The following is a 72,089-nucleotide window of genomic DNA, read 5'->3' on the forward strand; positions in this document are numbered from 1 at the left end:
GGTTGGCAGAGGGAAATGGGTTAGGGTTTCAGGGATTGAGTAATTAAAAGTTAGGGAGAGGTTGTGGACCGTTGATCATTTGAGATCAACGGCCAGGATTAGACGAGAAGCGGGGCGAGCAGGACAACGGGTCCCGACCGGGTTAAAAATTAAAGGGGTCATTTGGTTTGGGCTAGGGAAAATTGTGCCAGGGGTCTTGGGAGATTTGGGCTAGTAACTTGGTCCGAAAATTGGCCTAGTTTTGGGCCAGATTTAAGATACATAAAATTCATAAGAAATAAATTATAAAAATGACTAATAAGTAATAAAAATACTATTTAAGAAAAAAATAATAACGCGGAGTTATAAAAATATAAAATATGGTATTTTGACATAAATATTATAATAAATGCAATTACTACGAGAATATAGGCTATTATTACAAATAATAATAAAAGTGCAAATATAATTATAAAAAATGGAGCAAAATATTATAGAATATACATATGGATATAAATAATTAATTTAAATCGTTCAAAATAATTTTGGAGGAATAATTAGTAAATATTAACAATTAAAATGCAAGAAATCAATTTTAAAAGCTTTAAAAATTATAGGAACTACTTATATGATTTCTATAAATTAAATAATAATGCAAAAATAATATTTTAAAAGTATATGGAATACTTTAAGAAATATGAGGGCAAAATTGAGTATCAACAATAATACACTGATAAGAAGGACTCTATTAGACACAACTCCAAAACATCCAAAGACACTTTTAAAGCTATTATTCTGATACCAAGTTTGTAATACCCAAACATAGGAGGGCAGGCACAACACTCGATGCCTTAACTTTGATCGAGCGAACAAACATGCCATGACTTGATACACATAACTCAAGCATGATTTAGAAAAAATAAAATTTTTCTAAAGTGATTTCCTTTTATAAACTTGTAAAACAATAAAATATTGAATAGTTATTCATACATGCCATTTGAGACGTCAATAATAATGACAAAAAGTAACCCATTATGTCTATGAAGCTTGTATGACAATATAAATAAATGAAATGCCAGTGAAAAAAGTCACCAATTATACCTAAAAAAGAATATAAATGTCTGTATCATCACAAGAATACCCCGAACATGAAATGGGACTCACCAAAAGACTAGGAGATGAGGAGCTACATAGAAAAGGGTCCACATCATACAAAGTATCATGACTTGCATCCATAAAAGAGATGTAGCATCCCAGCACAGGGATATGAGTACACAACAACAAGTACTCGTATGCATCTTTGACTCCCTCACATAAAATGGGACAGAACATTTAAAGATAAACATGAAGAAGTAATATTTAATTCAAAACACTATCAATTTCATTTAATAAAATATTATAAAGTTGAGCTTTAAACAAAATTGTAGCCTTTAGTAGGAGGTGCACTAGTCACTAACATATTTATTAAACCACAATGTGTATGGTTTGAAGTCCGATCTCGGACCAATCGGTTAAGCCATCTCATCACAGTGTCATGTGGTTCGACATTTGTTAGCTAGTATTTCATTAATCCCAACCAAGGGAGACTATCTAATTATCCAAACCAATGATATGGCCACGGTACTACACCGACACCTGCAACTTCGGGTATTTGGTACCTCTAGCAAATACCTTCTCATTTATTTATGAGACTCTCAAATTATTTTATTTTATTTGGCACCTTTAGCCCTTAATCATAGTCCTTAACTTAGGCTTAGTAGCCAACATATCCTTCTTATAACATTTGTATATTCATTTACTTTTATCATTTGAAAACTATAAAATCACATCCATGTTCTTTGAAAAACTTTATCATCATATTAATTTTCATTTAAAAACTTGAAGCATTTATAATCATTTTGTCATGTGAAACATAGAACTTGAAACTACAACATTTGAGTGCAAATATGGATATTGTATAATTACTTGTCACCCACAATTATACACTAACAATTTGAAATTCATTTTGTCATATAGCTACATTTAGAAGACATGTAGTTTTGGAGAAATTTTTTATAGAGGGTTGAACTCCACATAACTTGAGATCCCCAAAGTTAGCTTACTTCCTTGTGTTCCAATCGACTTAGTAAGAATTTAATCAACACAATATAATAGGAACTAGATATTTATCATCCAATTTTAGAAATTGTCTCTACCTATTTACTATTCATCACAAACCCTAGTTCATAAGACCCATCAAGAACTTGTATCCCCTCTCATTCAAATAACGATTCTCAACTTATTATACTTCCTAAATATCCATCTCATACTTGCATTTGAACACATGATATAAATATTACTTCTGGGTTCAAAACTCTAGCTTGGGATCCTTGTAGAGATTCTTAAAATTGAGCGAAATCCTATGGACTTTGATCCGTAAATAGATTAGATCTAGTAAAAAATGATGTTATCACCTACAAATGCATCATAAATGCTTACTTTGGGGGTGTATTTATGGTGGAAGAGATACTCCTTTAGAGGATTAAAGACCGAGTTCAAAATCTCTCTCTCTCTCTCTCTCTCTCTCTCTCTCTCTCTCTCTCTCTCTCTCTATTTATCTATCTATACCCACCTGCCTAACTATGCATAGGCTGGCCCTTCCTCTTGGCCATTTTGGTTAAGCTTCTAGAATGGACTATGCATGCCGCACAAGCCTACAAGGACTTGCGTAGGAGCAATAGGGGGGGGGGGGGTTGCGTAGGTAGTGTTGGCCTTGCATAAGAGTGGTAAGGACTTGTGTAGGAGCAATGGGGAGGGGGTGCGTAGGTAGTGTTGGCCTTGCATAAGAGTGGTCCAACGTGCATAGGTGAGCGCTTCTCCGTGCGTGGCTTGCCTTGGGCGGTTTTGGGTTGGCTCCTCTCATGCATAGGAGGTTCTCTCAATGGGTAGGAGGCTCTCTCAATGGGTAGGAGGCTTATTCATGTCTGTGCATAGGAGAGCTGAAGGTCTCTTCCTTTGCTTTTTTTTATAGGCTACGCACCATGCACCATGCATAGCCGGATACTTCGATTTAAGTTCCTTTAATCCGTACTTGGTCTTTTAAGCACGAATTAATCCTTATTACATATGGTAATTTACGAGGTTTTACACCGAATTACAGAAGAGAGAAAAAGAAAGTAAAAATGAAAAAGAAAGAAAAAAGAAAAATGAGGCAGAGGTATTTTAGAGAGAGTCATGTGTCTTTCACTTATTTATTTCACTTGTCATGTCATAAACGATTGACGACATGTTTTTTTAAATGTTTAGAGATTTGAAAAGCTCTTTAATTGATACAATTTCGGCAAACATAAAATGTTTGATAGATATTAGGAAAAGATGACATGCCAACATGAATTTTTTTGCCAAGTTTGCGAGGCCATTGATGTATTCAGCCTATAATCAACCTTTAACATTAATTCTTTGCCTTAGAAGATATATTCATGTTTATTACTTAAGGGCCCCGCAATGTAACCCTTATCAATAGTAAAATTTTGACTGTTTCGACTTGAAATATATAAAAAGAAATTGAAATTAACAGTTTTCCTCCGGAGTAGGGTTAAGGGGTGCGTACACACAATCCTCCTCATATGCCACTTGTGGGATTTCATTGGAATGTTATTGTAGTCGTTGTTGGAATGCTTTTAGTAGATTCTACATTCACAAGTTTTTACTTTTATCATATGAAAATGAAAAGGAGACAATAAAATGAAAAGAGTGGAAGCGGTATCCATAATTGAATTTGAAAAGGGGCGGGCTTGCGCCTTTACCTGACAGACCCCACGAGGCCACCACTGATTCTGAATGACGAATGCTCTCTCTTTCTGCCACACTGCACTTATTTTCCGATACCCAACCATTCATCTTCATTGTCCTACAAAAACCCTAGTCTAATTTGACATTTGAAAGTTCCCAGCTATGTCCAAAGACGCTTCTTCTTCATCTGTCAGATCCGCTGATGCTCGAACCCAGTTCGAATCAAATGAGAACGACTTCGACAATACGGAATTTCCCTTCCCTCCTCCTACTCGAACGCCTCTTAATTCCATCGCCGACCCATCTCAACGTCTGACCCTAGCTCAAGACCTCCATCCCACTAAATCTGAAACAACCCGAGCTGTTCGAGATGCAAATGGAGTTAGAGGAAAAGCTCATTCCGAACCCAATTCAGCTCAAACTACTCCAGTTAGGAGAATTTGTAATGTGTTTACACGCTCTGGGGCTAGGCATGCTCTCCATACTGGAGGTAAAGGGACTACTTTATTATCTTCTAGAACTTCAAAAGGAACTCTTTTTATCAACTCTGAGCCTTCTGTCCACTTTGAGCTGTCGGAGAATCCTTCTTTCTGGAATGATCACAATGTGCAGGTTCTCTTCACCAATTATGCTTACTACATCATTTTTTTTTTGTTTTTCAATTTGAATTATTAGAGTTCCGCATTGATAGAGAGTATATTCAATGGTCTCATACATGGTCTTGGACATTCATAGAACTTGCTGATGGATTGAGTTTGGCTCAGGTCCGTTTTCTCTTAACAAGACCAACGAAAGTGAGTACTTTATTCATGTAGGTATTGATTCGTGTTAGACCATTAAATAACATGGAGAAAGTATTACAAGGATACGGTAGATGCTTAAGGCAAGAGACTGCACAGACACTGGTTTGGCTTGGTCATCTTGAAACCAGATTCACCTTTGATCATCTTGCGTGTGAAACTATATCGCAGGTTTGAAATACTGTAATCTGTATGCTTTTGCATTATGAAAGGATGAATGGACCATATGTGGAGTAGGATGAGATAACTCAAGGTTAATTAAACTGTTTCTTGAGCTTTGAGCAGGAAAAGCTTTTCAAAGTTGCAGGGTTGCCCATGGTGGATAACTGCATGTCCGGTTATAATAGCTGCATGTTTGCATATGGCCAGGTGTGGGACAGTGCTAATTCTTGGTGCTTGATATAATTCAAAATAGCCAATTACTGATTTACAGGTTTTGAATTTATTCCATTCTTGCAGACTGGAAGTGGAAAGACTTACACAATGATGGGTGACATAGGCGAAATGGGTGGAAAGCTAAGCGAACAATGTGGGATCACTCCTCGTATATTCGAGTACTTGTTTACTCGAATTGGACAGGTTGGATCTGAAAAAGATCATTTAGCTGTTACTTTGCGTGGCAAGTTTAAGTGCTATTTCCTTATTTTAATGCCTTTTAGGAAGAGGACAATCGAAAGAATGAGAGATTGAAGTATAGTTGCAAGTGTTCTTTCTTAGAGATATATAATGAGCAGATAACGGACCTCCTTGAGCCTTCATCGACTAATTTGCTGGTAAGTTCAATTTTGTTTGATGACAATTGCTGATGTGTTGCACATCCATATGGAATCAGTCACTACATATGCTGATATATGATAGCTCAGAGAAGACTTGAAGAAAGGTGTATACGTTGAAAACCTCACTGAAGTTAGCGTTAGTTCTGTTGATGACATTCTCAGAATTTTGTTACAGGTGAAACTTAATGCTGAACCTTCATCTCTAAGCACTTTCCACATGAGAAAATTGTTTTGATGATCTTTTCTTCCACAGGGGGCTGCAAATAGAAAAATGGCAGCTACTCATATGAATACTGAGAGCAGTCGATCTCACAGTGTTTTCACATGTAACATAGAGAGTTGCTGGGAGAAAGACTCTATGAAGCACTTTAGATTTGGAAGGTTAAATCTAGTTGATCTAGCTGGTTCTGAAAGGTAGTTTTTGACTTCAATAGCATATAATCTCAATCAATTGCGTTTTCATGCTTACACAATTTCCGGTTATTTAGACAGAAAAGCTGTGGCGCAGAAGGAGACCGTTTGAAAGAAGCTGCAAATATAAACAAGTCTTTATCAACTCTTGGGTAATGATGATCTTAAGATATTCTTGAGTAAATTGGGGCTGAAATTACTGTGCCATGCCTATTTGTTTTCTTGATTCTTTTGAATTTCTCCCGAACAGTGCTGGATGAATACTGTGGATGACACTTTGCATTCTTTGATTTTCTCCTCCAGGATCATGTATTCTTCATGCTCATCATAATACTATTCTTAATTTATCATAAGATGCTTTAGCTTTCTTTTGATAATGCGGGAAGTCCAATTATGAATCTTTACCGGGTCATTAATGATTGATTAAGCAAAATATATGTACAAACAAATTTCTTGTATTTGCAAGAAAAAGCTTTGTGGATTGCCTTTGAGTGACTGAAATCGTGGATGAGCTTTCTGTCCAAAATTGGCATCAATTTGAAGTGAGAATTATGGGGGTGGACTTAACATAGCATGCACAGTTGAGTTTCTTAATAGTGGCACATTGCACTCATGAATTCTGAGGAGTCACAAGATCCAAGAAACATTATGAAATAAGATAAACATCGTCCAATTAGTGATCCTCGTTGAATTGCTAATTCTCATAGCAAATTCTCATCTTGCTGTGAATTATGATAAGCCCTACATCAGATGTACATATATCAATCAATCAATTGTGCTGTAATCTCAAACTAGCTGCGGTTGGTTATATGACCCTCTATATATTTAAATTGATATAAAACACTAGTTTTCTCACTAGAGACAAGACCTATTCCTAGAATGCACTTTGCTCTTCATTAAGTTAAGATGCAAAATCTTTTTTTTGTGAGATGAAGAGCAGATGGATCCTATCCCCTATATCGAACACTCGTTCCTATTATGAGAAATAATGACACGGAAAAAATATATTATTTATGTATGTTAAGTATTTTACAATAGCCCTATTTCCCGGTGTGAATAGTAATTTCCAAACAAGTTTCCGTTTTCTGGTGGTGTTTTAGAACCTATTTTGTAGTGTGGAATTCGTTTAGTCTCACTATTTTCAAATTTTTCCGGCGACCTTTCGGCCAAACTTTTGTTATCAGCAACCACTTGGTTTTGTTGCTCAGTGGGAGTCTAGTGACCTTGTATGTCGAATGATCAGCTTGCAGATATTTTCACCAAGTCCCTCACTGGTCCTCGTATTAGTTACATATGTAACAAGCTCGGTATATATGATTTGTATGCATCAACTTGAGGGGGAGTGTTAGATAGTTATGTATAAAAAATCCTAGTCCTATATGTAGTAGGAGTAGAATATATCCTTGTCCCATATGTAGTAGGAGTAGAATATGTCCAAGTCCCATATGTAGTAAGAGTAGAATATGTATTATATATAGGGCTCATTGTATCATTATTAAAAAAATAGATTTTTCTCCCGTGCATTCTCACAGGTACAAAGCAAAGACATCATAACAGCCAATGACATTATTCATTTGAGTTTCTGTAAGATAAATTTCACGTATTTATGGATAACACACTGATTTGCTTAATGCTTAGTTGGTAGCGTTTTCTTGACTCAGCAAACTACTCAGCAAACTACAGAGCATATATGATTTTAAGTGAAATAACGTACTTGACTTTAAAGTAAACTATCTTATGTTTTGAGGGTATCTCCAGAGTGACAATAGATAACTGATAACTTGTGGTTTTCTGGGCAGTTTGTCTGCTCATAGAGTTTAGTCTGTTTTTAACTTTGAGGCCTAAATTGGATTGCAGGTCTTTTGCTATATATTAATGTGATTTGCAGTTTCTATGTTTGAGCATTCTCATGATCCTAAAACTAGAAAGTAAAGCATATACTTAATCTTCTAAATGATAATGAATATATTCGTATCTTTTGCATAATTCTATGTGAACAGAGTAACTTAGCAAGTAATATGAGTTTATTTGAACCGCTAGAAGTTAACAAGTTGCAGGAGCTGGTTTAAATTTCAAAAGGAACATTTTAGACTGCAGAGTCTCATTATCCTCTGTTGTAAAATGCTCTTATGCTTTGTGTTACTGATCTCTTTTCTACTATATTTTGAAGTCATCTTCAAGCCGCCTTAAGCTGTCCTACTTTGCTAAGTTTTGTTCTAAATCTTGTCTGTGCATGCAGACTTGTCATCATGTCCTTGGTGGATTTGGCACATGGCAAACATAGACACATTCCATACAGGGACTCTAGGCTAACTTTTCTCCTTCAGGTGAGAACTATCTCATGACTATTAGGCATACAAAATACTACTGTTAAATTATTGAATTTCTCAATAAGAGAAGGCTATCTTTTCTTCCTCCCTGGATGTAGGATTCTCTGGGTGGGAACTCGAAAACAGCAGTAATCGCCACCGTCAGCCCATCTATTTGGTAACAGGATAATCTCTGTAGTGATTTTGAAAATGCAATAGTAGTGTTGTAATAACTAGTTTTTATTCTCTGCAGTTCTGCCAGTGAGACACTAAGCACTCTAAAGTTTGCTCAGCGTGCAAAACTTATTCAGAACAATGTATGAACTTCCAGATATATGCAAACTTTTGTTTGGAAAAACCAAAATTCTGTAGTAAAATTCCAAGCTATATTTTCTATGCTATGCTAACTTTTGTTTGGAAACCAAAAATCTTTAGTTTTTTAAGTTTTGACCTTTATTTTGCTAGGCTAAAATAAATGAAGATGCTTCAGGTGATGTTTCAGCATTGCAGCAGCAAATACAACAACTAAAGGCATGTAACATGCTCTATTAAAGGTGTATAATATTGTGTTGTATGAAACGTGTAAAATATTCAATGCTCTCAAGCATACTTGAAAACTTGTTGAACAGGGTCAGTTGTCCTTTCTACTGAAGCATCAGGGAACAGAGAATTATTTTCCAGAAAGTGTCCCATGTTTAGATCAATTCAGCTTGTGTGAGTTTCCTGAGAGCTTCTACCTGTCTGAGGAATTGAATCTGCACACTGATTGTGGTCCACAGCATGGAAGAAGTGACTCAGTAATCTTCTACTCCTTTCGTGATTTGTGTATTAGCATCAAGACCATGTATAATATTGTCCCATGAATTCCATGGCAGTTACATTATCTAAAATCAACTTTGCTCAATGCCGTGAGGAGAGAAAAATTGGCTGCGATGGAAGTTTGGAGATTAGAGGCTGAAATTGAAGCGATGAAACATTTGGTATGAATAACTATGACATCTCTTATGCACCTTGTGTTATTAGAAAGTGCACCTTAGGTGAATTGATATTTATGCATATAGTAGTCATGTTAAATAAAAGTGAAGGAGTGTTTTGCAGGTTCACCAGCAAGAAGAAGAGGTTCAACTTAGTAAATACATAATGAAACTTAGAGAGGAAAAAGTTGACCGATTGGAATCACTTGGAAATGGTATAATCTCTGCAGACAGCTTTATCCTGGAAGAAAATAATGCTTTAAAAGACGAGATTCGGCTGCTTTGGGCTAGAACTGAACAAAATCCAGAATTGACTCGACTTGCACATGAGAACATTAGCCTCCTTAAGCAGCTCAGATGGTAATTACTATGAACATTTGACTTGCCAAAGATGGACACTCTCTATTCTATGGTAATTTAATCTTGCATCTGTCTTTTTAGGTTTAAAAACTTCTACAGGAACAGGAAGACTGGAACACTGGTTGCTGAAATTTCAGAGTTATGTGAACAGGTCAAATATACTCTGATGACTTTTTTTTGTTTTTTCTTTCAATAAATCTGTTCTTTTTCGTGAAATTTACTCTGGGTCAAGTTTTTGGAATTAGCCACGGTATCCTAGGAAGCCTGTACCTACTTCAAGAGAAGAAGATCGGATTAGTGATAAGGTGACTGTTGTGTATCATCTGACATGTGTGAACTGCATCCCAAATGCAGGAAAGATTCACTGCAGGAGAGTTAAAAGAATGCAGAGAAATGAATTCAAAACTAATCAGGTAAGTCTCTGCAAGTGCAAATCCAATAAGGGTATATGGGTATGCACAACTAAATCTTCAGCTTAGCCTGCAATTACCCCTTACATGTATGTGAACTTGCAATAAATAATTTAAAATTGCTTTTGTGTTTAAACAGTGTGGTCCTTGTAAGTTCCTATATTCAGTGAATTTTGTTGGAAGTTCCTATATTCAGTGAATTTTGTTGGTAGACCTAAATAAATAATACAAAATTTTCCTCCCTAACACCTTAAGCTTTCAACTGAGGTGTTCTGTCAGGAACTCACTCAGTTAATGAAGAAGTCAATCAAGTTTTGGGACAATCTTCTCTGTTGTATTGAAATGAAACAGTTGCGATTACAAACTAAATAACTGGATGGAAAAGTAAGAAAAATGGAAACTAAGCTAATCGAGATTCCATAGCGAGCTGCGGATCTGTAGAAGAGAAGAAGAGAAAGGATTAGAAGAGAAAGAAGGAGATGAGATTTGACAAGAAAGAGAGAGAATTGGGCAAATACCCGTTGGTTCAGTGATACTCTGCTCGACTAGTTTGTTGAGCTTTACAACAAACTCGTCCAGCTGGCAGCTTCTGAGCCTTTGAAGCTCATTAAGTGAAATTTAATCTCGGCCGTCGATTTAGCGTTAGTTATTCCTGTACTTCCCTCCCAGCTTCTAACTCCCCTAGCGACATTTCGTTAATTGCTGCATTTCTCAGGTCATGACATACACTTCTCCTTCATATAATCCTTGTCCTCAAGGATTAGTATCAAACTCTGGAAATTGGACTTGATAAACTCATGGTCATAGGTAAGACTGATAAGCACCTTAACAGCAACCACATTTCCTTTTTGAACAAGTTGTCTTTGCAATATTGCAACAGGCTTCACTAGGAATTGGCCTTCTCCACTGGTCATAGGTAAGACTGATTGGACGACTGCCCTAGAGCCAATTTTCTTTTCAACAATGAAATGTGGAAAACTGGATGGACCTTAGAAGTAGGAGGCCATAATAGCTTATAAGTGTGAGAAATAATACAAGGGAAAATTATTCTATTAATTTTTTAACAATGATACAATGAGCCCTATATATAATACATGTTCTACTCCTACTATATATGGAACTAGGATTATTTACACATAACTATTTAACACTCTCCTTCAAGCCGGTGCATACAAATCATATGTACGAGCTTGTTATATATGTAACTAATACGAGGATCGTGAGGGACTTGGTGAAAATATTTGCAAGCTGATCATTCGACTTCACAAATTTGTAACAATGTCTCATGAGAGTATCTTTTCTAAAACGAAGTGACAATCAATCTCAATGTGTTTAGTTCTCTCATGGAACACTGAATTTGACGCAATATAAAGGGCAACTTGATTATCACACACAAGTTCCATCTGACTGATTTCACCAAATTTCAACTCCTTGAGCAATTGTTTGATCCAAACTAGTTCACATGTTGCCATAGCCATTGCTCGATATTCTGCTTCTGCACTAGACCGAGCAACCACATTTTGTTTCTTGCTCATCCAAGGCACCAAATTACCTCCTACCAAAATACAACATCTAGACGTAGAACGTCTATCAGAAGGTGATCCTGCCCAATCAACATTTGAGTAACCAACGATCTGCTCATGGCCTCGATCCTCAAACAATAACCCTTTGCCTAGATCTGACTTTACATTCCGAAGAATGCCGACGATTGCATCCTAATGACTATCACAGGGAGAATCCATAAACTAACTTACAACACTCACATGAAAGGAAATGTCCGATCTAATCACTGTGAGGTAATTTAATTTACCAACTAGTCGCCTATATCTTGTAGGATCACTAAGCGGCTCCCCCTGTCCTGGCAGAGCAGGGGTGGTGAGACACATCCTTGAGCCAGAATACAGCCAGAGTCACCGTGCCTCAATTTTAAGGTGACTTTTCATTGTTGTCTTTCGTCATCTCTCTCCCCGTCAATGTTGTACAAAATCCAACACTACCACAATATCCGTCGTCGTTCGGCGACCAAACCCCAATCAACCTCTCCGGCAGCTACCGCCTCACGCGCCGACAAAAGCTAGGGTTCCGGCAAGCGCGTGAGTTCATGCGCCGGCGAGTACGACCCCTTCCTGCCATTTTTTGAAAAAGTTCCTTCAGGATAGTTGCTTCGTCTACTAATTCCGACCCCACCCATATTGTTTTCGTTTTATTCTGATCACTTTGAGTTTTTTCCGGCGACTACACTTGTTTTTCCGGCAGCTACAGTGTTCCTTTCAGCAATTTACAATTGATTCATTCGGTTATTTGGTGATAATTTGCTAGAAGTCACTCCAATCCAATAATGTCTCTCAATTTAGATGCTTTTGGTTCCGAAAACAGTGGAGTTGGAAATTCAGCCTTAATGATTACTTTTGAACCCCTACTTGGGAATTTAAATTATTTATCTTGGGCGTCGTCTGTGGAGTTGTGGTGTAAAGGTCAAAGTGTTCAAGATCACTTAACCAAAAAGGTTAGTGAGGGAGATGAAAAGGCCAAAGCACAGTGGGAAAAGATCGATACTCTATTATGTAGTATCTTGTGGCGATCTATTGATTCCAAGTTGATGCCTTTGTTTCGTCTATTCCAAACATGTCATTTAGTTTGGAAAAGGCTTATACTTTATACGCTAATGACATATCTCGGTTCTATAATGTGATATAACGGATGACAAATTTGAAGAATCAGGAAATGGATATGCCTACTTACTTTTGGACAAGTACAAGCAGTCATGGAAGAATTTGAGAAGTTGATGCCAGTTTCTACTAGTGTTGAAAAGCAACAAGAGTAACGACAAAAGATATTTCTAGTTCTTACACTCGCTGGACTTCTTAATGACCTTGATTCAGTGTGTGACCAGATTTTGGCTAGTCCGACTGTCTACACTTGATGAACTCGATTACTCGCCTTGTTGCAGCGCCTAGTCACATAGTGATCATCATAGACAACTAACTCCTCTGTTCTCGCGTCCCAGACACTGGATAATCGGGTATCTCAGACTATAGATAATAGACGAGGAGGAGGTCGTTTTGGAAGGTCTCGACAATAGGCTTGGACATACCCATGGGGTGTGTTACTCTTTGCATGGTCGACCACCTAAAATGCTCATGTTGCTCAAACAGAGACTGCAAGTAACTAGAGGTTTTCTTTATCTGAAGGGGAATATAATGAGTTCCTTCAGTATCGAGCAAGTAAGTAAACACCTCCACAAGTAGCCTCTGTTGCTCAGGTTGATACTTCTGTTGCTGGTAATTTCTTTGCTTGTGTTTCCCAGTCTACTACTCTTGGACCATGGGTCATGGACTCAGGCGCCTCTGATCATATTTCTAGTAATAAGTCACTTTTGTCAAATATTGTTTATTCACAGTCTCTTCCCAATGTTACTTTAGCCAATGGAGTCCAAACAAAAGCAAAAGGAGTTGGACAGGCTAATCCCTTATCCTCTGTCACTTTAGATTCTGTTCTTTATGTCCCTGGTAGTCATTTTAATCTTGCATTTGTTGGTCGGTTGACTCGTGCCCTCCATTGTGGTATCAGTGTTATCAAAGACGAAAAACACAAAAAAAGCTCTAAGGTCTATTGGGGATTTATGCGCAAAGAGCAAATAAAGCGTGAGCTTTAATTAAGAAAGGCGCAATTGAGAAAAACTACAAATATGTATGTGTAGTCCAAGACTAATATCTATAAGCATGAATACCAAATTATGGACAAAGAAATTAAAAAAAATTTACGATAAAGTGAAATATCAATTGATTCGTGTCGACTCTTCAGGATTACACTCATTGGCAAGGAAAAGTATGTCTTAAAGCCTTGATGACAATACTAAAGCGCTCGCTAAGCGAGGCGAAGCACTCAACCTGTTTTGAGCCTCGCTTTAAGGCTTAAGCGCGCCTTTGATAACACTGTGTGGTATATATATTATTGATGATTCTTTTGTTATGCATGACCGCAGTACGAGACAGACGATTCGCACAGGGCGTGAAAAACAAGGCCTTTACTACCTTGACTCACTCAATCCTTCTACAACATGTCCAGTTACAGATCCTCCAGACCTAATTCACAGACATTTATGACATCCAAGTTTATCCAAGCTTCAAAAGATGGTGCTTATTTTATCTAGTATGTCTACATTAGATTGTGAGTCGTGTCAACGTGGAAAATATACCCGAGCCACCTTTTCGCGTAATGTTGAAAGTCGTGTAGAGTCTGTTTTTTCTTTAGTTCATTCTGATATATGGGGTCCTAGTAGGGTCAATTTAACCTTAGGATTTTGTTATTTTGTTATTTTGTTAGTTTCATTGATGATTACTCAAGATGTACTTGGATTTTCTTAATGAAAGATCGTTGTGAGTTATTTTCTATATTCCAGAGTTTTTGTGCTGAAATAAAAAATTAGTTTGGCATTTCTGTTTGCGTCTTTCGTAGTGATAATGCCTTAAAATACTTATTCTCTCAATTTCAACAGTTTATGACTTCTCAAGGAATTATTCATCAGACATCTTGTCCGTATACCCTTCAGTAGAATGGGATAGCAGAGAGAAAGAATAGACACCTCATTGTGACTGCTCGCACAGTTCTAATTGAGTCTTATGTTCCGCTGCGTTTTTAGGGTGATGCAGTTCTCACCGCTTGTTATCTGATTAATCGGATGCCTTCATCTTCCATCCATAGTCAGATTCCTTATTCACTATTGTTTTCTCAGTCACCCTTATACTCTCTTCCCCCTCGTGTGTTTGGGAGCACATGTTTCGTTCATAACTTAGCTCCCTGAAAAAATAAGTTAGCTCCCCGTGCTCTCAAGTGTGTCTTCCTTGGCTATTCTCGAGTTCAAAAGGGATATCGTTGCTACTCACTTGATCTTCATAGGTACATTATGTCAGTCGATTTCACATTTTTTGAGTCTCGACCTTACTTTACCTCTTATGATCACTTTGATATATCAGAGGTCTTACCTATACCGACTCTTGAGGATTTTACTGTAACTCCTTCTACATCTTCCGCCATAGAAGTCTTACCTGTACCGACCATTGAGGAATCTAGTGTTGCTCCTCCTAGATTCCCAACCACAGGAACACCACTTTTGACTTATCATTGGCGTCCGCGTCCAGCATTAGGTCCAGCTGATTCACGTCCTGCACCTGACCCTGCTCCTACTGCTGACTTCTCTCCTCCTATTCAACCGATTGCACTTTGGAAAGGTATACGGACCACACTTAATCCTAATCCCCATTATGTCGGTTTAAGTTATCATCGTCTATTATCACCCCATTATGCGTTTGTATCTTCTTTGTCCTCTGTATCTATCCCTGAGTCTACAGGTGAAGCACCGTCTCATCCAGGATGGCGACTTGCTATGATTGACGAGATGTCTGCTTTACATACGAGTGGTACTTGGTAGCTTGTTCTTCTTCCTTCAAGTAAATCTACTGTTGATTGTCGTTGGGTTTATGCAGTCAAAGTTGGTCCGGATGGACAGGTTGATCGACTTATGGCCCGTCTTGTTGCCAAAGGATATACTCAGATATTTGGGCTTGATTACAATGACGCTTTCTCTCCCGTGGCTAAAATAGCTTCAGTTCGCCTTTTTCTATCCATGGCTGCTGTTCGCCATTGGCCTCCCTATCAGTTGGACATTGAGAATGCTTTTCTTCGTGGTGATCTTGAGCATGACTCGTAGTGAAGCTGACCACTTTGTATTTTATCGACATTCTGCTTCAAATCTCTGTATTTATCTGGTGGTTTGTGTTGACGATTTTTTTATTACCGGCAGTGATCTGGATAGTATTACTAAGTTGAAGCAACATCTCTTTCAACACTTTCAGACTAAGGAGCTGGGTAGATTAAAGTATTATCTGGGTATTGAGGTCGCTCAGTCTAGCTCTGATACCATGTGAGAAATAATACACGGGAAAATTATTCTATTGATTTTTTGACAATGATATAATGAGCCCTATATATAATACATGTTCTATCCCTGCTACTTACGGGACTATGATTATTTACACATAACAATTTAACAATAAGCAGCTTGTCCGACTCTACTCAGGATCTGATAAGGTCCACAATACTTGGAGCTAAGTTTCAAATTCCTTCTATGAGCTATTGATGACTCTCTATAGGGATGAAATTTCAAATACACCATGTCACCCACTTGAAACTCCCTTTTAGTCCTCTTGAAATCAGTATATAATTTCATCCTTTCCTGAGCTTTCAACCAATTATCCTTGAGCAATTGCTGCATTTGTTGCCTCTGCAACATGTTGATTAGCATGATTCAAGGAGACTTGATTTAGGAGTGTTGATTAGCATGATTTTAGGAGATCTGATTATATTTAGGAGATCTGATTTGATTTGATAGCTGGATTGATTGTATAGATTTATTTTATTTCCTTAATTAGCATTAGGAGCTTTGTATAAATTCCCTTGTTCATGGGATGTAAACATACACAGAAATACAAGAAGCCTTTTCTTCTTCTCAAAATCTACATGGTATCAGAGCCATTGCTGCCTTTTTGAGGTGAGTTATCTCTCTCGCAGCACTAGGGTTCCGTTTTTATCAAAGAAGTCGAATTTTCTCTCTTGTTGGCTGTCCGCAACACAAACTCCTGATTTCCTTCTGAATGGGCTGAAATATGGAGACATTCAAGGAGATGGTTTCTGGAGAAATCTTGTCTTCGAATGAAATTCAGCTTCTCCGTTGCCTTCTAGCCAAACTTGACTCCGCTAATGTCGCCACATCTAATCATGTGCAATCAGGTACTGCCTTTGTTGCTCACCTTAATTCTTGGATTGTCGATTCTAGTGCAAATAGACACATGACAGGCTCTTCTAAAGGCATTCAAAACTATTCTCCCAGTCCCAAAGGAGATAATGTTAAAATAGCCAATAGTTTCTTAACACCTATCTCTGAAACAAATTCTGTCATTTGTACTCCTAATATTAAACTATCATCCGTGCTCCATGTCCCTGAGTTCCTTGTCAATCTTTTATCTGTTAGTGCCATCAAATTGAAAGACTCAAAGCAAGATTGGTGGCTAAAAGATTCACTCAGAATTATGGAGTGGATTATCAAGAGACATTTGCCCCTATTGTTAAGATGAACACTGCTAGAATTCTTTTATCTTGTGCAGCTAATCTTGATTGAGACTTGCAACAGTTTGATGTGAAGAAGGCATTTCTTCATAGAGACTTAGAAGAAGAGGTGTATATTGAGATTCCTCCTGGATTTGATACTCCACAGAGTCAAGGAAAGATATGCAGATTGAAGAAAACCTTATACGGACTGAAGCAATCCCCAGAGGTTGGTTTGACAGATTCACCAAAGCAATGATCTCCTTCGGTTACTAACAAAGCAATGCTGATCACACCCTCTTTATAAGACATCAAACGGGTAAACTCACTCTTCTCATAGTTTATGTTGATGACATAGTAATGACAGGACATGACAAAGAGGAGATGTCTCGATTGAAAAAGTTGTTGGCACATGAATTTGAGATCAAAGATCTAGGAAAATTGCATTACTTCTTGGGAATTGAGGTTGCTAGATTCAAAAGAGGAATCTTTATTTTTCAAAGGAAGTATATTCTGGATCTTTTGAAAGAAACCGGTATGACATGTTGCAGACCAGCAGAATCACCCATCGAAAGCAATCACGAGTTTCAAAGCGGAGTTGGAGAATCAGTTGATAAGGAGAGATATTAGAGGCTGGTTGGAAGACTCATTTATCTCTCCCACACTAGACCAGACATAGCCTATTCAGTTAGCCTGGTGAGTCAGTTCATGCATGATCCCGGAGATCCTCACATGCAAGCTGTCTTTCACATTTTGCGGTATCTGAAGTCTGCTCCAGGGAAATGTTTACTTTTCTCCAATCATGATCACCTCCAAATAGAAGCCTTTACAGATGCGGATTGGGCTGAATCTCTAGATGACAGAAGATCAACACCCATTTACTGTACGCTCATAGGAGGAAACTTGGTTACTTGGAGAAGCAAGAATCAAAGTGTAGTTGCTAGATCAAGTGCGGAGGCAGAATATAGAGCTATGGCCCAGGGTGTTTGCGAACTGCTTTGGCTACAAAAGCTACTACAGGAATTGAGACTGTCTGAAAAAGGAAAACTTTCCTTGTATTGTGACAATAAGGCTGCCATCAATATAGCTCATAATCCAGTCCAGCATGACCGAACAAAGCATGTGGAAATTGATCGACACTTCATCAAAGAAAAAGTTACAACCGGTGTCTTGAGTTTGTCATGTGCCATCGGAAAAACAACTAGCTGATGTGTTTAGCAAAGGTCTCAACAAGCGAACTTTTCATACTTTGAGTTGCAAGTTGGGCATGTGCGACATCTTTGCACCAACTTGAGGGGGAATGTTGATTAGCATGATTCAAGGAGACTTGATTTAGGAGTGTTGATAACATGATTTCAGGAGATTTGATTATATTTAGGAGATCTGATTTTATTTATTTTGATTTGATAGCTGGATTGATTGTACAGATTTATTTTATTTCCTTAATTAGTATTAGGAGCTTTGTATAAATTCCCTTGCTCATGGGATGTAAACATACACAGAAATACAAGAAGCCTTTTCTTCTTCTCAAAATCTACACAACATCACATCAACAACAGGGACTGTAGTCTCAGAAAGAGGACCCATGGACAGCTGTGGACTTGAGAAACCATACAAAGCTTTATAAGGGCTGCACTGCAGACTGCTATGAAAATTGGTGTTGTACCACCATTCTGCAAAATACAACCGATTCTTCCATTGAGTAGGTCTATGGCTAGTCCTGCACCTTAAGTAATTTTCAATGCATTTGTCCACCCTCTCAGTTTGACCATCAGTCTGAGGGTGGTATACTGAGCTGTATAGTAGTTGAGTTCCCTTCATTTTAAACGAGGCTTGCCAAAAGTTGTTGAGAAAAATTCTGTCTTTATCTGAGACAATGGACTCAGGAGTACCATGTAAAGTGTGGACTCTCTTCCAAAACTTATTGGCTACATCAACAACAGTAAATGGATGTGCTAAGGCCATAATGTGAGCAGATTTAGTCATTCTGTCCGCTACCACAAAAATGACATTTTTACCTTTAGACTTAGGTAATCTTTCAATGAAATCCATAGAGATGTGTCTCCAAGCTTCACCAGGAATGGAAAGTGGCTGCAACAGCCCAGAGTAGGATACATTTTCATCTTTACAGCTTGTTTAGATGATTGTTATGTATCGTTTCATAATACATCGTATAATATTATATTGTATTATATTGTATTGTATCGTACTGTATCGTTTTGATATATACAATGTTTGGAACAATGAAGAAAAAACTTGCAATATTATAAAGAAAAAATAAGGTATGAGGTAGAATTATTATATAAAAAGGTAGGTTAAAAGATAAAATAAAATTATTTAATAATAAGGAAGGGCAAGATGAGAGGAAAAAATAAGGTAACGATGCGACCACACCAAATCGGTCGTTCCATAAAGTGACATTTTTTATCGTTACCTAAAGACGGATTTAACGATACGATACAATTAATTTTAAGTAACAATCAAAACAAACATTGTATTTAAAGTAACAAACAACCATCCAAACAAGCTGTTATTCTTTTGACAAGTATCACATTCAGTCACATATTGGATGACCATCTGTTTCATAAGAGGCCAGTAGATTAACTGGGCCAATCTCTTAAAGGTCCCTAGCTGTCCTGAATGCCCTCCTGCTGAAGAATCATGGAGGATCTTTCATGAAGATCTTAATCAGTTGTTGCCTGAGAGTGCCAGTGGCCCCAATGTAATCTTGCCCTTTCTCCTCAAGACTCCAGAAGTATACTGCCAGATCTGTGGCCCTTGAAGATCAACTGTGAGTTGTGCAATCAACTCATCAGCTAGTGCATCCTCTTCATAGCTTGCACCAATTTCTTGCACCCAAATTGGCACAGTCGTGCTGATGGCATTAAGTGTTGCGTGGGGATCAACTTCAGCAGACAAGGTCTCAAACTATCTAGAAAGTGCATCAGCCACTCTGTTCTCCGCCCCTCTTTTGTACTGGATTTCATAGTCTAAGCCTAAGAACTTAGTCAACACCTTATGTTGAATGGCTGAGGTAACCTTCTGTTCTAACAAGTATTTCAGACTATGGTGATCAATCCTTACCACAAAATGCTTATATTGAAGGTAGTGTCTCCATTTATCTACGGCATTGAGTAAGGCCATATATTCCTTCTCATAGATAGACTTATCCCTGTGCCTTAGAGCTAGCACCTTGCTAAAATAAGCTACTGGTCTTCCATTTTGCATCAGTACAACTCCAATGCCTGAATGGCATGCATCAATCTCAACCACAAAAGGTTGAGTGTAGTCAGGTAAGGCTAATACTGGGGTCGTGGACATGGCTCTTTTAAGAGCTGTAAAAGCTTGATCAGCTTCTTCACTCCACCTGAACCCTTCCTTCTTCAAGAGATCTGTTAATGGTCTGCAAATCGCACCATAATTGGCCACATATTTTCTGTAATAGCCAGTCAGTCCCAAAATCCCCTAAGTGCCTTGATTGTGGTGGACTTAGGCCAGTTCACCATGGCCTGTACCTTGCTAGGATCAGTAGCCACACCCTGAGCAGTAATGACATGCCCAAGGTATTCAACTTGTGATTGCCCAAATGAGCACTTAGTCCTCTTTGCATAAAGGGTATTCTTCTTCAATGTCTCAAATACAATGGATAAATAGTTTATATGATCTGCTAAGTACTGACTATACACCAAAATATCATCAAAGAAAACTAACACAAATTTTCTTAGAAAAAGTAAAAAAACCTGATTCATTAAGGCCTCGAAGGTAGCAGGGGCATTTGTAAGCCCAAATAGCATCACCCTGAATTCATAGTGCCCTAAGTGAGTTCTGAAGGCAGTTTTGAACACATCTTCTACCATCATTTGATTTGATGGTACCCTACTCCGAGGTCCACCTTGGAAAAACTTATTGAACTATGCAATTCATCTAAGAGATCTTCTACAATGGGTATAAGGTACTTATCCTTGATAGTAATTTCATTTAACCCCTGTAGTCTACACAAAACCTCCATGTGCCATCTTTTTTCTTTACCAATAAGGCTGGAGAAGAAAAGAGAGATTGGCTTGGCTGAATGGTCCCACTGAGCAACATTTCTGCTACCTGTTTCTCTAGTTCCTCCTTTTGATAGTAATTGTACCTGTATTTTCTCGGGCTAACTGGTGTAGCACCAGGTTTTAGTGGAATCTGATGATCTAATGATCTGGAAGGAGGCAATGCTTTAGGTTTTGCAAAAATATCTTTGTACCTTTCAAGCACCTCTTGTATTGGATCATCTATGTCTTCCTGTTCAGGTAGCCGGTTACACTTACCATGAACAAATGAGCCATAAGTGTTTGCCCCTTCCTCAATAATTTTCCCATAGAACTCCCATTGATAAAGCTCAAACTGCCTGCTTCAGGTATGGCATGTAGCACAGTCTTGTTGCCCTTCCTCCCTATTGTAACACACTTCTTTTCATGATCAAACTTGGTGGGATTATACTTTTTCATCCAATCATTGCCTAACACTATCACAACCACCCAATTGTATAATTCTAATATCTTTCTGAAAATGTTTATTTTGCATTTTCCAGCTAAAGCCTGCATATCTAGCATTGCACATGACATAATTCCCATCAGCAATAATCACCTTCATTGGGGGACTGTAAAATGACACATGTCCAGTGTCCTTCACTGCTTGCTCATTTATAAAACTATGTCTGCTTCCAGAATCAACCCAACACTGTTAGGCTCTTGTTCTTGCTAATGACCTTGACCAAAATTGAATTCACGCCAGAACTGTTTCCTGCTAATGCACTGATACAAATAGCTTCCAACATCTCCTGTTAAACCTCTCCTTCAATTATTATCTCAGCTAAATTAGGATCTCCTGTTTGAGTCTCAGGCGGGTCCACTAGAGCCTCAGGGCTATCATCACTCTCCCCAACCAAACAGTTTAGTTGCCTGTTTCTACATTGGTGCCCTGGTGCATACTTCTCTCCACATCTGAAACATAGGTGATTAGTCTTCCTATACTAGTCTATAAGTGCCTATTCTATTAGCTGGCATGGTTGAAACCTTGTGAGTTGAGGCAACCCCAGTGTTCGAGTAAGGTTTTTCTTGTGGTTTTGTCCTTCTTGCTTACTGCCTCAAGGGCCTTCTCTTGCATTCTAGCCTGTTCTATTGCACCATTTAAGGTGATTGTCTTAAACAACTTAAACAAATAAAGAGCAGCCGCTTCAACCTTAGAATTCTCAATGGTTTTATACAAGTTGAAATATCGCTCGCATTTTCTAAGCTATACCTTGTTTCCTTTCCTTCAAAACTTGGCAATTCCCGCTTGGGAGGTGGAACTGTAAATCTAGCTTGCCTATTCTGTCTTGCCTCAAGCATCGGCATAGGAAGTAAACCTCCCCCATTTGGATTTGCTGGTGGTCTCTCCAAAGCAGTCAATCTGTCCAATATCAATTCCAGGCTTCCTTGAATGCCAAGCTGTGTCTGCTGCAAAGTTTGTTGCTCAGTCGTCAACTCAGCTAGCATCTCCTCGTGTTAAGTAATCCTCGCATCTATAGTTTGCATCCTAGTGCCATTCGCCATCGTTTAATCCACAGGTTGCAGGTTTGAGAGCTCTGATACCAATTTTCAGGAACTCACTTAGTTAATGAAGAAGTCAATAAAGTTTTGGGACAATTTTCTCTGTTGTATTGAAATGAAACAATTGCGATTACGGTACATTTTGTGAAGAGGAAAAGGCTTCTTGTATTTCTGTGTATTTCTTACATCCCTAAGCAAATGTATTTATACACTAGGTCCTATGACTATTTTAGGGAGGGAAATAAATTACAATCAATTTGCAATCAATTACAATCAATTAGAATAAAATTAAATCTCATTCAGAATCAAAATTTTCCTAATAATTAAGCCAATCAACACTTCTCAAGTTGGTGCAAAGATGTCACACATGTCCAACTTGCAAACCAGTGTATGAAAAGTCTGTCTGTTGAGACCCTTAGTAAACACATCGGCTAACTGCTTTTCTGATGACACATGAAACAAGCTCAAGTAACTTTTTCTTTGATGAAGTATCGATCAATTTTTACATGCTTTGTTCGGTCATGCTGCACTGGATTATGAACTATGCTGATGGCATCCTTGTTGTCACAATATAAGGAAAGTTTTCGCTTTTCAGGCAGTCTCAATTCCTCTAGTAATTTTAGTAACCAAAGAAGTTCACAGACACCCTAGAGCTATGCTTCCGCACATGATCTAGCAACTACACTTTGCTTCTTGCTTTTCCAAGTAACCAAATTCCCTCCTACGAGTGTACAGTAACTGGACGTAGATCTTCTATCATCTAAAGATCCAGCCCAATCCGCAACTCTATAGGCTTCTACTTGAAGGTGACCATGTTTGGAGAAAAGTAGACCTTTGCTTGGAGCAGACTTAAGATACTGCAAAATGTGAAAGACAGCTTGCATATGAGGATCTCAGGGATCATGCATGATCTGGCTCACCAAGCTGACTGAATAAGCTATGTTAGGTCTAGTATGAGAGAGATAAATGAGTCTTCTACCCGAAATATCTCTCCTTATCAATTAGCTCTCCAACTTTTGTTTGTAATTTGTGATTACTTTAAATGAGCGATTCTGTTGGTTTTTGCAACCTGCCATACCAGTTTCTTTTAGGAGATCCAGAATATACTTCCATTGAAAAATAAAGATTTCTCTTTTTGATCTAACAACCTCAATTCCCAAGAAGTACTATAATTTTCCTAGATCTTTGATCTCAAATTCATGTGCCAACAACTTCTTCAATCGGGCCATCTCTCCTGTCGTTACTATGTCATCAACATAAATTATGAGAAGCGTGAGTTTACCCATTTGATGTCTTATGAAGAGGATGTGAACAATATTGTTTTGTTGGTAACCGAAGGAGATCATTGCTTTGCAGAATCTGTCAAACCAAGTTTTGGGAGATTGCTTCAGTCTGTACAAGGCTTTCTTCAATTTGCATATCTTTCCTTGACTTTGTGCAGTATCAAATCCAGGAGGAATCTCCATATACACCTCTTCTTCTAAGTCTCCATGAAGAAATGCATTCTTCACATCAAATTGTTGCAAGTCTCAATCAAGATTAGCTGCACAAGACAAAAGAATTCTAATAGTGTTCATCTTAGCAACAGGGGCAAGTGTCTCTTGATAATCCGCTCAATAAGTCTGTGTAAATCCCTTAGCCACCAATCTTGCTTTGAATCTTTCGATTGAGCCATCAGCTTCGTGCTTCACAGTGAAGACCCATTTGTAGCCAACCAACTTCTTATCGGGAGGTGAAGTGACAAGTTCACAAGTCTTATTTTTTGACAAGGCCTTCATTTCTTCAATCATAGGTTGCTTCCATTTAGGATCTGTAAAAGCTTCCCTCCAATTCTGGGGAATAGATACAGAAGAAATAGACAAAACAAAGGTTCTATAGGAGGGAGACAAAGAATTATAGGAGACAAAATTAGATAAAGGGTGTTTGGGTGGTGCAAGATGTGACTCCTTTTCTGTGAGCAATAAGCACATCTAACTCATTAGGAAATGTAGATAACTCACCAGTAGAAGAAGGTTCAGCTTCAGTAGATTGCATGATGGCTTCTCCTGTTCTATTTCTCCTTGAGTAAGTTTTCAAATCATGCCTATCCAAACGCCCAATAGTCTCCTCTTGAATTCTTTCTCCAATTTCACTTTCCCCTGTGACAATGTCATCAAGAGGTCCAGTAATGAAACTAGGTAGAGTCACCTCTTCCTCCTTATTGCTCTCCCCTTGAAGAGGCGACGAGGTTATACGGAAATAGGGCTCAGATTCTCGAAAGGTAACATCCTTGCTAACAAAAGATCTCCTAGAGGGAGGATGATAATATTTGTAACCTTTCTGTGTCGGAGAATACCCAATGAAAACACACTTTATAGCTCTAGGATCAAGTTTCCCAAAATTTCTAGTGTGGACAAAGCAAATACACCTTTGGAGGAACAATATATTCATACTTACCCTTTAAAGCTTCCAGAGGACTTTGAAAATTGAGGGTTTTAAGTGGCATTCTGTTGATAAGATAGGCGGCCACTAGAATAGCATCACCGTAGTAAGGTTTTGGTAGATGCGTGGTGAACATAAGAGATCTTGCTACTTTTAACAAATGCCAATTTTTCTTTCAGCGACCCCATTTTGTGGACTATTGTAATGACAACTAGTCTAATAGACTATCCCATTGGACTCCAAATAAACACCAAGTCTTTTATCCATGTATTCACTGCCATTGTCATTTCTCAAGATTTTTATTTTAGCATCAAGGTGAGTGCAAATCATTTTATGAAATGACTGAAAATAAAAGAAAACTTCACTTTTGGCTTTTAACAAATATACCCAAGTCATCGTGTTGATTGGCTTAATTATTAGGAAAGATTTGATTCTGATTGAGATTTAATTTTATTCTGATTGATTGTAATTTATTTCCCTTCCTAAGTCTCCTTGAATGTCTCCATATTTTCTGCCAAATCAGAAGGAAAGGTATTTATACACTAGGTCCTATGACTATTTTAGGAAGGGAAATAAATTACAATCAATCAGAATAAAATCAAATCTCAATCAGAATCAAATCTTTATCAATCAGAATCAAATCTTTCCTAATAATCAAGCCAATCAACAATTACAAACTAAACAACTGGATGTAGAACTAATAAGAAAAATGGAAACTAAGCTAATTGAGATTCCATAACGAGCTGCAGATCTGTAGAAGAGAAGAAGAGAAAGGATTAGAAGAGAAAGAAGGAGATGCGATTTGAGAAGAAAGAGAGAGAATTGGGAAAATACCCGTTGGTTCAGTGATACTCTGCTCGACTAGTTTGTTGAGTTTTATAACAGACTCATCCAGCTGGCAGCATCTGAGCCTTTGAAACTCATGCAGTGAAAATTAATCTCGGCCATCGATTTAGCATTAGTTATTCTTGTACTTCCCTCCCAGCTTCGAACTCCCCTAGCGACATTTCTTTTATTGCTGCTGTGAGAAATATAGCACGGAAAAGTTTTATATTAATTATCTAAAGTGTTGTACAACGCCCTATTTATATACAGTGATTACATAATAATAGATATCTACTTCCCGATGTGGGACACTATACATGACTAACTACTTAACACTCCCTCTCAAGGCGGTGCATATAAATCATATGTACCGAGCTTGTTACATATGTAACTAATACGAGAACCAGTAAGAAACTTAGTGAAAATATCTACAACCTGATCATTCGACTTCACAAACTTTGTAACAATATCTCTTGAGTATATCTTTTCTCTGACAAAGTGACAGTCGATCTCAATGTGTTTCGTCCTCTCATGGAACACTGGATTTGACGCAATATGAAGAGCATCTTGATTATCACACACCAGCTCCATCTTGTTGATTTCTTCGAACTTCAACTCCTTGAGCAACTGCTTGACCCAAACTAGCTCACACGTTGCCATAGCCATGGCCCGATATTCTTCTTCGGCGCTAGATCGAGTAACTACATTCTGTTTCTTGCTCTTCCAAGAGACCAAATTACCTCCTACTAGAACACAATATCCAGACGTAGAGCGTCTATTAGAAGGTGATCCTGCCCAATCAGCATGTGTGTACCCAACAATCTGCTCGTGGCCTCGATCCGCGAATAATAATCCTTTGCATGGAGCTGACTTTATATACCGAAGAATGCGAACAACTGCATGGGAGAATCCATAAACTGACTTACAACACTCACAGGCAAAGAAATGTCAGGTCTAGTCACCGTGAGGTAATTCAATTTGCCAACCAACCTCCTATATCTCGTAGGATCTCTAAGAGGCTCCCCCTGTCCTGGCAGAAGCTTAGCATTCGGATCCATAGGAGTGTCAACAGGTCTGCAACCCATCATTCCAGTCTCCTCAAGAATGTCTAAGGCATACTTCCGCTATGAAATAACAATACCTGAGCTAGACTGAGCGACCTCAATACCTAGAAAATACTTCAATCTGCCCAGATCTTTAGTTTGGAAGTGCTGAAAGAGATGTTGTTTCAGATTAGTAATACCATCCTGATCATTGCCAGTAATAACAATATCATCAACATAAACCACCATATAAATACACAGATTAGGAGCAGAATGCTGATAAAACATAGAGTGATCAGCTTCACTACGAGTCATGTCGAACTCCTGAATAACTGTGCTGAACTTACCAAACCAAGCTCGAGGGGACTGTTTCAAACCACATCGTGACCTATGCAATCGGCATACAAGACCACTAGACTCCCCCTGAGCAACAAAACCAGGTGGTTGTTCCATATAAACTTCTTTCTCAAGATCACCGTGGAAAAAAATATTCTTAATTTCTAACTGATAAAGAGGCCAATGACGTACAACAACCATGGACAAAAAGAGGCGAACAGATGCTACTTTAGCCACGGGAGAGAAAGTGTCACTATAATCAAGCCAAAAAATCTGAGTGTATCCTTTTGCATCAAGACGAGCCTTAAGCCGATCAACCTGGCCATCCGGACCGGCTTTGACTGCATAAACCCAACGACAATCAACTGTAGACTTACCTAAAGGAAGAGGAACAAGCTCCCAAGTGCCACTCGCATGTAGAGCAGACATCTCGTCAATCATAGCCTGTCGCCATCCTGGATGAGATAGTGCCTCACCTGTAGATTTAGCGATAGAAATAGTGGACAAAGATGATATAAAAGCATAATGGGGTGATGACAGACGATGATAACTTAAACCGACATAATGTGAATTAGGATTAAGTGTGGATCGTATACCTTTGCAGAGTGCAATTGGTTGACTAAGAGGAGACAAGTCCGTAGTAGGTGCAGAATTTGATGTAGGACGTGAATCACCTGGGCCTGATGCTGGACGTGGACGACGATGATAAGTCAAGAGTGGTGGCCTTGCGGCTGGGGATGTAGGAGGAGCAACTGTAGACTCCTCAAAAGTATGTATATGTAGTTGTGGTTGTGATGGTGCTGTGGGTGTGGATTCCTCACAAGTAGGTACAAGTAAGACTTCAGATATATTAAAATGATCAGAAGAAGTAGGAGGAACAACTGTAGACTCCTCAAAAGTATGTATAGGTAGTTGTGGTTGTGGTGGTGTTGTGGGTGTCAAGTAGGTATATGTAAGACCTCAGATATATTAAGATGATCAGAAGAAGTAAAGTAAGGTTGAGACTCAAAAAATGTGACATCAGCTGACATAAGATATCTACGAAGGTCAGGTGAGTAGCAGCGATACCCCTTTTGAACCCAAGAATAACCAAGGAAGACACACTTAAGAGCACGAGAAGCTAACTTATCTTTTCCAGGAGCTAAGTTGTGAACAAAACATGTACTCCCAAAAACACGTGGAGAAAGAGAGTATAAGGGTGACTGAGGGAACAATACTGAGTGTGAAAACTGATTCTGGATAGTAGATGAAGGCATTCGATTAATGAAGTAACAAGCTGTAAGAACTGCATTGCCCCAAAAACGCTGCGGAACATGGGACTGAATGAGAAGTCTGCGAGTAGTTTCAATGAGATGCCTATTCTTTTTCTCTGCTACCCCATTATGCTGAGGGGTATACAGACAAGATGTTTGATGGATAATTCCTTGAGAGGTCATAAACTGCTGAAATTGAGAGGATAAGTATTCTAAAGCATTATCACTATGAAAAGTGCGAATAGAAACACCAAATTGATTTTTAATTTCAGCACAAAAATTCTGGAAGATAGAAAACAACTTAGAACGATCTTTCATTAGGAAAATCCATGTACATCTTGAGTAATCATCAATGAAACTAACAAAATAACGAAATCTTAAGGTTGAACTAACTCTACTAGGACCCCATATATCAGAATGAACTAAAGAAAAAACAGACTCTGAACGACTCTCAGCACTACGCGGAAATGTGGCTCGGGTATGTTTTCCAAGTTGACACGACTCACAATCTAATCTAGATAAACTAGGCACCACCTTCTGAAGCTTGGATAAACTCGGATGTCCTAAACTTCAGTGAATTAGGTCTGGAGGATCTGTAACTGGACATGCTGTGGAAGGATTGAGTGAGTGAAGGTAGTAAAACCCTTGTGATTCAAGCCCTGTGCCAATCGTCTGCCCCGTACTGCAGTCCTGCATAATAAAAGAATCATCAATAAAATATATGCCACAATGGAGGGCACGAGTCAACCTTTTTCTCTATTTTATTTCATGGTATCAAAGCCAACAAGAGAATTAGGGTGCTAAAAAAGAAGCCAAAACCTGCTTGTTTAAAGAATCAAACTGTTCCTGTCTGCTTTTTCTACAACTAACATATGCAAGACTAAATGGATAACCAGAGACATAAAGAACGGAATCTAGAGTGACAGAAGATGAGGGATTAGTTTGTCCAACTCCTTTTGCTTTAGTTTGGAACCCATTGGCTAAAGAAACAGTAGGAAGAGACTACGAATACACAATGTTCGACAAAAGTAATTTATTACCAGAGATATGATCAGAAGCTCCTGAGTCCATGACCCACGGTCCAAGAGTACTTGACTTAGAAACATAAGCAAAAGAATTACCAGCAACGGGAGTATCAATCTGAGCAGCCGAGGCTACTTGTGGAGATGTCTGCTTACTTGCTTGATATTGAAGGAACTCATTATATTCCCTTTCAGATAAAGAAAATTCCTGGTTACCTGTAGTCTCGGTTTGAGCAACATGAGCGTTTTTGGGTGGTCGACCATGTAAAGAATAACATATTTCACGAGTGTGTCCAAGTTTATTACAATAAGAACATTTGGATCGAGATCTCCCAAAACGACCTCCTCCGATTCTCCATAGCCTGAGATGTCCGATTTTCCATTGTCTGAGATGCGAGAATAGAGGAGTCAACAGTTGGTGGTGAGATCACTGTGCGACTGGGTGGCGCAGCAAGACGAAACAGAGAGAATAATTCATCAATTGTAGGAACCGAATGACTAGCCAAAATTTGATCTCTCACTGAGTCAAGGTCATTAGGCAATCCAGCAAGTGTAAGAACTAGAAACATCTTCTGTCGTTGCTCTTGTTGTTGTTCAACACTAGCAGTGACTGGCATCAACTTCTCAAATTCCTTCATAACTGCCTGCACTTGTCCCAAGTAAGTAGCATATCCAATTCTTGTTTCTTTAAGCTTGTCATCCGAGATATCACATCATAAAAGCGAGATATATCATTAGTGTATAAAGTACGAGCCTTCTCCCAAGCTGAATAACATGTCTGGAATGGACGAAACAAAGGCATTAACTTGGAATCAATCGATCGCCACAACAAACTACATAATTGAGCATCAATTTTCTCCCAGAGTGCTTTGGCCTTTTCATCTCCACCACTAGTCTTCTTGACTAGGTGATCTTGAACACCTTAACCCTTGCACCACAACTCAACAGAAGAAGCCCAGGCTAAGTAGTTTGAACTTCCCATTAAGGGTTCCGAAGTAATCATCAAACTTGAATTTCCAGAACCCATGTTTTTAGAACCAAAAATATGAAGCCCCAAAGACATTGTTGGACCAAATAGCACATACAATCAAGAACACTAAAAAGCTCACACGAATAGTGAAGAAAAAACACTTATCTCGCCGGAAACTGAATAGTCGCCGGAAAATAAAAAAGTTGTCGGAATTTGATGTAACGCGGATGGATAGGCTCGGAATAGCCTCGCGAGCAAGCTGTCCAAAAGAACTTATGTTAGAAACTGACCGGAAAGCAGCTCACGCGCCGGTGCATGAGGAGATCTCGCTGGAATTTTCTTCCCTCTGGTCGGCACGTGTGGGCGCGTGTGTCCGGCGGGGTTTTCTGGGGTTTGGTCACCGGAGGGTGTAGGACCCTGTGGTGGTGTTGGTTTTAGCACAACACTGGAGGGAACGTTAGATGACGCAATAAAAGTCCTAGAAGTCGCTGGAAATTGACACACGGCGACTGTCTGGCGGAGTTTTTTTTCCTGGATGTTTCTCACCAACGCTCTGACACCATGTGAGAAGTATAGCACGGAAAAGTTTTATATTTATTATCTTAAGTGTTGTACAACGCCCTATTTATATACAGTGATTACATAATAATAGATATCTACTTTCCGATGTGGGACACTATCCATGACTAACCACTTAACAGCTGCATTTCTCAAGTCATGACATGTCCACCACTATTTAGCATGGTAGTAGAGCAGATAGAGGTTTTGCGTTCAGTCTCACCACCACACAAAAGCTAAATTATTTTAATGTGCTTGGCCCAAGAAAAAGAATTAGTGCCGGCATGTGAGGGTCGTGTTTTAGACCTAAATAAATAAATAAATGGAAGTGTCTCCTCTCTAACATTTTAACTTTTAGATGAGGTGGTTCAATGCTATTCAGCAAATTTAATTTCTTTCGGAGCACAAAGATTGCTTATATCGCTTACCAAATGAGTGGAACTCATATATGTGTGCGGGTGTGCGAGCGTTCATGGGTATTTGTCAAAATACATATATTAATTTTACCCTTCTAAGTTATAATTTCAAAACTATGGTGTGACAAGATTGATACTTTCTTTCTTGACATCCAAACAGCATGGCAAACTTTACTCTCTTAGTAATGCCTCAATGAAATGAGAGTTCAAATTTCATTACTGTTCTCATTCAAAAGTTTTTTTTTTGGTTCCGCTTCTGATCTGTCTTTCGGTTTGCAGTGAGGTTGATGAATTGCAAGGAGAATTGGGAAAACATGTGAACCTTAACCAAGCTGCATTTGATTTTGTAAGAGGATCCTACATTTTTTCCGTAACAAGGATTAAATTTTCCTCCTTGACATATAGAAATCCCAAGCCGGAAAATTATTTGCAGATATAGAGGCAAGGAAGATTAAATCAATTGAGATACTGAACTCTTTGTTTATGCTGTTGTCTAACCGGTACTTTAACAGGTGGAGACCATATCAACTGAAGCTGATAAAGTAAACAGGGCATCACAAGACCCACTAGAAGGTGGAGAATCCAAACATCAAGAAGTTGTCGAAATTGATTGGGCCTCCATTTCGCAGCATAAAGATATAATGAAACAGTTGGTTGAAGCAAGATCCTTGATGGAAGCAATGGAAGAGGAACAAGTTAAGCTAATAGAAGAGCTAGAATTCACAAGGGAAGAAAATCAAAGGCTGTCTAAGCAGCTGTGTGAAACTGAAAGGGCTGGAATACAACACAGGCCTAAACCTGATAGCCATGAATCAAGAGGCTCTGTTTTTGAAAATCAGGACAGTAATGGAGACCTCTGCATGGTGGCTTTGCAAGCTAAGTTGGAGAAAATGTCCAAGGACCTTGGGGAGGCTCACTTGCTTAATAGCCAATATCTGGAGGATCATGCATTAAAGTTGTCAGAGGAACACCAAACTGAGTTAGTGCGTGAGGAAGTTGAAACAGAAACAACTAAAGCGATTCTTCATATGCAGGAAGAGATTGTTGCAATGAAGTCCGAACTACAGGAGAAATTATGCTTAATGGCTGATGAAAACATGAGTTTAAAGAACAATCTGGAAGCTAAAGAGGAAGAAATAGAGGCGCTGTGCATGGAATGGGAAATAGCAACTTTGGAGCTAACATCCTTTCTAGTAGATGGCTCTAAGTCCCTGCGAGATGCTTCCTCCCACATAGAACATATAGCTTGCTCATTTCCTGACATCAATGCTTGCATTGGTGGACATGTTGAGAGAGCTGCTAAAATTTGTGTTGAGAAGGAAGAAACCATTCTTTTGTTAAGAAGGAGTTTGGAAGAAGCACAACGGGTCATATTGCAAATGGATGAGAAATTGAATTCTCTGAAAGGTGCAACAATGGCTTTTACTCAAGCTCAGCAGTTAGACAATGAGTCAAGCGACAAGGAAGCATTCCAGCTAGTTTCTTCTTTAGATGATCAAATCAGTAGGTTGGAATCTGTAGAAAAACATCTGCTGCACAAGGGGAACCACACCGCTGAGGTTCATGCTGCTTCATTTTCTGCAAATGATGGATCTGATAGTCTTGACAGAAACCTCACAAAAGGAGACAGTTCAAGTGAAAGTGTATTAGCATTGATAGCTAATGAAAATAATATTGAGTTGGCAATGTTAAAGCTACTGGAGGTGGAGAATGCTGTAAATGCTCTTTGCTTTGATGCACAAAACTATCTGTCAGGCCTCCAATCAGACGCCTATAAAATGATTTGCTTGTGCAAGGAGTTCAATCAAGAATTTCTAGATCTTATCCATCAGATGAGGAATAAGTTCTATGATCTAATAGAAAATGGTAGTTCTCAGTACCATGCAGTTGGATTTCCATCAAGTGATACCAGTAAGCTTCATGACCATAACAAACAGCAGAAACTGCTGCATCAGATTAGGTATGAACTTGTTGAAACAAACGAGAAACTGAATCACATCACAGCAAATCTTAGCAGAATTTTGAATTTGCATCTATGTCCTGATACAACTGAGGATCCAAGTGAATCAGATGGATGGACAACTGACTGTTTGGCTTCATGTTCTAATCTTTCAACTGAAAGTGTTGCTTCAGGAAAAAGGTCAAATACATCTCCCCACAGTTGTAATTCACAAAGCATACCGAAGAATTTGAATCTAGAAGGCACAACACTACTGCATTTGAGGAGGGATTTTAAAATGGCATATGGTGCTTTTGCCAAAATAAATGCTCAGTTTTATTCCGTTTTCAATGAGAAAGGAGAGGGCTCACCCCCAGTGATGTATCTCTCTGATTCAGCTGAACTTGCAAAACTGAATGACCAGCAGCCAATCAAGAATCAACAAAATGAAATAATTCAGGGTCATAAAATGATGATGCATGGAGCTGAATTTAGCTGCAACTACAGGAGAGAGGTAATACAGATGTCAAATAGTTTTTCAATAAACTTAAATTGAATTCTGAAACTTAACATCCTTTTATCGCTTAGGTAAGAAAAGAGGTCAAATTGTTGTGGTTTTATCTTTGTATTACTAGATAAAGTAGTTCCCTGCTCTCGTAAGTTCTGAAAATTTACTATTGTTTTCTTGGGGTTCATTCTGAGCTTGCAGGAAGAAACTGGTGACGAAATCACTGAAGAGAAAAACTTCTTTAAGAAGTTTGAGCTCGCCTTCTCAACCATCAAAGAAGTAGATTACACGTTAAATACTCTGGTTAAAGTGAATGAAAATGAAAAAAAATTGACTTCTATGTTGAGACAAGCAGAAGAGGAATTACTGGAGCAGAAAGCAAGCTTGGTTGAAGATGTCAAACAACTTAAGTCCTCCATTCGACAGAGAGATGAAGAAATAGGAATACTACAGGATGAGGCCTGTTGCAGCTTGCAAGAAATTTCAAATACAATGTCCTTGCTTGAAGGGTCTTTCTTGGATATGCAAAAAGATGTGGAGGAATTTTTGAAAACATTGTTTGCTGATGCTTTTAGAATGGCAGAAGAGACACTGAACCTCATTAGCAACTCAAATTTATTACTAGAAGGTATTGTTTTTGACACTATGAAGAATGGGATATCCTCTACTGTGCTATACCGTTGCGAAGCTATAGATTCTATACGTGACTTGGGGAGAAGTTGCGGAAGTTGTAATATTGGCATGATAATGGATAAAGAAGAACTGGATGGAATTACAAGCTTTGGAAAAATGGAGGATAAAGAGTTGGGTTTAGACCAGATTAACAGCAAAAATGAAAATTTGGAGCTTAGAAAAGAATTGGAACGAAAAGAAGCTTTGCTGAAAGGTTTGCTATTTGACATTAGCTTATTGCAAGAATCAGCTTCTAGCAGAAAGGATATCACGGATGAAGTTGAAAAGTTAATTGCAGCTTTGGATCAAGCTCAAAATGAGTTATCTACTAAAGAACATCAACTAGATGAAATGCTCATTCAGCACAGAACTCTTGAAAATCGGCTGAAAGAGATGGAGAGTGATCTATTTGCCTCAAAATCTGATCTTGAAGAGACTAGAAGAGAATCGGATACTTTCTCAAATCAAAACTCTGAGTTGAGAGCTCTTTTAGATGATCTTTGTCTGAAGAAGTCTCAAACAGAGGATGAGTTGGAAGAACAAAGAGAGATTGTGAAAAGCCTAGAAAGTGAAATTCTTCGGCTGACCTCCTCTGCAGAGAAACAACTGATACCATCGATGACAGATAAAGATACAGAAGATGATCTCAAGAGGGTTACTGGAGAAAAGAACCAGCTTCTTGAACAACTCCGGTTCCTGCAAGACAGGCTTGATATGGCATGTTCACTAGCTGATGAGAATGAAGCTATTGCTGTACAAGCTCACCAGGTTTGTATTTTCTGAAGAATATTTAACTAGTTAAACTTTGATGGACATGTCCTGCACTGATGACTTACTTCTTAATTTACCAGGCATCAGAAGCCAGTAAAATGTATGCTGAACAAAAAGATGAGGAGGTTAAGATTTTAGAACACTCAGTTGAGGAACTTGACGGCACCATAAATGTACTGGAGAATAAGGTAAGCCTTTCCACATTTTAAATATGTTCAGACTTGAAAATGCCCACTGTTCATTGGCCCCTGGCAAAATCAGGAGTAGTGCAACTTTTTAATTCAAGTTGAGCTCTCCTTTAAATGTGGAATGAGCAAGCTTTATTCTGTTGGTTTGATGTTAAGAAATTCAGGTCCTTTATTTTATCCCCTTTTTGAGGTACATGAAATGGAAGAAGAGGTAGAAAGAGATCGCCTGATTAGAGATTCATTAGAACTGGAACTTCAAGCGCTAAGAAAAAGATTATTAATGGTTGAGAACTCTCGAAGTATGGACATGAAGAGCTCAGGTGAACTGTCCACAAAGGATCAATTTTCGAGGTCAGAAAGTTCATGTGGTTTAATTGCATACAGGATGATTTGATACATAACCATGATATGGTATATGATGTGACATTGATCAAGAAACTATATGGCAGGTTCGTGGAGCCTACTGAGGTTTATTACCGAATAGGAGATCTTGAAGAAGAAAAAGCAGAGCTAACTAAAGAGGTAGGTTCTTGTGTCACAGGTTGATTTCTTTCATTATAAGACTTTTTGTCCAGCCATATTTTCCACATAATACTTAGCTTTGGTTTATATGCTGTAGATAGAACAATACAAGGAATACATTTCAGAAATCTTGTTGCACGCCCAAGCCCAAGCATCACAGTATCAACAAAAGGTATTGTAAAGCATAGCAAGTCCATATAACCTATAGTTGTGAGCAAGTAAATAACAAAATCAAGTAGCAAAACCTCTGTATCTCTAATTCGTTTCTCAGGACGAGATTTCAAAATCCACATTTTAAGCCTAGTGCTAGGGAATCCACTGAATTTACTTCAGGCATTAAAATTAATTCTGCAAAGTGAAACTTATGCTGTGGCCGAGGGTCTATCAGAAACGGCCTCTCTACCCCCCAGGGTAGGGGTAAGGTCTGTGTACACACTAGCCTCCCCATACCCCACTCGAGGGATTTTACTGAGTTGTTGTTGAAACTTATGCTGTGAGTTTCTACTTATGGAAAATCTTTGAATATTGCCCATACTAGACTTAAAAATTTCTTTGGACTCACAGCTTTTTATGGGAAAGGAATTTATAATTACAATTGGAAAGGAAAAACCATTTACAATCTTCTAATGTAAGTTCCACGCTAGAGACTGCACAGTCCACTTGGAGCTGTAGCCAAATCTCTGTGCCGTAGTTTTCTGTATGGTGATATGATGCTTATAAATATGAGACAGTTACCAGCTCTCATTCGCCATTTATGATATCAGTACAAGGAGTTGGAGGCAGTGCTGCATGGACTTGAAACTCACTCATTAAACACACTAAATGGAGGACCAACTTCAGATAAGACAGAGAAGTGCTCAAGCTCAACCAGGACAAGAGGTTCAAGCTCACCTTTCAGATGCATTTCCAGTTTGGTTCAGCAGATGAATAGTGAGAAAGACCAGGAACTGTCAGCAGCTAAATTTCACATAGAAGAGCTAGAGGTGTTACAGGCTCAAAAACAGAAGGAGGTATGTACTTTTAGATAATAAAGTTTTTCATGCAGGAGTCATATATTAGACATGGTAGCTGCAGAAAGCTAATGCCTTTGCTCGTGGGGTGGTTCCTAAAGATGATACTTTAGCAACTTTTGGGATATTGTAAATTTAGTAATCCACATCAACCTTCAGTCTGAGATGTTATCACGAAATCATATATAAGCATGAATAACAATAGCTTTTACCTGCTCAGTTCAAATCTCATCAGTAACACTATGTAACGTGTTCTCATTTCCTTAAGCCTTGGTGTGCAAAGTTACTTGGTACTTGTACTGGTGGGAGAGTGGGAGGTAGCAAGAACCAGGTGGATTCCTAAGGTAAGATTAAACCAGACACCACCGTTAATGAAAAAGAACTGCCATTTTACTGCTAAGCTCTACAAAAAAATGGGGAATTCTGTCACTGTACATATTTTATATGTTGCTCCTCCTTAATAGGAGTAAAGGCTATTGATATATATTTAAGAACTTGTGAAGTATATTAGCAAAGATCTAATAGAGGCAATCTATCACGACCTTGTTCCATTCCATGAACTGAAGCAATCTAAATAGGTTGCACAATTTAAGACCAAATCACGAGTGTACATGACTTAAGTGGCAGATATGCAATTGTATCTCATCGCCTGTTGATATATCTACTTCTCATTTCAGAAAACCAACAAAGTTACTCTTGGTTATTGTCTCAACAGTGCTATAACTATCCGTTCATCTTCTGCCCTTCCAAGTTTCAAAGAGCTCCTGCCGCTTTTATATTATAACTAGTTTCTAGGCACGCGCGTTGTGCTTGTACCTCATATTATTGGGTACCAATATAAAATAGTTTTAAAGATATGTTTGAGTTATAAAATTAAAGTCGATAAAAGAAAAAAATGCAAGTTTGTTAATCATATTTAGCCAACTCAATAAAGCAAGAACCCTGATTTATAGAAATCTTCGAATCTTTATTGGAAATTCGCTATATGAGTTATGTACTTGCTTTACAACTCCAAACAAGCATGCACATTCTAAGAAGATGGAGAAATATCTTTAACATGAGGAATCACAATTAAAACATGAAAAAATATCTCTAAGCTTCTTTGCAGTGAAAATATATGGCGTTTAACATGACCATGCTTATCTTTGATCTTGGAACAATGACGCAAATAAAAATAAATGTAACAAATAAATCAATAATTTAAAAATATCACAAAAGTAAAAGAAAAGGACGAAGATGTTATGTGGAACATCAATACATCAAATATTGATATCAAGTAAAAACAAACAAAAGACATAAGCTAAGAGTGGTTCACAAAAGAGGAAAAAGGAAAGTAAGGACAACAAACAGAAAAAATAGCTTTGCTGTTACACAAATTGAATCCATGAGATCTCATCATAAGAATATTTTAGTCAAAAGAAATAAAAAGGAAACTACTAATAAGTCATAAAAACATCAAGCATAAGCATTAAATTATATTTCTTCATTACTATGCTTCCGAAATGTACATGGCATAGTATGTCTAATTTCCCATGCTATGATACTGGATGTATTATAGAAAGTTCTTCATCTAAAAATGTCATTGCAAAACTAATGGGAGTAAATGAATTCTCAGGAAAGGGAAATATAAAGCCACAAAAGTTGATCCAAACAATTCTTTGACTTTTTATCTCCCATTCATTCCAAATGTAACCTCCCCCGCCCATTCAGTCGTCCTATATTTCCTTGTATTAAAGATGGAACTTTTAATTGCCACATTAATATTTCATGATCTTTAGTTGTGAATTCACACCATTTGTTTTTTTTTTTTGACAAAGAACACCATATACATTGAACATATTTTTAATGCCAACATAAGTTTTCCTACCACTCCAAGTTAGACTTTATAATCCAACATCAAATATCTGAAATTAAAAAGTTCGTATAGAGGAATAGAAAGGAGGGAGAAAGAGGCGTAAAGCATTTAATGAGAGATATTTTAGAGGGTAAATTAAGAGGGTGATATGGTCATTCAATTTCTGAAGGATATTTTAATAAAACAACTTCAACTAAAAGTCCTCGCATTTACAATATAGTATGATTTGATATGATTACTCTTTCTGCACATATTTATGACTCTATCTGTTGTCAGATTTGTATGCTGAACAGTAGACTGGCTGCAACAGAAAACATGACACATGATGTAATTCGGGATTTGCTTGGTGTCAAGCTGGACATGACTAGTTATGCAGTATGTTCCCAACTAAAACCTCTTTATTTTCTTGTGTATTTCTGCTTCTGCGTTTTAAAGGACTTTTTTTCTGTATGTTCTAGAATTTGATAAAGCAGTATCAACTGCAAAAATTTGTAGAGGAGGCTCAGCAACAATCAGAAGAGCGCATTGCAATGGTATGCTTAATAGGAAACAAATACTTATTTTCATTGTGAGCCTTACACTGGTTTATGTTATTACAGGAGAGACAACTTTCAGATCTAAGGAGACAAATTGATGATCTAGTTGAAGAAAGAGAGAGGTAAGTTACTTTGTCTTCCTCATTCTTAAATTTAACCGGTACTGAGTAGACAAGGAATGATATGTCATATTAGTAGTATGATTGGCAGTGGAGTGTCTTATTGAATGAGAGGCCAATCAATTAAATAGTGTTTCTCTTGGAGTTACTCAAATTATCATTCAAGTTCTTCCAGAAAGTGCATAGGATTGATAAATCTTCTAGTATTTGAGAATAACCAGTATAATATTCTACTTAGATTCTGGTTGTAGGATGCTATATGATGGGTTCTGACTATTTACCAATTTTTAGATACATTTTGAAAGTGAAAAAAAGTGAGGCAGACGTGTTATCATCCCAGATGTGCATAGAACAGTTACGAGAACGTGATCAGTTGCTGACTGCTCAAAATGAAATGCTGACAGTATGAACTTTTCTTCTCTTGCCCATATTAGGAGATAAATGTTATACTGGTGCATTAGTTAATAATGATATTGCTGTTCCATTTCCCACCGTGTTCACAGATGGATAGAACCAACTTACAGAGAAAAATTGTGGAACTGGATGATATGGTTAAAAGGCTCTTGAGAAGACAGACTCAAATGGGTGCCTTGGCAAGATTGAAAGAAATTGATCTTAGCCAAAGGCTGGGTTGTCCTCAGAAGTTGGTTTTAGGAGCAAGGGACAAACTTTCTCTGGCTCATGAGGCGGATAACCTTGGTACACGTGACAACCTGAATGGTTGTGGTAAGGAAACAAAATTGAGGTGAGCTCAATATAGGTTTGGCATGCGGGAGTCTCTGCAAGACAGCTCCTATGTATTACAAGGATAATCAACTGCCAAGCAAAGAGAGCAAAAAGCCTAAACTTGTCAATCACAGGCAGTCTGCTCAGAATCAAGTTTCATAAGTTCACAAAAGCAAATATCACTAATAGAAATTCGGAGCTGCAGATAATGGTTTAATGTGCATATAATTGTTAGTATTATTTTGATGGAAGGTAATTATCAGTTGTATCATATACTATATGTATTTTTTTCTTAGGTTGGGGTGATATTGGCTTGTTGAGTGTCTTTGAGTCCGTAGGAAAGTGGTGACCAACCTCCTTCCTGAACAGCCGGAATTGGGACAGAGCGTGTGGTTATTGTCATAGCACAAATTCTAAATGTTTGTAATTATTTCTGTAATTACATATCAAAGGCAATCTATGCCGATACGAACTACTTCAGAATTGAAGTGTAATTGGTGTATATTAATTGGTGTGTTTACTACATACGACCAGATCCCCATCTCTATTTTACAGCATTTTGTACCTTTTTGTTTTGTTTTTATAAATAATAAAAGTATTGTCCAACTCTATAAACTTCTGAACACATTACATGCGTGAATTTGAAAAGAAGCACATGAACTATGCAGAGGAGTATCCCTTGGACGAAACCTGAAGTATCTAGAGCACATGCAGGCCCTCATGCACCACACATTCGCAAAAGGTGTTACAGATGGTTGCCGACCCTCTTATTATGTAGGCAATGACAGTTGAGGGGGACTGCGCTATAATTGATTATCCAACTGAACCTGAGGTACTGCATTTTTTGAGTGAGTAAAAGAGGAGGACGTCCTCAATACACTATTGAGAATGGCCTGATGTGACTAAAGAATATTTGCGTAAATCCCTGAAATAACTATTGCTGTTTGGATTTCTACGGACTTATAATATCAATGTGACGGTGATTGATCGTTTTGAGTTTTAGCATTTTGTTAGGTGGTTTGAGACTTTGAGTAGCTTCATAAGATGTACTATGACTTGCGTGTATGGTTGGTTTTGATGTTCGATTTTGGTGGAGTGATTCTTAATTTGGAAGCTTTAAGTTGGAGGAATTTATCAAGGTTTGACTTTAAGTAAACAATTATAACGACCCGACTTGTCGTTTTAAGAATTTACGTCCCGTTCAGTGACTTAAGGTCTCGAGCAGCCTCGCAATATGTATTATGACCCGCGTGTGTGGTCGAGTTTGATTTACGGATGATTCGGAGAGATTTGTGACACTTAGTCCCTGAGATGGAAGCTTAAGTCTTAGGATTTTTACCGTAGTCGGAACTGTGTGAAGACGACTCCGGAATAGAGTTCTGTCGGTTCCGTTAGCTCCGTTGGGTGATTTTGGACTTAGGAACGTGTTCGGATTGTGAATTTGAGGTCTGTAGCCAATTTAGGTTTGAAATGGCGAAAGTCGAATTTTTGGGAAGTTTGACCGGGGGTTGACTTTTTGATATCAGGGTCGGAATGCGATTCCGAGAGTTGGAACAACTCCGTTATATTATTTGGGACTTGCCTGCAAAAGTTTACGTCATTCCGGGTTGGTTTGATAGGTTTCGGCACGAGTTTTAGAAGTTGGAAGTTTTGGAAGTTCATAATTCGATTCGATGCGCGATTCGTAATTCCGGCGCTGTTTGATGTGGTTTGAAGCCTCGACTAAGTTCGTATAATGTTTTGGGACTTGATGGTATGTTTGGTTGAAGTCCCGAGGGGCTCGGGTGTGTTTCGGGGTGGTTTCGGACCAAATTGGAGCTGTTTGGACTGCTGTTGCTGAAGTCTGGTTTCCTTCTTCGCGAACGCGAAGGGAGTCCCGCGTTCGCGAAGAGGAATTTGAGGGACTGATGGTTTGGTCTTCGCGAACGCGAAGCTGTGGACGCGAACGCGAAGAAGGAGCAGGGCAAGCCTTCGCGAACGCGGCCCAGGCAACACGAACGCGGAGAAGAAAAGAAGATTAGGGCCTGGGGTCGTTTGGCCTTCGCGAAAGCGAAGGAGTTGGTCAGCTGGTCATCGCGAACGCGACAAGGAGTTCGCGAACGCGAAGAGGAAATGATGGGGCAGAAACAGTTGGACTTCATGAACGCGACGAGGAGGTCGCGAACGCGATGAAGGATTTGAGACAGTTGGGTTTTGGCCTTCGCGAACGCGAAGCAATGGTCGCGAACGCGAAGCAATGGTCGCGAACGCGAAGCAATGGTCGCGAACGCGAAAAAGGCCTATCTGGGCAGAATTAAAAGTTCCCAAAACGGGGGTTTGAGTTCATAACTCAAAATCAAATTTGGAGCTCGGTAGAAGGCGATTTTTGGAGAGATTCTTGCGTGGGTGTTTGGGGTAAGTGATTCTTATCCAGTTTTGATTAATTTCCATGATTATGTCTTTTAATCCATCATTTAATTCAGATTTAGTGGAGGAAAAATCAAGATTTTTGTAAAATCTTCCAAAAACAAAAATTTAAGATTTGAAAGTCGAGTTGTTATTGGAATTCGATAAAATTGGTATGGTTGAACTCGTATCGGAATGGGTGTTCGAATTTCATGAAAATTATGTCGGGTTCCGAGAAGCGAGTCCCGCGTTGACTTTTGTTGACTTTTTGGAATAAAATTTTAAGTCGACATATTATTATCCGGAATTATTTTCGATGAATTTTAATAAAGTTATACAATTAATTTGGATAAATTTGAACGGCCCGGAGGTCAATTCAAGCAAGAAGGCGATTTTGGAATATCGGCATAACTTCAAAGAAGTAAGTGTCTTGCTTAACCTCGAGTGGGGGAAATTCCCCTTAGGCATTGAGTCTTATGTGCAACTTGGTAATTGAAAACCATGTACGCGAGGTGACGAGTACATACTTGGTTTATATGTGCAAATTTTATTGAGTTAAAGTCTTGAGCATATTGTGTAGTAAATTGGATAATTGTTGGCATATATTTAATCATCTACTTGTCGTGCCTAAATTCTTGTTATTGACTCTGTTGTTATATGACAATGTGATGTGATTATTATTTGATTATTTATGAAATTTCGTGAATTTGCTAGTTTGATAATTATTGAAATTTAATTTCATTCTGCAAATAATTAATTAAATAAGCTTAAGAAGAGGTGTTTATATAATTATTAAAAATTTGATCTTTTATGAAGATTTTGCTTTATGTTGAGTAAATTCTATCTCTATTGATTTTTTTGGGTGTTGTACATATTGTGTGGAGCATTTGGCTATTTGCTGTAAAATTAATTGACTTGGTTGTAGCTTTGGAACTCGATTATGGTCAGTGGCAAATTGTGATATGAATTGTTGTATTGTGTTGTGGATTAAACACTCTCCTTGACATTATTTATGCTTCCTACCTTGCTTGTTAATGATATACATGTGCTTGGTGAGGAAGAGTGTAAAGCACGAAGGGTGATGTCGTGCCATTTGAATTATATTATCATGTGAGGGAGAGTGTAAAGCACCAAGGGTGATGCCGTGCCATTGAGAGTGTAAAGCACGAAGGGTGATGCCGTGCCGTTTCATTTATATTATCAGGTGAGGATGAGAGTAAAAGCACGAAGGGTGATGCCGTGCCGTTTTATTTATATTATCATGTGAGGATGAGAGTAAAAGCACGAAGGGTGATGCCGTGCAATTATTTTTATATTATCATATACTCATGGCACGAAGGGAGTTTCCGTGCAGGAGAGAACGAGAGACATACATTATATTGTGATATTTTTTGTTGTGTATGCATTCATGCCTTTACCTTGAGATGTTATTGTGCACTTATATTTTCTATGTGACTTGTAGTCGTTGTTGCTTCCTGTGTGCCTCTACTTTATTCTTTTTATTGTTATTGGCACTTCTCCCACTTAGTTGGTACTGTTGTATGTATGTACTGTGAGAAAGATATAAATGCACGAAGGGTGTTACCGTGCCAATTGATTTGATATATATATATAATATTGGGGTGAGAATGAGATAAGTGCACGAAGGTATTGCCGTGCCATTTGATGTGATGTGTTGAATATATTTCTCGCGCCATGAAAGTTAAATGAGGCGTCACATGGTGACTTTTATTCGAAAAAATTATATTTGAAAGATATTTACTTGAAAGAATTATATTTGAAAGACATTTACTTGAAAGAATTATATTTGAAAGACATTTACTTGAAAGAATTATATTTGAAAGATATTTACTTTAAAGAATTATATTTGAAAGATATTTACTTGAAAGAATTTTATTTGAAAGATATTTACTTGAAGGAATTATATTCGAAAGATATTTATTAGAAAGAATTTTTATTGAGAAGAGATTTATTTGAAAGAAGTCTATTTGAGAGATATATTTATTTGAAGAAAGTATATTTGAGATATATTTATTGAAAAGGGTTATATTCTAGAGACTTTCATTGAAAAAAAACTTATAGATAAAAGATGTATATTTTGAAAGGCTTGATTAATTGGTTGTACCTGTGTTTATTATTCGTTTGAGTAATATTTATGATGTTCCTGTTGCCTTGCTGTTTAAATCACTAGTCGATTGGTGTTGCCCTTTATTATTATTTGTTTCATATTATTTCGTATATTATATTGCACAAGTTATTAGACTAGTGAGTGTCTTGACTGTACCTCGTCTCTACTCCATTTAGGTTAGTCTTGATACTTACTGGACACCGCTGTGGTGTGCTCACTCTACACTTCTGCACATTTTTGTGCAGAGCCAGGTATTGAAGATAACGGATTTGAGCAGAGTTAAAGCGGGATCGTAAGGATTCAAGGTAGAGCTGCTTGGTCGTCGCAGCCCCTTGGAGTCTTTTCATTTCATTGTACTGTTAACTTGTAATAAAACAGTATTGTATATTCGGTCCTTGTGATCATTCTATGTATTCAGTTAGAGTTCGCGACTCAGTACTACCAGTCTTGGGAGGTTGTATTTCATATGATTCCGCTGTTAGTTTTGGTTACTTATTTAATTAAAAAAAATAGCTTTAAAAGGTAAATGAAATCGGCTTACCTAGTCTTAGAGACTAGGTGTCATCATGACGCCTGTGGTGGGATTTTAGGGCGTGACAAGTTGGTATCAGAGCTCTAGGTTCATAGGTTCTACGAGTCACGAACGAGTCTAGTAGAGTCTTGCGGATCGGTACGGAGACGTCTATACTTATCTTCGAGAGGCTACAGAACTGTTAGGAAATTTCCATTTCTTTCATTCCTGTCATGCAGAATTTATTGAATTTGGAATTTGAACCTTTATATCTCCATTCTCTCACAGATGGTGAGGACACGTGCTACTGGGTTAGCTGAACAAGCATCCGCACGTACCGCTAGGGATGCAAGAGGCCGGGACCGAGGTAGAGGCCGAGGAAGGGCACGTGCTGCGACTAGAGCACCTGTCAGAACAACAGTTAAGGAGCCACTAGTAGCTCCATTTGGGAGACAGGTACCAGAAGCACCTGTTGTTACCCCCGGACTTCAGGAGACCTTAGCACAGTTCCTGAGTATGTTTGGTACATTAACTCAGGTGGGATTGATCTCTGTTGCACCAAATATTTCACAGATTGGGGGAGTAGCTCAGACTCCTACCACAACTCCAGAGCAGCAAGTTCATGATGGTCAGGTTTCGGGTGTAGTACCGGTATAACCTGTTATTCCGGTTCTGCCTGAGGTCAGGCCCGAGGCATCATAAGAAGAACAAAAGAGACTTTAAAGGTTTAAAAAATATGATCCACCAACTTTCAGTGGCACAGCTACAGAGGATGCACAAGAATTTCTAGAGAATTGTCACCGTATTCTCCGCACCATGGGTATTGTGGAAGTAAGCGGAGTTGCCTTTACTACATTTCAATTGTCAGGCGCAGCGTATCGGCGGTGGAAAATCTATGAAGAAGGTAGACCAGCCGATGCAACACCACCAACTTGGACTCAATTTTCGGAAATGTTCTTGAAAGAGTTTGTTCCCCAAATTCTCCGAGATGCGTGGCGCACGGAGTTTGAACGGTTGCGTCAGGGCGCTATGACCGTGTCAGAATATGCTATCAGGTTCAGTGAGTTAGCCCGTCATGCACCTATCTTAGTTCCTACAATCAGAGAACGGGTCCACAGATTCATTGAGGGGCTCGATTATGATATTAAAATATGCATGGCTAGAGAGTTGCAAACTGATGCTCCATTTCAACAAGTAGTGGAGATTGCAAGGAAGATTGAGGGTGTTTTAGGCGAGGAAAGGAAGTCTAAGGAGGCCAAAAGGTCTCGAAGATCTGGAGGATTCAGTGGGTTTTGATCTTCAGCTAGAACCCATTATAGCGGAGGCTCGAGCAGTCAGTCAGCTCAGTCCGCACATCATATTACTTGGAGTGCTCCAGTTTATAGTGCACCACCGATACGAGATTCTTACAATGGTTATTCCAGTTATCCGGCACAGACTCAGTACGAGCAGCCGCGACCTCAGAGGGGTTGTTATGAGTGTGGTGATACTAGGCATATCATGATAGATTGTCCAAACTTGGGAGGGGTGGATTTCATCAGAACACTCCAGCTACAAGCTTTATTCCAGTTGATACTCCACGTGCACAGTCAGCTAGAGGTGGAGGACAGGCGGGTAGTGGGCACCTAAGAGGTGGAGACCTGACCCGTTGATATAATTGCTATGATTTGGCTGAGGTCAATACACGAGATGGTGACGTTACAGGTACGATCCTGATTTTTGTCATAAAAGGATATTTTCCCATAATTTGATTCGGTTTCGAATATTAAGGTGAGTATTATGCTCCACTTATGGGTGAGCTTCATAAAATTTTGACCCACTTATATGTTTATCCCTGTTGGGAGATTTCAAGATGTGAACCCGTATCTGTCATTTTATTTTATACACCATAGAGGGCTATAATTCCAAAAGTAATTTTTTATTATTCATTATAATGGGTTAAATGTGTTTCGGAATAATTGATTCCAATTTTTTTATGAATTATATGCCCTACCGGTATGAGGGTTCATTATATGTTGTGAAAAATTATTTATGAAATATATTGAAAAGAAGAAAGAAAGGAAATTAAAAATTTCAGTTGGCACAATGTGCAACATACATGTGATTCGGAGTTGAGGACGAGATCCTCGCATTTTTATATGATGTGAAATATTTAAATCGGGCTGCAAGCCATGATGGAAGTTATGTAAGGACGAGGTCCTTGTGGTGAAATATTTATGAATTTAAAATTTTCCCTTTGTGAAATTTAATTGTACAATGGTATTAATAAGGAGTCATGCCTGTTAGGCTTATTTGATAATTCTTGTATATTGTTCTGTGCATATTCAGCCATTTTGGTGCTGTAAACATTGGATTTTAACCTATGAGATGAGTGCCCAGGTGGCGTTAAATGTGACTCATTAACCCGAGTAAACAATCACGAGGTCTTCATGCCTTACATTCTGTTGTAAGTGTTGTGAAAATTCAAAATGAGGTGGTGGTTAATATGAGATTATTTGATGATGCTGGAATTAATTATGAACAACTTTTAAGACCAGAGATGTGGTGATGAGCATACATATGATGTGCTTCATGTACTGATATCATTATGATAATGCAGTGCTTGTAATGCTGAGACTAGTGTTATTGATATATACCTTGTGGTATTGTGTTGGGTTGTGGATGTGTTGTTAGGAGTTATTTTGGTGTTACTCTGGCAGGTGGATAGGCCCAATTACAAGGGAGACTCTGCCGAAATTTCTGAAAAATTTGGGAGTTAATAAAAATTTGGAGGATTGAGATTTGCAAAGGAAGAGATAAGTTATGTTATGTGTTATAGGGCGAATGATCCTAAGCGGGGAATAATGCAGCACCCCAAAGAAAGTTTTAAATTACTTCAACATTATCGAGAAAATTAATGTGTGCATAGGCACGAGTTGCTATAGCCAGTTGAGACTAATACTGTGTGTTGTTGTGAGAAATCAGGCCTTTTGAAAATATTGGAGCGTAAGAAAATGGCCTTAAAGTTTTTCAAGTATGGATAAAAGAAATAATCTCAAATGAGATGATTTTGTCACGCTTATCTCAAATGCAGTAGCGTAGAATCCACCATGAGTATATGTGTAAAAGTAAAATCATCAATATGGTAACCGCAGAATAATTCTTAGCACGTTCGAGGACGAACGTTTGTTTAAGAGGTGGAGAATATAACGACCCGACTTGTCGTTTTAAGAATTTACGCCCCGTTCAGTGACTTAAGGTTTCGAGCAACCTCGCAATATGTATTATGACCCGCGTGTGTGCTCGAGTTTGATTTACGGATGATTCGGAGAGATTTGGGACACTTAGTCCCTGAGATGGAATCTTAAGTCTTAGGATTTTTACCGTAGTCAGAACTGTGTGAAGATGACTCCGGAATAGAGTTCTGTCGGTTCCGTTAGCTCCGTTGGGTGATTTTGAACTTAGGAGTGTGTCCGGACTGTGAATCTGAGGTCTGTAGCCAATATAGGCTTGAAATGGCAAAAGTCGAATTTCTGGAAAGTTTGACCGGGGGGTTGAATTTTTGATATCGGGGTCGGAATGCGATTCCAAGAGTTGGAACAGCTCCGTTATGTTATTTGGGACTTGACTGCAAAATTTGACGTCATTACGGGTTGGTTTGATAGGTTTCGGCACAAGTTTTAGAAATTGAAAGTTCATAATTTGATTTGATACACGATTCGTAATTCCGGCATTGTTTGATGTGGTTTGAAGCCTCGACTAAGTTCGTATGATGTTTTGGGACTTGATGGTATGTTTGGTTGAAGTCTCGAGGGGCTCGGGTGTGTTTCGGACCAAATTGGAGTTGTTTGGACTGCTGTTGCTGAAGTCTGGTTTCCTTCTTCGCGAACGCGAAGGGAGTCCCGCGTTCGCGAAGAGGAATTTGAGGGACTGATGGTTTGGTCTTCGCGAACGCGGCCCAGGCAACGCGAACGTGAAGAAGAAAGGAAGATTGGGGCCTGGGGTCGTTTGGCCTTCGCAAATGCGAACGCGAACACGAACACGAAGGAGTTGGTCAGCTGGTCATCGCGAACGCGACAAGGAGTTCGCGAACGCGAAGAGGAAATGATGGAGCAGAAACAGCTGGCCTTAGCGAACGTGACGAGGAGGTCGCGAACGCGATGAAGGATTTGAGGCAGTTGGGTTTTGGCCTTCGCGAACGCTAAGAAGGCCTATCTGGGCAGAATTAAAAGTCCCAAAAAACGGGGGTTTGAGTTCATAACTCAAAATCAAATTTGGAGCTTGGTAGAAGGCGATTTTTGGAGAGATTCTTGCGTGGGTATTTGGGGTAAGTGATTCTTATCTAGTTTTGATTAATTTCCATGATTATATCTTTTAATCCATCATTTAATTCGGATTTAGTGGAGGAAAAATCAAGATATTTGTAAAATCTTCCAAAAACGAAAATTTAAGATTTGGAAGTCGAGTTATTATTGGAATTAGATAAAATTGGTATGGTTGAACTCGTATCAGAATGGGTGTTCGGATTTCATAAAAATTATGTCGGGTTCCGAGAGGCGAGTCCCGCGTTGATTTTTGTTGACTTTTTGGAATAAAATTTTAAGTCGGCGTATTATTATCTGGAATTATTTTTGATGAATTTTAATGAAGTTATACAGTTAATTTGGATAGATTTGAATAGCCCTGAGGTCAATTCAAGCAAGAAAGCGATTTTGGAATATCAGCATAACTTCAAAGAAGTAAGTGTCTTGCTTAACCTCGAGTGGGGGAAATTTTCCTTAGGCATTGAGTCTTATGTGAAACTTGGGTAATTGAAAACCATGTACGCGAGGTGACGAGTACGTACTTGGTTTATATGTGCAAATTTTATTGAGTTAAAGTCTTGAGCATATTGTGTAGTAAATTGGATAATTGTTGGCATATATTTAATCATCTACTTGTCGTGCCTAAATACTTGTTGTTGACTCTGTTGTTATATGACAATGTGATGTGATTATTATTTGATTATTTATGAAATTTCGTGAATTTGCTAGTTTGATAATTATTGGAATTTAATTTTATTCTGCAAATAATTAATTAAATGAGCTTAAGAAGAGGTGTTTATATAATTATTAAAAATTTGATATTTTATGAAGACTTTGCTTTATGTTGAGTAAATTCTATCTCTATTGATTTTTTTGGGTGTTGTACATATTGTGTGGAGCATTTGGCTATTTGCTGTGAAATTAATTGACTTGGTTGTAGCTTTGGAACTTGATTATGGTTAGTGGCAAATTGTGATATGAATTGTTGTATTGTGTTGTGGATTAAACACTCTCCTTGACGTTATTTATGCTTCCTACCTTGCTTGTTAATGATATACATGTGCTTGGTGAGGAAGAGTGTAAAGCACGAAGGGTGATGCCGTACCATTTGAATTATATTATCATGTGAGGGAGAGTGTAAAGCACGAAGGGTGATGCCGTGCCATTAAGAGTGTAAAGCACGAAGGGTGATGCCGTGCCGTTTCATTTATATTATCAGGTGAGGATGAGAGTAAAAGCACGAAGGGTGATGCCGTGCCGTTTTATTTATATTATCAGGTGAGGATGAGAGTAAAAATACGAAGGGTGATGCCGTGCAATTATTTTTATATTATCATATACTCATGGCACGAAGGGTGTTTCCGTGCAGGAGAGGACGAGAGACATACATTATATTGTGATATTTTTTATTGTATATGCATTCATGCCTTTACCTTGAGATGTTATTGTGCACCTATATTTTCTATGTGACTTGTAGTCATTGTTGCTTCCTGTGTGCCTCTACTTTATTCTTTTTATTGTTATTGGCACTTCTCCCACTTAGTTGGTACTGTTGTATGTATGTACTGTGAGAAAGATATAAATGTACGAAGGGTGTTGCCGTGCCAATTGATTTGATACACACACACACACACACACACACACACACACATACAATTGATTTGATCTACATATATATATATATATTGAGTGAGAATGAGATAAGTGCACGAAGGTATTGCCGTGCCATTTGATGTGATGTGTTGAATATATTTCTCACGCCATGAAAGTTAAATGAGGCGTCACATGGTGACTTTTATTCGAAAGAATTATATTTGAAAAATATTTATTCGAAAGAATTATATTTGAAAAATATTTACTTGAAAGAATTATATTTGAAAGACATTTACTTGAAAGAATTATATTTGAAAGATATTTACTTGAAAGAATTATATTTGAAAGATATTTACTTGAAAGAATTATATTTGAAAGATATTTACTTGAAGGAATTATATTCGAAAGATATTTATTGGAAAGAATTTTTGTTCAAAAGAGATTTATTTGAAAGAAGTCTATTTGAGAGATATATTTATTTAAAGAAAGTATATTTGAGATATATTTATTGAAAAAGGGTTATATTCTAGAGACTTTCATTGAAAAACAGCTTATAGATAAAAGATGTATATTTTGAAAGGCTTGATTAATTAGTTGTACCTGTGTTTATTATTCGTTTGAGTAATATTTATGATGTTCCTGTTGCCTTGCTGTTTAAATCACTAGTCGATTGGTGTTGCCCTTTATTTGTCACGACCCAAAATTCCCACCTTCGGACCGTGATGGCGCCTAATATTTCACTTGCTAGGCAAGCCAATGTTAGAATAATATTAACCAATTTTTAAATTATTAATAATCCAAGAACAAATGCGGAAGCAAGTTTGAAATATAGTGAATAATCCATAAAAACAACTGGTCTAAATACCATCCCAGAATTTGAGTCACAAGTGCACGAGCTTCTAGAATAAATACAAATAAGGTCTGAATAAAATAAAGCTGTCTGGAAATAAACACACAGCTAAAGTAAAATAGATGGGGACTCCAGAACTGCGGACGCCATGCAGTTATACCTCAAGTCTCCTCTGGTAGCTGAAATCCGAGCAAGTCTACGGTACGCCGCTGGGACCAACTCCAAAATCTGCACAAGAAGTGCAGAGTGTAGTATCAGTACTACCGATCCCATGTACTGGTAAGTGTTGAGCCTAACCTCGATGAAGTAGTGACGGGGCTAAGGCGGGTCACTTACATTACCTGTATGCAATATTAGTAATAGCAACAATAATAGAAATAAATCAGGTAACTCATTTATAATAATTGAAGCCAACACAACAGTCATAACCAATTATCACTTCCATCAATCATGTTGAAGCGTGCAACCTTCTCTCACAATATATTCACATTCAAATATGTTGTAGCATCTAACAATTCACAATATATATATATATATATATATATATATATATATATATATATATATATATGGATGTCGACTTTTAATAAGTCTGTTGCGGCATGCAACCCGATCCTCCAATATAGACTTTTAATAAGTCTGTTGCGGCGTGCAACCCGATCCTCCAATATAGACTTTTAATAAGTCTGTTGCGGCATGCAACCCGATCCTCCAATATAGACTTTTAATAAGTCTGTTGCGGCGTGCAACCCGATTCTCCAATATAGACTTTTAATAAGTCTGTTGCGGCGTGCAACCCGATCCTCCAATATATTCATTATAATCAATCCTGTTGCGGCGTGCAACCCGCTCCTCCAACATATTCATTTACCAAATCTTATAGAAGAAATTTTCCTAATAAATGTACAATTAATATAAAATTATAAGACAACAAGCATATAATAATTATGGTTTAATTATGAAGCAAACAATGACAAATAACAAATTATTATGGAAATCAAGGAGCAAATAGGCAGTTTAATATTTAATATGCTAAATGTCAAATAACAATTAAGGCACAGAATTCAAATAGCATGTAACAATTAATGCAGGAATTCAAGTATTAATATTTGACAAAGAATAAGAGAGAAATAATTATTATAATAATTAATTTATGATTAAAAATAATTTATGTTTTTTTTCAAGTAAGCAGGCAAACAATTAATTTGACGACGTATAGACACTCGTCACCTCGCCTATACGTCGTTCACATGCAATTCACATAACAAATAGTTTAAGGGTTCTATTCCCTCAAGTCAAGGTTAACCCCGACACTTACCTCGCTTTGCAAATTCCAAATCAATTATTCAACCATAGCTTTTCCTTTTAAATTTGCCTCCGAAAGCTTCAATTCTATTCACAAACAATTCAATATATTCAATACTAATCATAGGAATTTATTCCTTATGAATTTATAAATTTTCCGGATAAAAATCGGAAATTTATTAAAATATTCGGCAGTGGGACCCACGTCTCAAATCCCAAAAAACTCGCAAAATCCGAACACCTGTTTCGATACGAGTTCAACCATATAAAATTTGTCCAATTCCGATATCAAATGGACCTTCAAATCTTAATTTTTCGTTTTTGGAAGGTTTTATAAAAATCTGATTTTTCTTCCAAAATTTCACGGATTCATGATAAAAATGAGTATGAAATCGTAAAATATAATCAATATAGGATAAGGAACACTTACCTCAATGTTTTTCCGTGAAAATTGCCCAAAAATCGCCTTACCCGAGCTCAAAAATGGGAAAGAATTGAAAATGGGTCGAAACCCCATTTCCAGAACTTAAGTTCTGTTTCTGGGATTTTTACCCTTCGCGAACGCGGTCAGTGCCCCACGTTCGCGAAGCACAATTATGTGCTGAAAAATTTTACTCTTCGTGAACGCGAGGGCTACCTCGCGAACGTGATGCATGCCTGGCTTGGCCTTCGCGAACGCAAGATGCCCTTCGCGAACGCGAAGACTAATTTTTCCTGGCCAGTCTCTTTCCCTTCGCGAACGCGAGGCTTCCATCGCGAAGGCGAAGCTTTGAACCTCAAGCCTTCGCGAACGCGGTCACTATGTCGCGAATGCGAAGCACAAAACGTGCCAGCCCCAATTTGCTCTTCGCGTTCGCGAGAGTACCTTCACAAACGCGAAGAAGAACACACCAGAAGCCTGAAGTCTGTAGAAAACCAGATTTCTTAAGTCCAAAATCATCTCGTAGCCTATCCGAAACTCACCCGAGCCCTCGGGGCTCCAAACCAAACATGCACACAAGTTCTAAAACATCATATGAACTTGCTCGCACGATCAAATCGGCAAAATAACACCTAGAACTACGAATTGGATACCCAATCAAAGGAAATTTTCAACAAAACTTTAAAACTTATATTTTTATAACCGGGCATCCGAATCACGTCAAATCAACTCCGATTCTCTCCAAATTTGACAGACATGTCATAAATATTATAGTGGACCTATACCGGGCTCCGAAACTAAAATACGGACCCGAGGTCAATAAATTCAACATCAGTAATTTCTTAAAAATCATTAAGCTTTCAAGCTTTTAATTTTTCATCAAAATTCCATATCTCGGGCTAGGGACCTCGGAATTCGATTACGGGCATACGCCCAAGTCCCAAATCACGATACGGACCTACCGGAATTGTCAAAACACTGATCCGGGGCCGTTTGCTCAAAATGTTGACCAAAGTAAACTTAGTTGAGTTTTAAAGCTCTAATTCACATTTTAATCCATTTTTCACATAAAAACATTCCGAAAAATTGTACGGACTGCGCACGTAAGTCGAGGAATGATAAATGGTTCTTTTCGAGGTCTTAGAACACAGAATTACTTATTAAATTTAAAGATGACATTTTGGGTCATCATATTCTCCACCTCTAAAACAAACGTTCGTCCTCGAACGAAGTTAGAGAAAAAGTACCTGAGCTGGTGAATAAGTGTGGATATTTACTCCGCATGTCCGACTAGGACTCCCAGGTAGATGCCTCTACCGGCTGACCTCTCCATTGCACCCGAACTGAAGGATAACTCTTTGACCTCAATTGTCGGACCTGCCAGGCTAGAATAGCCACCGGCTCCTCCTCGTAAGTCAAATCTTTGTCCAATTGGACTGAACTGAAATCTAACACATGGGACAGATCACCATGATATTTCCGGAGCATAGACACATGGAACACCGGATGAACCGCTGATAAATTAGGTAGTAATGCAAGCCAGTAGGCTACTTCACCCACCTTTTCAAGAATTTCAAAGGGTCCGATATACCTAGGGCTCAACTTGCCCTTCTTTCTGAACCTCATTACACCTTTCATAGGTGAAACCCGGAGCAATATTCTTTCTCCAACCATGAATGCAATATCACAAACTTTTTGGTCGGCATAACTCTTTTGCCTAGACTGAGCTGTGCGAAGTCGATCCTGAATAATCTTGACCTTATCCAAGGCATCCTGTACCAAATCAGTACCCAACAACCGAGCCTCTCCCGGTTCAAACCAACCAACTGGCGATCGGCATCACCTTCCGTATAATGCCTCATATGGAGCCATCTGAATGCTCGACTGGTAGCTATTATTATAAGCAAACTCCGCAAGTGGCAAGAAATGATCCCAAGAACCTCCAAAGTCTATAACACAAGCGCAGAGCATATCTTCCAATATTTGAATAGTGCGCTCTGACTGTCCGTCTGTCTGTGGATGAAATGTTGTACTCAACTCCACCCTCGTGCCTAACTCACGCTGTACAGCCCTCCAGAAATGTGAGGTAAACTGCGTACCTCGATCTAAAATTATAGACACGGGCACACCGTGAAGGCGGACAATCTCACGAATGTAAATTTCAGCTAACCTCTCTGAAGAATATGTAACTGCCACTGGAATGAAATGTGCTGACTTGATCAACCTGTCCACAATGACCCAAACTGCGTCAAATTTTCTCTGAGTCCATGGGATCCCAACAACAAAATCCATAGTGATATGCTCCCACTTCCACTCAGGAATTTCTAACTTTTGTAGCAAACCACCAGGTCTCTGATGCTCGTACTTAACTTGCTGACAATTCAGACACCGAGCTATATATGAAACTATATCCTTTTTCATTCTCCTCCACCAATAATATTGCCGCAAATCTTGATACATTTTGGCGGTACCTGGATGAATAGAATACCTAGAATTGTGTGCTTCTTCAAGAATTAATTCACGAAGTCCATCCACATTAGGCACACAAATATGACCCTGCATTCGCAGAAGCCCATCTTCCCCCTCAACAACCTGTTTGGCATCACCGTGCCACACCGTGTCCTTAAGGACAAGTAAATGAGGATCATCATACTGTCTCTCTCTGATGCGCTCATATAAAGAAGACCGAGCGACTGTGCAAGCTAGAACCCGACTGGTTTCTGAAACATCTTACTTCACAAACTGATTAGCCAAAGTCTGAACATCTGCAGCTAATGGCCTCTCACCAACCAGAATATACGCAAGACTACCCATACTCACAGCCTTTCTACTCAAGGCATCGGCCACCACATTTGCCTTTCCGGGGTGATACAAAATGGTGATATCATAGTCTTTCAACAACTCCAACCATCTTCTCTGCCTCAAATTAAGATCTTTTTATTTGAACAGATACTGAAGGCTGCGATGATCAGTAAATACCTCACACGAGACACCGTAGAGGTAATGCCTCCAAATCTTCAGCGCATGAACAATGGCTGCCAATTCTAAGTCATGAACATGATAATTCTTCTCGTGAACTTTCAACTGCCGTGACGCATATGCAATTACCTTGCCATCTTGCATTAATACTGCACCAAGCCCAATGTGAGATGTGTCACAATATACTGTATACGATCCTGAACTTGTGGGTAATACCAACACTAGCGCCATAGTCAAAGCAGTCTTGAGCTTCTGAAAGCTCAACTCACATTCGTCTGACCATCTGAATAGGACACCCTTCTGGGTTAGTCTGGTCAATGGGCTTGCTATAGATGAAAACCCTTCCACGAACCGACGATAATAACCTGTTAAACCTAGGAAACTCCGGATCTCTGTAACTGAAGTAGGTTTAGGCCAATTCTGAACAGCCTCAATCTTCTTAGGATCCACCTTTATGCCTTCTGCCGATACAACATGCCCCCAAAAGGCAACTCAGTCTAACCAAAACTCACATTTTGAAAAATTGATGTATAACTGATTATTCTTCAAGGTGTGAAGCACACTTCGAAGATGCTGCTCATGCTCCTCTCGACTGTTGGAGTAAATCAAGATATCATCAATGAATACAACCACAAAAGAATCCAAATAAGGTTTGAACATCCGATTCATCAAATCCATAAATGCTGCTGGGGCATTTGTCAACCCAAATGACATCACTAGGAATTCGTAATGCCCATACCGAGTTTGAAAAGCTATTTCAGGGACATTAAATGCCCTAATCTTCAACTGATGGTAACCAGACCTCAAATCGATCTTCAAAAATACCTTGGCACCCTAAAGCTAATCAAATAAGACATCAATTCTTGGCAGCGGATATTTGTTTTTGATAGTGGCTTTGTTCAACTACCGATAATCTATACACATCCGCATAGAGCCATCTTTCTTCTTTACAAATAATACTGGTGCACCCCAGGGCGAGACACTAGGTCTAATGAATCCCTGATCAAGCAAGTCTTGTAACTGCTCTTTCAATTCTTTTAACTCTGGCGGGGCCATACGGTATGGTGGAATAGAAGTGGGCTGAGTGCCCGTAGCCAAATCAATATAGAAGTCAATATCTCTGTCGGGTGGCATCCCCGACAAATCTGCAGGAAATACTTCTGAAAATTCACGAACAACTGGTACTGAGTCCATAGAAGGGACATCCGCATTGGGATCGCGAATATAAGACAAATAGGCTAGACACCCTTTCTCTACCAGACACCGAGCTTTCATATAAGAAATAACCCTGCTAGCAGAATGGCCAGGAGTTCCTTTCCACTCTAACCGAGGTAATCCCGGCATAGCTAGGGTCACTGTCTTGGCATGACAGTCCAATATAGCATGATAAGGAGACAACCAATCCATACCCAAGATGACATCAAAATCTACCATATCAAGAAGTAGAAGATCCACACTAGTCTCAAGATTACCAATAGTAATCACACACGAACGATAGACATGATCTACTACAACAGAGTCTCCCACCGGTGTAGATACACACATAGAAACACTCAGAAAATCACAAGGCACAACCAAATATGAAGCAAAATAGGAGGACACATAGGAATAAGTAGATCCTGGATCAAATAGAACTGAAGCATCTCTATGGCAAACTAGAATAATACCTGTGATCACAACATCATATGACTCGGCCTCAGGCCTAGCTGGAAAAGCATAAAATCGGGGCTGGGCCCCACCACTCTAAACTGCATCTCTGGGACGACCTCTAACTGGCTGGCCTCCACCTCTAATGGCCTGACCTCCACCTTTAGCTGCCTGACTCCTACCTCTAGCTGGCTGAGTAGGCGGTGAAGCAACCGGTGCCGGTATGATGGCACGAGAATCCTGCCGAGATCTGTTACTCGCCAATCTAGGGCAATACCTCCTGATGTGACCAATGTTCCCACACTCATAACACCCATACTGATGCCGTGGCTGCTGAAGCTGAAGCTGACCCAAATGAGCTGGATTGTTACACCCTATATTTTCGTACGTAAAAATGCGTCGTAAGCAAACTAATATAGGACCAAAAAAGAGATAATATTTAAAAGTATATAAAGTAAGTTAATCATGTTACCTCTGAGGTTACAAATATTGAAGATCATGAACAACAAGTACAAAGAGGGTTGGACAGTTCAGAAGCTAAAGCAATTGAAGAAAATAATGTTTCGTCGAAAGTCGACAAGTTGGGAATGTTATAACATATACCTTTGGGGTGAGACTAGGGTGCTTAACATGATAAGGAGATTATGTTATGATTTATATTAGTCGTATGACATCCGTGTGTTATGTTTTGAAGTCAAGAGAGTTGTGGAACAAAAGTCGATGAAAGTCATCACAAGTTACATTCATAAGTTTTACTGAAACTTTGAGTCAAATATAACTGCGATTTTCTCCCAATATACTTAGAGTTATGGGGTGTTCCACCCATAAAATTAAAGATCTATGAGTCTATTTTCCAATGAATTAAACCGTTTGTCAATATGACATCGGAGTAATGAGATATGGGCATTTTTGTGATACTGCGCAAGCTGCTAGGTGACAAGTAGGTGTGTCACCTACTTGCTTAAATGAAAGCCCAAAAATGGGCCATTTCGGGTCGTCCAAAGAGGCCTTTTAAGGGCCTATTTTCTTCATATATTAGACTTAAAATAGAGCATAATAACCAGACATAAGCTCTGCAAAGAATCCTCCCAAAAATTTCCCACAAACCCTAATTGATTTTCTCTCCCTTTCAAGTTCTAATTGGAGGTAAAACCTAGAGTTTGAAGAACCAAGATAGGAGCTGAGTTATCCAACAAATAAGGTGAGTTTACTGCTCTCTTTCATCCAGTTTTTATTCTGTAAATTCATGGTAAGTCGTTCTATACTTGTAAGAACTCACGGGACGGTGATCGGAAGCCGTGAGTTCGAGTTATTCACTTGTAGCGGACTGTTTTGTGGACTGTTTTGTGTTGCTGTTGGGCTGCGTGTTTTACTACTATTTTGTGGAGTTTTGGACAAGGAAGGGGGTTTATAAACACCATATAAATGTAGGGTGGTTGGCTGGTCGTTCGTCATAACATTTTCGGGTCGTTTGACACTACTACGGTGGTCGTTTTGTGTACGAAGAGATTGGGGTGTGTTGGGCTGTTTTGTAGTATTTGATGGTGTATATAGGGCTGGAAAATGATGTATATATGTTGTTATTGTTCTGTTCTTGTATTGTTGGTGTTATCTTGAATTTGGAGGAAGTAAGGATTATAGGAGAGATGCTGTCCGTTTTAATATAAAATAGGTTTGTCGTTCGTTGTGCGATAGTTGTACCTTTCGTAACTTAACAATAGTATTATTATCATTCTTGGAGATTAAGGTGCGAAGAGGTGAGTTCAACTTGGTGATTGGAAAGATTGTGATAAGGTATGTTAAGGCTAAGCCTTCCTTCATTTTGGCATGATCTCGTAGCTACATGTGTTAGTAATGAGACAAAAAGAGAAGTTTATATTCATGAATTTATTCACACTATTCTAGTCTCATAAGTTACAATATTATTCCTTATCGAGACTCTATATTCAATTTTAGTATTGTCTTCTTCCAGTCAAGAGAGCAGCAAGCCTATATATACAGTATTACAGTATTTTCATTACCATCGAGCTATAATCGATGGGCAAGCCCCTATTGGGCAACCTCTGATCAGATGGAAAGTTATATACCGAGCCTACTGTGGCCGAGCGCCTATGAGCGAGCCCAGCATGGTCGAGATACATAGCCTAGTATGGCCGAGCGCCTATGAGCGAGCCTACTATGGCAGAGCAGTTATATATATACCGAGCCTTATAAGGCCGTACAATTATTTTACTTACTATATTGAAGGAGTTGAGTCAGTATCAGCAAGTAAGTATATCTCCAGATCATCTTTGACTCCCAGTTACTTCCAGTTATTATATTATCAGTTCAGTTTTGGATTTTCAGTTATGTTATTGCCTTACATACTCGGTACATTATTTCGTACTGACGTCCCTTTTTCGGGGACGCTGCATTTCATGCATGCAGGTTCAGATAGACGGACGAGTAGATCTCCTCAGTAGGTGTTTCCCGAGTTCAGCCTGATCGGTAAGCTCCATGTCTTTCGGAGTTACCAGGTCTAGAGTGTTGTGTACATCTTATGTATATCTGTATATATGTTATGGGTAGGTCGGGGCCCTGTTCCGATCATAGTACATCTATCAGTAGAGGCTTGTAGACATATCCTGTTGGTTAGTGCAGTATGTTGGGTTTGTAGGCCTGGTATGTATATTTGATGGTTTGTCAGCTGTAGTAGCTATGACGGCCTTGTCGGCCTAGCTTTATATTGATGTTTAGTTAGCGCTAGTTTCCATTCAGTTTTATATTTTGCTTTGCAAATTGTCTTGCAAGGTGGCCCCATGGCCAAAGTATGACATTATATGTTCAGAGTCCCTTAGTCGCAATTTGGTACGCCAGGTTAGGTGAGGCACCGGGTGCTTGTCTCGCTCCTAGGTTCGGGGCGTGACAAACTTGGTATCAGAGCAGTTCGATCCTAGGGAGTCTACAAGCTGTGTCTAGTAGAGTCTTGTTTATAGATGTGTTGTGCACCACATTATATAAGCAGGGCACTACAGGGCATTTAGGAGTTAGTTACCCTTCTTTGAAATCTAAATCGTGCTATAGAACTGAGTTATAGGAAATTTGAATTAAACTTATGTGTTGGTGTTTGCATGCACAGATGACGGTGACTAGGAAGACTACGGCTAGCCAGAGGAGAGATACAGCAGCAGGTGAGGGGACCAGCAGGGTACCCCCAGTAGATGGGGCCCAGTCTGAGGCTCAAGGCGAGACCCCTACTCAGCCATTACCGACTCCTCCACCAACTACGGAGATTCCTAGGGAAACCGCACATCCAGTTCCCCCTCCACTTCCATCAGATCAGGACTTGAGGAGTGCGGTGCATTTGTTGACACAGTTGGTAGCTACCCAGCAACAGGCTAGGGCATCAGCTAGTGCAGGAACTTCTGAGGGGTCTGGGAGTTCAAGGGTCCGAGAGTTTATTGCTTTGAGTCCCCTAGAGTTCACGGGGACAGATCAGAGGGAGGACCCACAAGATTTCATAGATCAGCTTCACAGGATCTTTTGTGTTATGCATGCCACGGAGAAAGAGGCAGTTGAGCTAGCAGCTTTTCGACTCCGAGATATAGCCATCCTTTGGTACGAGGGATGGGAGAGGTCCAGGGGACGTGATGCACCTCCAGCTATTTGGGAGAATTTTTCAGATGCCTTCCTTGACCAGTACTTACCACGGGAGATCCGACAGGCTCTAGTCGATCAGTTTCTAGCCCTCAAGCAGGGTAATATGAGTGTTCGAGAGTATAGTCTCCGTTTTGACTCATTGGCCAGATATGCACCATCCATAGTTGCTACTATGCGGGACAGGATTCACAGGTTTATAGCAGGGTTAGCCCCAGAGTTAACCGAGGCATGTGCCACCGCTGCATTGCAGGATAGTATGGATATCTCCCGGATTCAGGCATTCGCCCAGAATATAGAAAGGGGTAGGCGTCGGCAGCAGGGTACAGAGAGGGCTGAGCAAGGGCAACGTAAGAGGATGAGATTTCCTTAGGTCTCAGGAGCAATCTCAGGGTAGTTATAGGACCCAGTACTTCGGACGGCCACCTAGGCCTCCGCCACCTCGGTTACAGGGTAACAGGTATGACCGCTATACTCAATCAGGACCAAGTGAGAGCTCACGGGCATCGGGTTTGCAGCGACAGCGAGGATCTGCGCAGACATGGTCATTTCCTCCACGGTGTGACATCTGTGGTAGAGGACACTTGGGCCAATGCCGAGCAGGTTCTGATGCTTGTTATACATGTGGGCGTCCAGGGCATATGATGCGGGATTGCCCAAATAGAGATTCGGGGGGAATGGCACAACCAGCAAGTTCAGCAACAGGATCATCTATGTCCGTGCATCCTTCAGGGGGCAGAGGTAGAGGTTCCAGTTCAAGTGGTAATCAGAACCGTATCTATGCTTTAGCGGGTCGGCAGGACCAGGAGTCTTCACCAGACGTTGTGACAGGTATATTAACCATTTGCTCTCACGATGCTTATGCTTTGATAGACCCAGGCTCTACTTTATCGTATATTACCCCATTTGTCGCGAGGAAGTTTGGTATAGTGCCTGAAATACTAAGTGATCCTTTTACGGTATCTACACCGGTCGGAGAATCGATTATTGCTAGACGGGTTTACCGAGGTTGTACGGTGACAATTTGTAGTCGTCAGACCTCAGCTGACCTAGTTGAGCTAGAGATGATGGATTTTGATGCTATCATGGGCATGGACTGGTTGGCAGCTTGCTATGCCACAGTTGATTGCCGAGCAAAGGCAGCCAGATTTCATTTTCCGGGTGAGCCAGTCCTTGAATGGGTAGGTAATACACCAACACCCAGAGGTAGGTTTATTTCCTATCTGAAGGCGAGGAAAATGATCGCAAAAGGGTGCATTTATCATATTGTGCGAGTTAGAGATGCAAATGCTGAGATACCTACACTTCAGTCTATTCCCGTAGTCAAAGAGTATGCAGATGTGTTTCCAGATGAGCTTCCAGGTATTCCTCCAGAGCGAGAGATTGATTTTAGCATCGATTTGCTTCCAAGAACTCAACCAATATCCGTCCCTCCGTATAGAATGGCACCTGGTGAATTGAAGGAGTTGAAGGAGCAGTTAAAAGATTTGTTGGAGAAAGGTTATATCAGGCCCAGTACCTCACCTTGGGGTGCACCAGTACTATTTGTGCGGAAGAAAGACGGCTCGCTGAGGATGTGTATCGATTATAGGCAGCTGAACAAGGTAACTATTAAGAATAAGTATCCACTTCCAAGGATCGATGACTTGTTTGATCAGTTGCAGGGGCTAGATGCTTTTCAAAGATAGATTTGAGGTCGGGGTACCACCAAGTCAGAGTTCGGGAAAAAGATATTCCGAAGACAGCCTTCAGGACCCGATATGGCCACTTTGAGTTCCTTGTCATGTCCTTCGGGTTGACTAATGCACCCGCTGTATTTATGGACTTGATGAATAGCCTATTCCGACCATTTTTAGATCTATTCGTGATAGTATTTATTGATGATATTCTGGTTTATTCCCGTTCAGAGGATGAGCATGCGGACCACCTGCGAGCGGTACTCCAAACCCTCCGTGATCGTAAGTTGTATGCTAAGTTTTCTAAATGTGAGTTCTGGTTGAAGTCTGTAGCATTCTTGGGGCATATTGTATTAGATGAAGGGATAAAGGTGGACACTCAGAAGATTGAGGCTGTGAAATCTTGGCCTAGACCTACCACTCTGACAGAGGTTCGTAGCTTTCTAGGCTTAGCAGGATACTATCGGAGGTTCGTAGAGGGTTTTTCTTCCCTTTCGGCACCATTGACGAAGTTGACACAGAAAGAAACTAAGTTTTAATGGACAGAGGCTTGTGAGCGGAGTTTCCAAGAGCTTAAGAACAGGTTGACCTCAGCTCCAGTTCTAACACTTCCAGAGGGTCTAGAGGGTTATGCCGTGTATTGTGATGCATCAGGTGTCGGGTTAGGATGTGTCCTGATGCAACATGGGAAGGTAATTGCGTATGCTTCAAGGCAGTTGAGGAAGCACGAGAGGAATTATCCGACCCACGACCTCGAGTTAGCTGCGGTTGTCCATGCACTTAAGATATGGCGGCATTATTTATATGGTGTTCATGTTGATGTATTTACTGATCATAAAAGCCTACAATATATCTTCAAGCAGAAAGAGTTGAATTTGCGACAGAGGCGATGGCTTGAGTTATTGAAAGATTACGATGTTAACATTCTCTACCATCCAGGGAAAGCTAATGTTGTAGCAGATGCCTTAAGTCGCCGATCTATGGGTAGCTTAGCACATGTAGAGCCCAAGAAAAGACAATTAGCTAGAGAGATTCATCAATTGTCTTCGTTGGGGGTTCAGTTAGTAGATTCTGAGGATGGTGGAGTTGTACTCCAAAACACTACAAAATCATCCCTCATAGCGGAAGTCAAGGAAAGGCAGTACGAGGACCCAGAGTTGGTCGAGCTGAGAGAGCGAGTTCCCCTTACGTTCTTGAACCGATAACCATCTTTCGGCTAACCTAGCCTCCTCCGTCCCTCGGGACCAACAAGGGGCAGTACAGGAATATTCACCTGTTGTCCTTCAATCATTTCTTTTGGTAGATGGAGTACCCGGGCATTCTCTTGTCTTCCCATTCCTCTAGCTCTCATTTCGCGCATGCGCTTTGCGCTCTCCATATCCAAATCGATCTGTCCAGCTGCCGCTCCCCATTATCAGCCACAGAAGGAGCATCTCAACCAACCTCGAATCCTTCTTTTTTTCCTCCCGAACAAATCTGTCATAGCAGCAGAAGAAGCCACTGTTAGAGCTAAAGGGAGATGGGGTTCTCAGATATAGGGGTCGCTTGTGTGTTCCAGATATAGTAGGGCTACGAGACAGGATTATGTCAGAGGCACATTATTCATGGTATTCCATCCATCCTGGGTCGACGAAGATGTATCATGACATTAAGGATGTGTACTGGTGGAATGATATGAAGAAGAACATTGCTGAGTTTGTCGCCCAATGTACTAGTTGCCAGCAAGTGAAGATAGAGCACCAGAAGCCTGGAGGGCTAATGCAGACTATAGAGATCCCGACATAGAAATGGGAGGCGATAAACATGGACTTTATCACGGGTTTACCTCGTTCTAATCATAAGTTCGATTCCATATGGGTGATAGTCGATAGGCTCACGAAATCAGCTCACTTCCTACCGGTCAGATCTACATATACAGCAGAAGATTATGCCAAGTTATATATTAAGGAGATAGTGCGGCTACACGGAGTACCAGTTTCTATTATATCTGACCGTGGGGCTCAGTTTACAGCACATTTTTGGAGGTCATTTCAGAGAGGTCTAGGGACTCAGGTGAACCTCAGCACAACTTTTCATCCACAGACCGATGGACAAGCCGAGCGCACAATTCAGACGCTCGAGGATATGTTACGAGTATGTGTGTTGGATTTTAAAAGAAGTTGGGATGAACATCTACCTCTTGTCGAGTTTGCATATAATAACAGTTACCACTCCAGTATTCAGATGGCTCCGTACGAGGCTTTGTATGGGCGTAAGTGCAGATCTCCTATAGGGTGGTTTGATGTTGGGGAATCTGGGTTATATGGGCCAGACCTGGTTCAACAGGCCATAGAGAAAGTAAAGCTCATCCGGGAGCGACTGTTGACAGCTCAGAGTCGTCAGAAGTCATATTCTGACGTGCGGCGACGAGACTTAGAGTTCAGGATTAATGACTGGGTATTCTTAAAGGTATCACCTATGAAGGGCGTGATGAGGTTTGGCAAGAAAGGCAAGCTTAGCCCACGGTATATTGGGCCTTATAGGATCATTCGGAGAGTGGGCCAAGTAGCTTATGAGTTAGAGTTGCCCTCAGAATTGGAGTCTGTCCATCCGATTTTTCACGTATCTATGCTACGGAAGTGCATTGGCGATCCTACCCGAGTGGTGCCCACGGATGATGTACAGATTACAGAGGACTTGTCATACGAGGAAATTCCAGTTGCCATCCTAGACCGACAAATCCGCAATCTACGAAATAAGGAGGTAGCTTCCGTAAAGGTTTTATGGAGGAGCAAGAATGTAGAAGAGATGACGTGGGAATCGGAGGAAGAAATGAAGTCTAAATACCCCCACCTATTTCAAACTGAAGATATGGTTCGAGATGGGACGCTACAACATAGCTCTATGTAGGCTAGCAGGTCATCAGGTAAGCTTTTATTTTTCACTTTCAATATTTATGATTTACGGTCGGTGAGGCAAATTGCTGCTATTTATAAAGATTGGCCATATGTGGCATGCATAGTATGTTTCTGGCTACGTGCAGGTTGGTTTTAACCTAGTGTACGAAGGATACTTTGGCAAAATTTTCCAAAGTCTCTAAGAGTAAATATTCGAGGACGAATGTTCCCAAGGGGGGAGTGATGTTACACCCTATATTTTCGTACGTAAAAATGCGTCGTAAGCAAACTAATGTAGGACCAAAAAAGAGATAATATTTAAAAGTATATAAAGTAAGTTAATCATGTTACCTCTGAGGTTACAAATATTGAAGATCATGAACAACAAGTACAAAGAGGGTTGGACAGTTCAGAAGCTAAAGCAATTGAAGAAAATAATGTTTCGTCGAAAGTCGACAAGTTGGGAATGTTATAACATATACCTTTGGGGTGAGACTAGGGTGCTTAACATGATAAGGACATTATGTTATGATTTATATTAGTCGTATGACATCCGTGTGTTATGTTTTGAAGTCAAGAGAGTTGTGGAACAAAAGTCAATGAAAGTCATCACAAGTTACATTCATAAGTTTTACTGAAACTTTGGGTCAAATGTAACTGCGATTTTCTCCCAATATACTTAGAGTTATGGGGTGTTCCACCCATCAAATTAAAGATCTATGAGTCTATTTTCCAATGCATTAAACCGTTTGTCAATATAACATCAGCGTAATGAGATATGGGCATTTTTGCGATACTGCGCAAGCTGCTAGGTGACAAGTAGGCGTGTCACCTACTTGCTTAAATGAAAGCCCAAAAATGGGCCATTTCGGGTCGTCCAAAGAGGCCTTTTAAGGGCCTATTTTCTTCATATATTAGACTTAAAATAGAGCATAATGACCAGACATAAGCTCTGCAAAGAATCCTCCCAAAAATTTCCCACAAACCCTAATTGATTTTCTCTCCCTTTCAAGTTCTAATTGGAGGTAAAACCTAGAGTTTGAAGAACCAAGATAGGAGCTGAGTTATCCAACAAATAAGGTGAGTTTACTGCTCTCTTTCATCCAGTTTTTCTTCTGTAAATTCATGGTAAGTCGTTCTATACTTGTAAGAACTCACGGGACGGTGATCGGAAGCTGTGAGTTCGAGTTATTCACTTGTAGCGGACTATTTTGTGGACTGTTTTGTGTTGCTGTTGGGCTGCGTGTTTTACTACTATTTTGTGGAGTTTTGGACGAGGAAGGGGGTTTATAAACACCATATAAATGTAGGGTGGTTGGCTGGTCGTTCGTCATAACATTTTCGGGTCGTTTGACACTACTACGGTGGTCGTTTTGTGTACGAAGAGATTGGGGTGTGTTGGGCTGTTTTGTAGTATTTGATGGTGTATATAGGGCTGGAAAATGATGTATATATGTTGTTATTGTTCTGTTCTTGTATTGTTGGTGTTATCTTGAATTTGGAGGAAGTAAGGATTATAGGGGAGATGCTGTCCGTTTTAATACAAAATAGGTTTGTCGTTCGTTGTGCGATAGTTGTACCTTTCGTAACTTAACGATAGTATTATTATCATTCTTGTAGATTAAGGTGCGAAGAGGTGAGCTCAACTTGGTGATTCGAAAGATTGTGATAAGGTATGTTAAGGCTAAGCCTTCCTTCATTTTGGCATGATCTCATAGCTACATGTGTTAGTAATGAGACAAAAAGAGAAGTTCATATTCATGAATTTATTCACACTATTCTAGTCTCATAAGTTACAATATTATTCCTTATCGAGACTCTATATTCAATTTTAGTATTGTCTTCTTCCAGTCAAGAGAGCAGCAAGCCTATATATACAGTATTACAGTATTTTCATTACCATCGAGCTATAATCGATGGGCAGGCCCCTATTGGGCAACCTCTGATCAGATGGAAAGTTATATACCGAGCCTACTGTGGCCGAGCGCCTATGAGCGAGCCTAGCATGGCCGAGATACATAGCCTAGTATGGCCGAGCGCCTATGAGCGAGCCTACTATGGCAGAGCAGTTATATATATACCGAGCCTTATAAGGCCGTACAATTATTTTACTTACTATATTGAAGGAGTTGAGTCAGTATCAGCAGGTAAGTATATCTCCAGATCATCTTTGACTCCCAGTTACTTCCAGTTATTATATTATCAGTTCAGTTTTGATTTTCAGTTATGTTATTGCCTTACATACTCGGTACATTATTTCGTACTGACGTCCCTTTTTCGGGGACGCTGCATTTCATGCATGCAGGTTCAGATAGACGGACGAGTAGATCTCCTCAGTAGGTGTTTCCCGAGTTCAGCCTGATCGGTAAGCTCCATGTCTTTCGGAGTTACCAGGTCTAGAGTGTTGTGTACATCTTATGTATATCTGTATATATGTTATGGGTAGGTCGGGGCCCTGTTCCGATCATAGTACATCTATCAGTAGAGGCTTGTAGACATATCCTGTTGGTTAGTGCAGTATGTTGGGTTTGTAGACCTGGTATGTATATTTGATGGTTTGTCAGCTGTAGTAGCTATGACGGCCTTGTCGGCCTAGCTTTATATTGATGTTTAGTTAGCGCTAGTTTCCATTCAGTTTTATATTTTGCTTTGCAAATTGTCTTGCAAGGTGGCCCCATGGCCAAAGTATGACATTATATGTTCAGAGTCCCTTAGTCGCAATTTGGTACGCCAGGTTAGGTGAGGCACCGGGTGCTTGTCTCGCTCCTAGGTTCGGGGCGTGACATGGATAACCACTGTAGTAACTCTGAAGTGGTGGTGCACTGATAGGAGCTGAATGTGCACTGAATACTGGCTGCCCAGAGTAAGGCATAATAGGACCGTGACTCCCTGAAGCAACGGGAGATGCATGAAGTGCTGAATGAAACGGTCTGGGAGGATGACCCCTACCAAAATTACCCCTGCCTCCAGACAAGGCACCACTGAAACCACCGAACTGACGAGGCCTCTTATCGGACCTCTGCCCTCTCTCCTGTATAAGAACCATCTCGATCCTCCTTGCGACATTAGCAGCCGCCTGAAAAGAAATCTCACTTCCGGTCTCCTTGGCCATTTGAAGTCTGATAGGGTGAGTGAGTCCCCCAATAAACCTCCTCTCTTTCTCTCCCTCCGTAGGTAGTAAAAGGAGAGAATGACGGGCCAAATCCACAAAACGGGACTCATACTGCCCTGCTGTAGACACTCAAATTGCTTTCAGAATTCCTCTCTCAGTGTGATAGGGAGGAACTTTTCCAGAAATAGCTGAGAGAAAAGATCCCATGTAAGTGCAGGCGATCCGACTGGTCGGGTCAATGTATAATATCTCCACCACCTCTTGGCGGAACCCGTCATCTGAAATACAGCAAAATCAACCCCATTGGTCTCAACTATACCCATGTTCTACAGCACCTCATGGCAGCGTTCAAGATAATCCTGTGGGTCCTCAGAAGGTGTACCACTGAAGTGAACTGGAAAGAGCTTGGTAAACTTATCCAGTCTCAATAAGGCCTCAAAAGACATGGTGGGCCTATCACCGATCTGTGCCGCAACAACTGGTTGAACTACCCCAACTGGCGAGTCTGCTGGAGCCTGATTCTGGGGAGCCATCTGCTCCGGAGCGGGAGTAGTAGGAGTTTGTGCTCCTCCCCCAGCCTGAGAGACGGCTGGTGCCACTGGAAATGTACCATTATGGGCCACGCCTTCCATAAGACTTACCAAACAGACTAGAGCTTCCTGGAGTACTGGAGTGGCTATGAATCCTTCCGGGACCTGAACTGGTCCAACTGGTACATTCTGAACTGGAACCTCCTCCTGAAGGTCCACCTGAGGTTCTTCAACAGGTGCAGCTGCTCGAGCTCCGGACTGAGCTCTACCTCGGCCTCTGCCTCGGCCTCTAGCACGACCTCGACCTCGACCTCTAGCCCTGGCCATAGTTGCCATCGGGGGTTCTGGTCCCTGACCATCGGTAGAGGTATTACGTGTTCTCACCATCTGCGAGAGAATAAGAGTAGAATGGTTCAATCATCGATGATAGAATAAAATCGCACGACAGAATAAGAAAGAAGTGATATTGTTCCTAAACTTTATAGCCTCTGAGAGATAAGTACAGACATCTCCGTACCGATCCTTCAGACTCTACTAAGCTTGCTCGTGACTCTTGAGACCTATGTAACCTAGTGCTCTGATACCAACTGTCACGACTCGAAATTCCCACCTTCGGACCGTGATGGCGCCTAACATTTCACTTGCTAGGCAAGCCAACGTTAGAATAATATTAACCAATTTTTAAACAATTTTTAAATTATTAATAATCCAAGAACAAATGCGGAAGCAAGTTTGAAATATAGTGAATAATCCATAAAAACAACGGTTCTAAATACCATGCCAGAATTGGTGTCACAAGTGCACGAGCTTCTAGAATAAATACAAATAAGGTCTAAATAAAATAAAGCTGTCTGGAAATAAACACACAGCTAAAGTAAAATAGACGGGGACTTCAGAACTGCGGACGCCATGCAGTTATACCTCAAGTCTCCTCTGGTAGCTGAAATCCGAGCAAGTCTACGGTACGCCGCTGTGACCGACTCCAAAATCTGCACAAGAAGTGCAGAGTGTAGTATCAGTACAACCGACCCCATGTACTGGTAAGTGCTGAGCCTAACCTCGATGAAGTAGTGACGAGGCTAAGGCGGGTCACTTACATTACCTGTACGCAATATTAGTAATAGCAACAATAATAAAAATAAATCAGGTAACTCATTTATAATAATTGAAGCCAACACAACAGTCATAACCAATTATCACTTCCATCAATCCTGTTGCAACCCGCTATCACAATATATTCACATTCAATTCTGTTGCAGCGTGCAACTCGCTCTCACAATTTATATATATGTATGTCGACTTTTAAATAAGTCGGTTGCGGCGTGCAACACGATCCTCCAATATGGACTTTTAATAAGTCTGTTGTGGCGTGCAACCCGATCCTCCAATATAGACTTTTAATAAGTCTGTTGCGGCGTGCAACCCGATCCTCCAATATATTCATTATACTCAATCCTGTTGCGGCCTGCAACCCGCTCCTCCAATATATTCATTTACCAAATCTTATAGAAGAAATTTTCTTAATAAATGTACAATTAATATAAAATTATAAGACAACAAGCATACAATAATTATGGTTTAATTATGAAGCAAACAATGACAAATAGCAAATTATTATGGAAATCAAGGAGCAAGTAGGCAGTTTAATATTTAATATGCTAAATGTCAAATAACAATTAAGGCACATAATTCAAATAGCATGTAACAATTAATGCAGGAATTCAAGAATTAATATTTGACAAAGAATAAGAGAGAAACAATTATTATAATAATTAATTTATGATTAAAAATAATTTATGATTTTTTTCAAGTAAGCAGGCAAACAATTAATTTGACGACGTATAGACACTCGTCACCTCGCCTATACGTCATTCACATGCAATTCACATAATAAATAATTTAAGGGTTCTATTCCCTCAAGTCAAGGTTAACCCCGACACTAACCTCGCTTTGCAAATTCCAAATTAATTATTCAACCACAGCTTTTCCTTTTAAATTTGCCT

General features: G+C 39.5%; 1 protein-coding gene across 2 annotated transcripts; it reads left to right on the forward strand.

Annotated features, from left to right (window-relative positions):
• The first annotated feature begins 3,709 nt into the window (after nucleotides 1-3,709).
• Nucleotides 3,710-40,681, forward strand: LOC107821617 (kinesin-like protein KIN-12C). 2 transcript variants are annotated; one of them, XR_012698674.1, is made up of 30 exons: nucleotides 3,710-4,362; nucleotides 4,566-4,721; nucleotides 4,836-4,919; nucleotides 5,010-5,129; nucleotides 5,210-5,323; nucleotides 5,409-5,501; nucleotides 5,580-5,740; nucleotides 5,815-5,889; nucleotides 7,977-8,064; nucleotides 8,166-8,224; nucleotides 8,300-8,363; nucleotides 8,512-8,577; nucleotides 8,676-8,843; nucleotides 8,922-9,026; nucleotides 9,145-9,380; nucleotides 9,462-9,531; nucleotides 9,735-9,793; nucleotides 31,588-31,654; nucleotides 31,821-33,761; nucleotides 33,957-35,195; nucleotides 35,279-35,386; nucleotides 35,577-35,737; nucleotides 35,836-35,908; nucleotides 36,010-36,080; nucleotides 36,673-36,918; nucleotides 39,050-39,148; nucleotides 39,232-39,306; nucleotides 39,373-39,431; nucleotides 39,720-39,831; nucleotides 39,932-40,681. XR_012698674.1 is itself a non-coding variant. In XM_075229587.1 (30 exons), the coding sequence occupies exons 1-30, from the start codon at nucleotides 3,913-3,915 to the stop codon at nucleotides 40,175-40,177; spliced, it is 6,669 nt and encodes a 2,222-aa protein (XP_075085688.1). In that variant the 5' UTR covers nucleotides 3,710-3,912; the 3' UTR covers nucleotides 40,178-40,681. The 2 variants fall into 2 exon arrangements, 1 of the variants encoding a protein (XP_075085688.1); XM_075229587.1 differs by having other exon boundaries at nucleotides 36,006-36,080.
• Nucleotides 40,682-72,089: the final 31,408 nt, after the last annotated feature.

This window comes from Nicotiana tabacum, chromosome 14, assembly GCF_000715075.1.
Source record: "Nicotiana tabacum cultivar K326 chromosome 14, ASM71507v2, whole genome shotgun sequence".
NCBI lineage: Eukaryota > Viridiplantae > Streptophyta > Magnoliopsida > Solanales > Solanaceae > Nicotiana > Nicotiana tabacum.

What these genes read in the sequence shown, in the direction of transcription:
- LOC107821617 (XM_075229587.1), top strand. Translation starts at nt 3,913, where the DNA reads ATGTCCAAAGACGCTTCTTCTTCATCTGTCAGATCCGCTGATGCTCGA. An exon ending in TTCTCAGAATTTTGTTACAG is followed by an intron (nt 5,502 to 5,579) that starts GTGAAACTTAAT and finishes TTTCTTCCACAG; the next exon opens with GGGGCTGCAAATAGAAAAAT. An exon ending in CAGAAGAGCGCATTGCAATG is followed by an intron (nt 39,307 to 39,372) that starts GTATGCTTAATA and finishes ATGTTATTACAG; the next exon opens with GAGAGACAACTTTCAGATCT.